This window comes from Sylvia atricapilla, chromosome Z, assembly GCF_009819655.1.
Source record: "Sylvia atricapilla isolate bSylAtr1 chromosome Z, bSylAtr1.pri, whole genome shotgun sequence".
In the NCBI taxonomy this organism is placed as follows: domain Eukaryota; kingdom Metazoa; phylum Chordata; class Aves; order Passeriformes; family Sylviidae; genus Sylvia; species Sylvia atricapilla.
This window is the reverse complement of record NC_089174.1, coordinates 75403128-75475216: the sequence shown is the minus strand read 5'-3', so window position 1 is coordinate 75475216 and position 72089 is coordinate 75403128. Positions and strand designations below refer to the sequence as shown.

Below are 72089 nucleotides of genomic sequence, written 5' to 3'. Positions count from 1 at the left end.
GTGCTTGAGAGGATGCACAGAGAAACATCTTGCTTGTAACAAGAAGCCACATCAGGAGAGGTCCATGCTACTCATAGCCAGAATATATTTACAATGTAATAGCAAAGATAATCCTAGGTAGAGGAGTGGATGTCATCCACTGCTCTTGGAAAGCTCCCACCTTGTGGTGCTGTTGTTATTGGAGTGTTTCACATGGTTAGCAGCAGTTTACAGCATGGATCCCTCTCAAGAATGAGATTTATCAAACCTGGCAGTAAGCAGCACTCTCTCCATCTGAATGCACTGATTTTTTGTCATCTTCATGAAGGTGAAAAATTAATGTGCTGGGCTGATCTTAGATTTTTTGAAATCTAACACATTGGGGATACATGACTAAGCGTGTCTGCAAGACTTCCGCAAGAGATCAGAGAATCGTAGAATGGTTTCAGCTGGAAGGGACTTTAAATATCACCCATTTCCTATTCTGCCACCACAGGCAGGGATGCCACACACTGAGGTCAGGTAGCTCAGGGCCCCATCCAACCTGGCCTTGAATATTTCCAAGGATGGGGAATCCACAACTTCTCTGGGCAACATGTTACATTGCCTCACCATCTTTTAAGTAAAGAATTTCTTCCTAATATCTAATCCAAATCTCTCCTCTTTTGATTTAAAAACATTTCCCTTTGTTTTATCACTATCTGCTGATGTAGAAAGCCCCATTCCCCTTTTTTTCATAAGCCCCCTTTAAGTGCTGAAAGACCTCAACAAGGTGCCCCCAGAACCCTTTTTTTTTCCAGGCTGAACAACCTGAAAGCTCTCAGCCTGACTTCACAGGAGAAATGTTCCAACCCTCTGATCATCTCGGTGGCCTCATCATACCCTTCTCATATTGGCAGCCCCAGAGCTGGATACAGCACTCTGGGTAGGGTCTCACAGGGACAGAAAAGAGGGCAGAATCCCCTCCTGCTGCACATGGATGCAGTGGATGGATGCTGGTGCTCTGGATGCAGCCCAGGACACGTTTGGCTCTCTGGGCCCTGAGTGCTCATGGCTGGCCCATGTCCAGCCTCTCACCCTCCAGCACCCCCAAGTCCTGCTGAGCAGGGCTGCTCCCAGTGACTTTTCCAGTCTATGCTCATGTCTGGGATTGCACCAACCCAGGTGCAGCACTTTGCACTTGGCCTTGTAAAAATTCATGGAGCTCTTGTTAGCCCATTTCTTAAGCTTGTCCAAGTCCTTCTGGATTGTGTCCTATTTCCTGTTCTTATGTTATCAGTTGCACATGTCACTTTGGTGTCATCTATAAACCTGCTGAGGGTGCACTTGATCCCACTGCCTGTGTCATTGATAAAAATATCAAAAGGCACTGGTCCCAAGACAGAGCCCCAAGGGACACTGCAAGCCCCCACCTGGACATACAGCCACTGGCCACAACTCTCTGGCTGTGTCCATACAGACACTTCCTGATCCACCAATAGTTCACCTTTCAAACCCATGTGTCTGCAATTTAGAGATAAGAATGCCCCTTGGGACCACATCGAAAGCCTTACAGAACTCCAGGTAGATGGCATTGGTTCGTCAATGGGTGGTTGCTTTTTCTTATTCACAAAAACAGGGTTACTATTTTTCATAAGTGTAAGGAGTTATCTTCAATAATTGCAGTTAATTTTGTATTGCCCAAAATATACACAACAGTAGATAACAAGAGAATCTCTCCTTATTTCCATCTCCACTTACAAGGGCTTGTGATGTAAGTTGGTTTTATTGAAGTGGACCTAAAGATTTCTTCTCTAATGTGTTTGTTAATTTCATGTTTTATGTTCACAAGAATGCCACAGTTCCAGTCTCTGTGACCAAGGAAGGAGCTGTCGTGCTCCAGGACTGGAACTGTCATGCACCAAGATCTCTTTCTTTGAAGCTTCTGCAAGTTTTTAACTAAAACATGTCACTCTTCTACATATTTGTTTCCTGGCAAATGTGTCTTTCTGGCTGGAAATTGAAAGCTGCTGAGTTTTCCTTTTAGAAATGTGACTGTAGCAGTTTCCAAGGAAAGCATTTGCTCATAAAATTCATGAGGAAAAAGACAGTAGTACCTAATGTGTTTACACATCTTTCAGCCAGTGTCTGTATTAGTAATTTGAGGAGATTTTGTTTCTTTATTTGCCATGTGCTGTGTTTTTCCTCCAAGTTGTTCATATGTTTATCAGATTTCCTTCAAAGGGAAGTAAGTCAGATGCTCCAGTCCACTGCCTGCTGGCATCATTATGTTCCATAAGCATACATGAGCCTTATCCCTAAGAAAGTACCCAAAGGAGACACTTTTGTGTCATCATTATAAATAATTTAACTTTTTCAATTTTTCCCCCTTACTTTGCATATTTATAATCATTAGAATACAAGCTTAGGCTTTTCTATTCTCAAAGACCAGGTTTAGCCAGGTGCTGGATCTGAATTTGTGTACAGCTCAGAACATTCAGACAAGTCTCATGGTCCAGGAATAACTTTGGTTAAAATCAATTTTTGGAAGCTCAGCTGCTTTACAATGAAGTAGAATTAGTCCTGGGGTTTCCGGCATAGAAAGGGAAGAGTCATGTCCTTTCCTTTCTTGTTTTGTTCCTTTCCAACATTACTCCAATACCTGTACTTTCCAAGTATGACTGTTTCCAAGCTCTGGCAGTGTGTGGTAGGGAAGTGTTTCAATTTTTGGTTTGTATGTGGACGATAAGGAAGGAACCAAGACTCCATGAAATTAAAACTTTGTCTGCAGGAGTAATTTATGCAAACATATACCTTCTGGGGCTTGTTTGTTTGTTTTCCTATAGAATCACAGAATCATTGGTGCTGGAAAAGACCCTCAAGATCACCTATCCCACCATAATCACTCTAAACCCATGTGCCACATCCAGTAGTCTCTTGAAACACTTCTAGAAGTGCTGACTCCTCTGCTTCTAGACTAGCAGCCCGGGACTAGCAGATCTCTCATCCTTCTTAGGATTTCCAAACTGATGTCAAAGGTACAGAGAGGCTGTGGACAGCAGTCTGTGCTTAGTGGTTAAGCCACACCACTTCTTACCTACTTGAAGTATTGAATATAGAACACGCCCTGAAAAAAGCCCACATCCCTTGGCAAAAAATATGAGCCAAGATGACAAAGCAGAAAAATTGTCTCTAGCTATCAAATTGAAAAACAAGGGTTTAAAAAACTTTACCTGGAGCCAAGCAATCTTCAGTATTAAAGAGAATTTCAGCTCCCCCTATGTCTTTCAGATAAATGTGAGAGGCAGGGGGGAAAAGAAGAACTGAAATAAAAACCATACTCTGAAAGGTTGGTTTTTTTGGTAAAGAAGACTTTAAAAACTTTATACAAGGAACTTCTCAATGAATTTATTAATGGAGTCATGAAACAGACAAATTTTATTCTTTGATGTTTGAAGAATATTAGAGTCCTACAAAAAGTGAAGTTATAGAAAAGGCAGAGCAGGACCTTTTCAGAAATGCACAACCAGAGCACAATGGACAAAAGCCCAAATATTCAAGTGAAAATTCGTTTTAAAGGAACAAGAAATCCTCATGATGAGAGTGATTAAGCACTGGAACACATTCCCAGAAAAGCCATGAAATTTCTCTCCTGGGAGGTTGTTAAAAGTCACCTGATAAAGCCCTATACTTTCAGAGATTCCTTGCATCTGCATTAGGCTAGCTAGCATATTTTTACTTTTTTAGACCTACATGTGACTTCTTTGGTTATTTAACATAAGCCAATAAATGGAGGCAAGGACCGGGCAGAGACTTGGGTATAACCCTGTGTTTACTGGATTCCTGTATTTGAAGAGTAGGGTTTGGTCTCATGCAAAGCCTCCTCAGCTGTCAGGAGCTTGTGAGTTACAGTGAACAGCAGAGGGATATCTTTTTCTATGAGAATTTCTTATTTTCTTTTAGATTCTGTAAATATTGTAATTCTTCATGAGAAAATTAATTATATTTTAACAGTATCATAGTGTTAGTCTTTTGAGGACAAAAACCAACTTTGACTTGAAATAGTTTTTTTCCTTTGAGGCACAAAAAAAAAAAAAAAAAAAAGAAGGTAAACTACATGGCAGACCAGTTTTGATTCTTTTTTGTCAGCCTCAATTCAGAGACTGCTTTGTGTGCTTTTTTAACTTCAGTAATAAGCAGTTAAGATGTTATATATTTTAAACACATTTTCTAGCAGGAATAGGGAGGAAATTCAACAGGAAAGAGAGAAAGAGAAAAAAAAAGAGAATTTAAAATACCCCAAGATATTAGACTTCTTTCTTAATCTTTAAGAATTTCTTTTCACTAGAACATTTTCACAATATATCCTGTTGAAGAATTACATTGTTTGTGAATATTTTATGAAAGGGGATCTTAGATTAAACCCTGTTGAAATATTCATTGGAAAGATTTCAACCAGCTCTGACAAATAGCCTTTAGCTTCGTAATGTTCATTAGAGTCTCTTTCGTTATCTAATCAGCAAAAGCAGTGAAACAGATTCCATTTGCATGCCAGAAAGGCAAAGAGGGAATAATTCAGTGCTAGGATGCTAAACACAAATGCTGCCTAGAAGCACATTACAAAAGCAACTGGCTAAATTCATGGTAATGGTCTGTATTTTAAAAGAAAGGGGGTTATCTCCTGTTACAAGCAACATTAATTTTCCCTGCAGACATAATTTATCAATGCATTTGGCCCCACTCTCCTGCTGTTCACCGGCAAATCTCTGGAAGAACGCTTTGGCAGGCCCAGGAGTATATGGTGTCTACATTCCCTGCTTCCTGCTTTTGTTAGGCTTAAAGCTAAATTGCTGCCAGACTGTTTGCTATCACAACATACTTTAGTGTACTGGCAGCACTCTAAGCACTCTATTTGGTTTAAAAGTCAGAAGACCTGGAAAGGATGATGGGCACCTGTTTAGGGGCAGATCTGACACCTGAACTTGCTGGTACCACAGCCTTTTCATGGAAAAAATTCAGGCCTTAGACAATCACAATTAAACAGAGTTTAACAAAATCTTTTCCCTGCATGTATCCTTGAGTGCCTTGCTGGGTAGCAAACACTTCAGTGAGTCATTGGAATTTGTGATAAAATACATTTCAGACAGATTCATATTCAGATAAAGATAAGTTTATTCAAATATTCAAATAGACTATGCTTCCTTATTATCTGTGTGATTAATGATGCCAGGTTAGAATATGCTGTGACTTGAATGATCCCTGAAGGAACTGAGAGACTTGCAGGAAACCAGCAAGGGAAATATGCATCAGCTCTAAGCTATGCATGATGTTTTCCTCTGAATTAAATAGCTGAAAATGTGCTTGAAAGGGTTTTCCTTTGGGAATTTTATGAATAAGAATGAAGGTCCTAAGCAGCTTATCTTAGAAATAAAATACTCTGACCTGGACAGGAAGAAATAATATTTACTTTTACTTCTTTGGATTTGACACTCTGGTGGTTGTTGACTTATTTCACTGGGAATTTTATCCAGCTTTTAACTGCAGGAAAACAATTTTACAGTTAGCACTAAATATACACAAAATTTTAGAAAGGAAGGGTAATGGTTATTTCCTACCTCTGTACGAAATCCTTTTGAAGTCAGTCCTCTCTGTTATAATCTTGAAGCTTTTCCTCTGAGATCATAATCATTTTCTTGAAGGGACAGGACTGCAGTTCTTCAAAAAGAATAAGAATATTAATTTTGTAACTGAAGTGCATCCGAATTTGAAGCCATGTTCTTGGGTACCATTGAAAGGAAAGTTGGTATGCAAACATTGGCTATACATTAGATTAGAACCACTATTTCTGCACCATTGATTTTATTCTGATAATAGCTGACACAGTTAAATAATTCATTGCTGCATTCTTATGCTGTCAGTGTGAAAACTCAGTAAAAATAAAGTTTCAGCAGAAAGATTGTCAATAACCCATCATATGAAGTGTGAAGTTGCATCTCTTTTTACTGAGTAACAAAAATCTGTACTCTAGATGCAAAAAAGATGTACAGCTAAATCCAGTAAGTTAAACTATATGTCATCATTCTCTTTTTGTAATGTACATTTTAGTAATGCTCCAAAATACACAGGAACTGTAAAAGCTATTGAGGAGGAAACTAAACACTCATCATGTAAGTTTACTGGACCTTGTTACCCAATTCTCCATTCTTGCACAATGCCTTTTGGAAAGCACAAGGCATTTTTAACAGTGTCCTATATTAATTTCTGCAGTGGTGGAAATTCAATCCCAAAGAAATGTGCTTGAAAACATTTTTTTTTGCTTCACATAGAAATGTCATCAAGAGGAGAAAAATGTGAGCATCTGCTCATGCATGTCATGTGCTGCAGAAAGGAACAATCAGTGCATGAACCTCGGTGGAAAAGCAAAAGTCATGGCAATGAAGTAGCAGAAGACAGAATTAAATCAGGCTCAGATAGCTTGGATCTGTTGACAAGATGATGAGGTGGCTGGTTTTCTGGAGCTGATGTTCCAGATTGGTCCCCAAATCACACTGCTATTCTGTGAAAAATGTTTCCATTGCCAATCTAGAAACAGTCTTATAATTTCCCCGTGTAACACATTATAAATACAGTGTTAATGCATTTGTATGAGCTGGGAAAGTGATGGACTCTAAGTCATTGAACTTTTAATGAGAATCCTAAATGGAGGGAAAAGTCACTGTTCTTTACAAATGATGCAATTCCTGCTGTTAAAATGAGTCAATAAAAGGCTGCAGGCACAGCAATTATCATATGCAGTCACTGGTGTTTGCTTCTGAACCTGAGCAAATTGTACAGTGAGATTTCTAGACAACCACGGAAAAGATACGGACACTTCTGCTTATTGTGAGGGTATTGCCTGAAGACAGAGCAAAAGGAAGTGCAAAAGGCTCAGTGATTTCCAAGCCAACTGCTAAGTGAATGCTAAAACAAAGGTCAAAATTTTTCATGGCCTGTGCTGCTGTGGGTGTTTCACACAGTGGGTCTCTCTATAAAACACTGTATTTCCTCTTGTTCTTATGGGGCATAAATTTAATGTCACTATGGATGTTAAATGGTGTTTTCTGAAGCTGTCTGGTTTGGATTACACAAAAATAACTGCAATTTAACAGGCAGAGTTTTGCATCACACCAAAGTAAGCAGTATTTGACTACTATTTCCCAGCAATTCTCAAATAGAGATGCATTTCTAGAACTCCGAAATATGTAGAATGTCCAAAATGAAACTATTTACAGGTGCTCAATACTGAAATGGAAAGGTATGTATATTCCTAAATCATACTTAGATTCCTGTTATTCCTCTAATTATGTCAGACCTCCAGAAGTTTCCTGCTGACAATGGCAGAAATTCCCTTCCCCCAGCATTGAGCCAGGCTGCAATTTTCTGTAGCACTTAACATGCTGCTACATATTCTCATTTTTCTACAAGTACATGCTATGGGTTTCAAGTGCTTGTTAAACACAGCCACAGTAACTTTGTGGGGAAGCATCCCAGGAGGACCTCTGGAAGCTTGAAACAAAGAATTCAGTATACAATAGGCATCTCTCAGAGTTTCCCAGAATAATGAGCACTACACATGACACAAAGGATTTCTGTGGTTTGAATGGTGCCTTTTCACCAGGAAGTGAGTTGGAAAAGGCCTGGCTTATTTATAAATAAAACATAAATGTTTGGATGCTTTTGTGATCAACAGTACCATTTGCTCAAAGTACAAGACTGTAAAGGTCAGTTTCTAATTCTCCTTTACCTCACATCATAGAACAACACTTAAAATGTCAGCGTTAGAAAGTCAGGATCTATATCATAGACTGTCTTCTTATGCAGTGTTTTCCAAGATAGGATGTTGCTTAATGGTGATCTCCAGTCCTGGCTTCTGCTATCCCTTAAATAATGTTGACAATACTGGTTTTGGTTCTTTGAAGTACCCCAAATCTTGATGGCATTAACAGATTCAGCCAAAAGGAAAAGATCCATAAAAAGTGCAGGCCTGGTTCTTATCTCTTTTTGCTGACCCTGGAAGAACTGATCTCACTGGCTTACTCTGGAGCTAGCCCTGACTCAGCCAAGCCCTACAACACTTAACTTCCATTACACAGGAGATCCTCTTCCTCTTCACAAATTGCACTATAAGCACTTAAGTTCCACTAGAAGCCCAGGCAAGCAGGAGCAAAAAGTTATTAGGGTGTCAGACATTAAGACCGATCCAGGGAAGGATGAGAAGAGCGCTGCTACACACTAACACTCACTGGGAGTCATAAACCCACTTGCTTCCTCTACAAACAATCACAGGGCTGCATTTTGGTGGTGCAGGGGGAAAAAAACATGTTTCCTCCTGTCAGCAGTATTGATTTTCAGGAGAACTGAGGTGTCCAAGGCCCTGATGCCTGCTCCTGAAGGCTTAAAGGACCATGCTGGAGGCAGTGGGGTAACTCATGTCCAGCCCTCACTTGCTTGGCCACAGGACAGCAATGCAGGGAGGCAGATGTTTCACCTCACCAGACCCACAGTGCTTTGTGCTTGGTTCACTCTGTAGTCATGACTGAGAACTCCAGACATTATTTCCTCTCTCCACCATGAGCCTCTGCCTCAGTTTTACCCAGTTACCCAGTCCCTGTCTGCCTCTAGGGGCGAGGAGCTAGTTATGGATTAACATCCTCTGCTCCAAACTCCTTCACCTTGCTGTAGCCCTGCTCTTCACTGAAAGCTAACCTCTATGCCACGGTTTACAATGTAATTGCCTGAAAATCTTTCTCTGGGTTTGAGCCAAGTGTATTGCAGAATAAACTGGTTTTATCCCAGCCAGCATGGGAAGCAGTCATCCTGATTTTGCTGTTGTTTGAATATTCTGTAGTTAGATCAGCATGAAACACCAGGTAAACAGAAGATGGGAGAGGCCTGGGTATAGCTCACATATCTGAGCCTGGGTGGGTTCAGCATTTGGCAGAATTCTAGTTTGGTGTGTCAGGTACTTTAATTGTATGTGGGCAAGTGCTGATGTAATCCAGAATAAGGAGATTATGTACAGAGCAAACAGTTATTATTTCACTAGTGCATGCTTGGCTGACTTCTAAAAATACAGTAACGAACTTTAAGGCACTGTTTCTCAACCTTGTTTACAGTAGATTCTTTTTGTAGTTATATCTGATTAATTAAACAGAAAATATAACATTTAACAGAAGATGAACTACCAACCACTGCCTCTATGGAAAAATACTTCAGAACAGACACAGTGATTCATACAGAAGACACTTCCTTCTGTAATCAGAAAGTATTTTGGCCAGCAAGGGCTTGGGTCCATATAGCACGCCCTGCAGGCCTCATCGTTGCTAGAGTCCTCATGGGCTCACCTGAGAGACTAGAGCATAATTCTCTTCTGGGGTAAGAGGGAGGACACACCTTCATCTTGCCCAGGTACAGGCTTGGGATGCAGCTGGGTCGCATCTCCAGGAATACAGGCAGTCTCATTGCACCAGCATAGGCCTAAAAGGAAACAGAGAATGGAGGAAAAGGAAGGATCCAGGAAAATTATAGAAAAACATAGAGCCTGGGAGAGAGAGAAGTAGCAAATAAACATGCAGTATGCAGACGCAGAGTCCAAACTGAAAAAGATCTGTTTCACATGTCTTTTTCAGGTTGAAACCACAGCTGGCCTCAGTCTTGAGAGAAACAAACTATTTTAAACTGTCCTCGTGCTCCTGTCCTTTCACAGTGAGTCACACTGTTCTGCCTGCTGCCAGCTTCAAGGCTCAATTCCCTGCTAGGACTTTGAAAATATCTGGAGACCTGTACATACCTACCGACATTATGCCCACCTTGGCTCCTAGAGAAACTGGGGGTTGGGAGGGATTGGAGTATGCCAAACCATTGAAAAAAAAACCCCACTTTTTCCTGAACAAGAGAAAAATAAAACTGAAATCACAAGGCCGCTAGGAAGTGCAGAGTGCAATGTCAGCACTGTGCTTGCCTGTTGTGCCAGCAGAGGTAGGGGATGCAAATGTCTTAGAGCCACAGTGAGAGCTTTTACTGAAACTGTGAATGGTGTTGGTAGAACTGGACCCTAAAAAAGTAGCCAAAGCAGGATCACCCAGAGAAAAACAGAGACAAGACCTTAACTGTAGATTTCTTTTCATGGCGTGTATCTGAGTAGAGGACAATCTGAAGTCAGATTTCACATCATCCCTTACAGTAGAAAGTATTTTTCAGTTAAGTCCTGAATGGCGCAGCATCAGTCACATGGTTAGTTCCAGTCAGAGCATTTATTCTGAAATAATCTCCTGTAGAAATGGTGTTGCATAAAGAGCTGAAGTTCTTTGGGTATGCCAAAGAACAAGAAAATAAATGTCCTGACTCCTATGGTACAGCTGCCTTTGGATGCAGTCAGTACCCATCAGTGGTTATAGAGTTGCCACTGTTAAATCATCTTCTAAGTTCTGTCAAGTTTTGTTACTGTACAAATCTGACCTCATCCTGGTCCCCTGCCAGCACCAAAGAGCTGCTCTATTTGTGCACTGCTGATGCAATATCTAAACTCAAAAGGTTTACAGTAAGATATTTAAGATGGAGGGAGAATAAAAACCAGTGCTAGTACAGCAAATTAATGCCTGAAACATAGTTTAAGGTAGTTTGCCAGTTTAAGAAACAAACAAAAACTCTATATATGGTTTAATCAACTTATGGAAAGTTCCAAGGAGTGCCAGAGCCCTGGGCTAGGATCAGGGAGGGTGCAACAAGCTCTTCCCTAACCATCAGCCTGCAACATTAGTCCTGCTGGTCACAGGCCCATAGCCTCAAACAGCCAGGAGGCACAAGGAAAGGCTTTTGAGCTGTATGTAAATACAGAATAAATTCAGGCTCTGCAACACTGCTTTTAAATGTGTTTAATTAGATTCAGTAGATAAACGTGCAGTTGCATCCCACAGAGTACAGGGAGGGAGCCCTGTACAGCAGGGACAGAACATCAGAGAGTTCATAATGGGTCTAACTTCTTTACTAAGTCCTTAATTTTTCCATAATGATTTAGTTCTCAGGGTGCTAGTGTAGGTATCCTCCTTGAAGATTATGACCAAGATCTCAGTATGATGTGACCATTTCAGAAATATTCTCTGAGTAGTAAGTAGATGGCACCTCTTTGGGGGGTGAGGTTTGGTTGGGAGGATTTTTTGTCTTTTTGTTTGTTTGTTTTAAATTTTATTTTTTCTTGGTTTGAGTTTGCTGTCAGGATTGCTTGGTGCCAGCCATATCATTTTCTTTGGGACTTGGCACACTGGAAATACATCACACTTGAGGATAAGCACAATAAATGAAATATCATAACTGGTTTTACGTGTGTGTAATATGTTGTAGCTTTCATTAAGAGGGTGTGGCTGAGCAGCAGGGCATATGGCTGCTCTGCTTACCCAGTTTTAGCTCTACTTCATAAATTTGGATAAAATCATGGAAAGGAAACAAAGCATGCTTTGAGACCTGGGCGTGCTCAGCTGGAGGAACCCAGGATCCACTGCAGCAGAGGCAGAGCCCTTTTTGGGTCACAGCAGGGCAGTGCCAAGTCTCAGAGATACCCATGGAACAAGCAGGCCTCCTCAAGACCCAGGAGTTTATTAGAAAGCCAGCAAACTGCTGGAAGTCATTAGAGCAAGAGCAGGAAGAAGACAGGAGAAAAGGGAAAAGGGAAGGCAGCAGTAGGGATACTTGTTTTCAACTGCTTATGCTGGATTTTAAAGCCTCTTATTTTGAAATACAATTTTTAGTGCTTTTGGAGACAAGTTGTCTCTATATTGGTGGTATTACTGTAATTAAATTTGCACACTGGGTTTGCAATAACAATGTAACATTCTGAATATTCTAATGGGTTTAAATTAACTTCTCATACTTGGAAGTACCAGAGAAACCCTTTTTTGAGGTTGCTGTGCTTCCAAGAACTAGAAAGAAGATCATGATGAGAGACAAAAAATGCTCCAATGTGCCTATCTCTGCCTCAAACTGGGTCCAAGTGTGCATTTTTCAGACCATTAGATTAACTTCCACTTCATCCAGACCCTAAGTTCCTGGATCACACAGACTGTCATTCTGCAGCCCCTGAAGCAAGGCTGCACCACTCAGCTCTCTTTCCCCCCAAAGCCTTCTTCCGAACTCTGTCCCAATTAAGCCTGTCCCAAGTCCCAGCCTGGCTGTAGCTTTTGTGTACCCCACTGCTGCCTACCAAGACACATCTAGTGGTAGAGTACAGGCAGAAAAAGGAAAACGCTATTTTTAGTCATGTCAGATGTGGAAAGATTTATAGCAGGTTCTTTATAAAACTCTGAGATTTCCTGAAACTTTTAAAATTTCTTCTTTGAGCCACACCTTTCACAGAAGGAACAATCCTTCTGTATAAATTTATGTAGAAATCATATGCCAACCACCTATCTTAGCCTGGCAAACTTGTCCTTCAGTGCAACTTCCAGTAAAATGTTATGTTAAACAGAACGGAAAATGTTTTATAGATGCCATAACCCCCTAATTTTTTACTTTAAGCCAAACCACAGTAACTTCATAAAGTGAATATATTTTCCATAATGCACCAGAGAAACTGTGATCAATAGAGTGGAAAATAATCTGTTGTAAAATTCTGACATGAGAATTATGAAAAAAATCAGAGTGCATGTAATCTGTCTGATAAGTAGCACAAGATCTGTTATGTGTCATAAAACTTTTGAAGTAAATTTACATTGCACCACAAACAGTATGTGAATCTAACAGAAGCCATAATGTGAATCTGGCAAATAATTTATGTTATTGTAGAGAAGATTATCTTTGTTGCTGTCATTTTTATTAATATATTCTTATTATATTAATGTAATACTTTGAATTTGTATTTTTTCTAATCAGATCTTCCTACCGCTCAATCATGTTTCTCACTGGCATCTTTTTATAAGTCATCGATCTTTTTACTTGTTCTCACTCTTTTCAGATGTATAGGAATATGATGAATGATTAACTTCCTTCTGATCTATCTTGCTCCACACAGTTCAAGTAGATTATTAGATTTTTCTTTTCTCCTACCTAACAGGGAAGGGAAGGGAAGGGAAGGGAAGGGAAGGGAAGGGAAGGGAAGGGAAGGGAAGGGAAGGGAAGGGAAGGGAAGGGAAGGGAAGGGAAGGGAAGGGAAGGGAAGGGAAGGGAAGGGAAGGGAAGGGAAGGGAAGGGAAGGGAAGGGAAGGGAAGGGAAGGGAAGGGAAGGGAAGGGAAGGGAAGGGAAGGGAAGGGAAGGGAAGGGAAGGGAAGGGAAGGGAAGGGAAGGGAAGGGAAGGGAAGGATACTTTCAAAATATTTTCAAAATCCTTCGTGGCTGATTTGCAAAACAGTCAAAAATCCTCATCTCTTTTCTGAGAAAATTGGCTTAGCAAAGTAAAGGTCAAAGATTCAGCAGAAATCATGTTTGACAATAAAAGAAAGGTGTAAAATGCTCACATGAGAAACTTTTCAAATCTGCCATAAATTTTGGATTATGGATTTCCATAAATTTTGTTTGATTTTTGTTGTTGATCATAAACCTGTAAAAGATATACAGAAGTATCTTTATTGGAATAAAAACCTTCTGAATTTTCTCTCTTCCTCTACAGATTGGTGGCTGGACAGAAAATGTGCCAGTGCTCTTCATCATTCATAAATCAAGTGCATCAGCCACAGCTGTTCATGACACTCCAGCCCCTCACCAGTGCCAGTGGTGTCACTCCCAGTGGCACACATCAGTTTTGCCCTTGGTCTAATCCCCCAGTTCTCCCCTTTGTAACTTCTTGTTTGAATGTGCCGAAGCAGAGCATAGCCAGACACCACATAGGCACAACAGAGTTGTTATGTTGTTCCCCAGGCTGCTTCTCACTGACGCAGTCACCAACCTGCTCTTCAGAAATATACAAATCACTGCTTTTCCCAACCCTTCATTCTAGGTACAAATATTTAGCACACACTGGTTGGGTGTTGTTCCCAGGAAAACTATATTATCCAGGGATCTTCTTTCTCAGTTCCCTCTAGTGCGTCAGCAGATTAGAGAGATGAAGCCAGTAATAGTTTTTTATATTCTTAGTCCTAAAAACCTCAGCACAGCTGAACTTTGCTCTGTCTTAAAATGCTTTTTCTCTCCTTGGGGCTTTTAACACACTAACTCTTTCAATTTTACATGAAACCTTGCCTGGAGTCCTAAGAGTGCTCTTTCAATGAACTCCTTGGCTCAGCTAGAGTCAATGACCTAAGTCCTCTGGCCTGCAGGAAAGGCAGGATTTCAGCTCTCATTCCTGCAAACTTTCTTCATTTTCACTGTACCTCTTCATCTTTATTTTTCATTTCCTATTGCTATTTCCTAAACCTCCTTCATTACTTGTTCATAGAAATTTGCCTGAAATTCTCTGTTTCTTTGGCATTTGTTGCTCTTCAGATGCTCTGGTTATAAATTTCGTATATGTGCTCTTGTTGTGGTTGTCTGTATCCTGTTTCAAATTAAATCATCAGAGGCTTTTTACTGGCTGGACACATCTAATGTGAAGTTTCACTGCAAATGTGTGTGTTTGCTCAGCTCCCTGAGCCAGCTGACTGCTCATTTTTAACACCATGTGATGCCTGTGTTCATATCCTTGAGTGTTGACTCGGGATCTAGATCATTTGAGGACAGAACATGGCACGAACTGAAAGTGCAGAAATATAGGCTAAATATAGGAATAAATTCTTTGCTGTGAGGGTAGTGAGACACTGGAATGAGTTGCCCAAAGAAGTTGTGGAAGCCCCATCCCTTGCAGTGACAAGGCCAGGCTGGATTAGAAGTTGAGCAATGTGGTCTAATAGAAAACACAGGACCCCCAAAATGACAGGGGGAGCTGGAGGTAGATGATCTTTAATGTCCCTTCCAACTCCTAATATTCTATGTTTTCTAAAATACTGTTGCTTATGTGAATGCAAACAGTTCAGGGAATTTTCCTTCTGAATGAAAACTGAACTTCTGATAGCTGGACCCACTCACATTTTTGGTCCTTGCTGGCCAAGTGATGCAACAGGCACAGTCTCACAGACTGTGAGGTCTCACAACCTTTTTCTCTGTTGGAAGGATGCCCACGCCTCCTCCTCTTCATGACCCTTTAATTGGATTTTAATAACATGCCATGATTTTGAGAGGACTGTTTGATCTGTGGATTATTTTGACTGGCTATCTCCGGGATGATAGCTGATGTGTCCCTAATGATTGTTCTTTGGGTTGAATGGAATTAAAGCAGGAGCTTGCAGCTGTGTTCTGGAATGCAAACAAATAAAAAGAGAAGAGAAATACTGCCAGCCTGAATGGTGCCCTGCTGTCTTCTCTGAAAGAGTAGAGGTACAATACAGAAAGAAGGATTGATTCAATCAATCTCCTGGCTCCCGGGCTGGGCGGTAAGCAGTTGCTTCTCTAGATGTAAAAAAGATGTTTATTCATGGTCATCTCCACTTAGAATATACTTGTTATCATGAAAACTGCCAAGTTGGGAAGCACTGCCCTTCCTGTTTTTTTCTACATGCATTTACACCATAGTGAGGCCCTAAACTTTCTTTGAAATGCCAGTAAAATGTTTCTCTATATTGAATCTATGTTCTGAGTCTTTGAAGATTCAAAATCACCTCTCCTTTGGATAAGGAGCTTGCTAACTCTTTGAAACTTGAGCCTTCAAATTGTTGGCTCATACAGCAGTCAGCTTAAAAGAAATGGCAGTTCTGTAAACTGTGGGTTTTAGTTACAAAAATATCCCCTCCCTCCCTGCAGGGATCAGGAAGAAGGTTTCTCACTTCCCTTCCTCACCAACATTCATGTTCACCAGAATGTTCCCTGTTTAATTCACTTCATACCTGCTGTTTTTTTCTGAGTCCTGAATGCTGTTACCATTTCTTCCAGCCTTTCTAAATGCAATGGTAGAAGGCAATGGTTTTGTTTGGGGTATGGGATATGATAACCAGAACTGAGCTACTATCTGAAAGCATAGTCAGAAAATGGAATTTGCAAATGTTGTATCCTGTGGATGGAGTTACAACAGTATTATTTTGATTCCAGCCTCTCAGTATCAAATAACATATTGTAAAAGCAAGAGATGGATGAAGGATCTTTTAGAGGCTATATGCCACGCCTGTCATACATTCTTAAGACACATTGTTCTAAAAATATCTCAGATGATTTTATCCTAAACCTTTGGGTGAATGCACATGCATGCAGAAAGAAATAATGATAAATATAATTTAATTTTCCTTTGAGAATAAATGTTATCAGTTATAAACCAGTCACTAACAATTAGCAATTCATTAAAATTTAATGTCCTTGAGTATTAAATTTTCTAATATAAATCTAGTATAAAAACACTACATGTGAGTTATGATAACCATGTCTAGACTAAGGAGCATAATCTTCTTTCCTCCTTCCCTGACAGGTGTGTTTGACAGCTCATATCAGATTTTGTAACATCACTTTGGCCACTTTTAAGCTTCCCCTCTGCTTCCAAATTGAAACTGGCAAAGACTGGATGTGAACAAATATTCCAGCAGAACTATGAATTGTAACGCCAATGGTTTTTGAATAACAGAGTTCCCTGCTGAAGAGCTAACACAATTGTTTTGTGTCACTCAAATCCTGTTTAACTCTTTTGGGAGTGGTCCTTGTGGTCAGCCACCTCCCTGCTCATGTCTAAGCCCTGCTGTGGAGGGAGCAGGCTGGAGGAGCCTGAGCAGAGGCAGGGGCTGATCAGCACAGCCAGTCACACCCGCAGCCTCAGACTGACGCCTGGCCCTCCTGCGTTTGGCAGATAGGCACAGCCTTTGACTCACCCTGTAACAACGTCCAAGGGCTTATGTGGTTTGTTTTTGCAGCTCTGAGACTTAAAATCAGTTTAATAACACAAAATCTGTATCCTGTCGTTCAGACTGACCTCTTCATGAGAGCTGGAACTGGATTTGAAGAATACAGTTCTTGCTGTAGACCAGAGTTTGGTGAGAGGTCACATCTGGAGTGCTGTGTGCAGCCTGGGGCTCCTGAGCACGAGAAAGGCAGAAACCTGACCAGAGGTTCCTACAGGAGGGACCCAGCAAAGGACCATGAAGGTGATTATCTGATGAACAAGGCAAGGCTGACAGAGCTGGGTCTGTTCTGCCTGGAGAACACTCAAGAGGAATTTTATGAATATGGATAAAAATCTCGTGGGGGAATCAAGGAGCTCTTCCCAGTGAAGCTCAGTGTCAGAGAAGAGGCAACAGGCAGGAACTAAAATGTGTAAATTTCCATTCGAATAAAAGAAAATAGCTCTCTTAACCAGAAAGTGGTCAAATTCTGTAACAAGTTATTGAGAGATGTTGTAGAGTCTCCACCTTTGGAGGTACTCAAAGCCTGTCTGAATGGGGCCCTGGACAACCTGTGACCTTGCCTAAGGCAAGGGGTTGGATAGGACAATTGCCAGAGATGCCTTCTAGTCCCAGTTATTGCTTAGTTATTGCTCAGTTAATGCAGAACACATTGGCAAGAAAGTAAATCTGCAATATTTTTAACCTATTGGACAGACAAGGATATTTGCTGCCTTATATATACACCTGTTAGATGCCTAAGTGGAAAAACACCCAATTTATTTGTGCTGAAGAAAAATTACATATGAACAAAATATAAACACTGTGTGTATTTTGTTCTTTTAAATCAGTGTTAGCTATAGATTCTGATGGGCTTTCTCTCTCTGTCTCTCTGTCCTTGTGACAGAATTGCTCACTGTGACCACCATTTTCAGCCTCAATGTAGAAGAGGCCACATCTTCCCTGCTGTGACAGGGGGTGCCAACCACCCTGTGGGGCTTCCTTGCCCCAGCTCAAGCTCTGCTTCCATGTCCAGCAGCAAAAAGTTTTGTCCAAAAGAGAAAGGGGCAACTTTAGTAGTGGGCAGCCCTCACATCTTGAAACAGCAGCAAGTTTTACTGCTACTACTCTTAGCCAGATTTTCTCCAGTAACGTATCCAGAAGATTTTGAAGGCTTTAACATGTGAGCACATGTTTTAACAAATTAATATCTGGAGGACTGAAGCTGACTTGAGGCTGCCCCTCAGGTCATAACAGAAGGACTCAAACTGAAGAACTGCTGTGGATATAATGTACACAGGAATGATTGACACAAAAGAACAGGAGCTGCCAGGTCCAGAGAGATGGTCACAAGGAAAATAACAAATAACACTCAGGAAAAAATACAAGCTATAGGAACTAGGAAGACTAATTCTGACACTAAAAACAATGTAGTCTTGTGTAGGAAGGGCAAAGAGAAAAAACCTTTTAAATAAAAATCATGTGCTTTTTCTCTGTTTTCCCTAAGGGTGGTGGAGTATTTTCATAAATCTATGAGTAATTTTTTAGTTCTGGATCTCAAGCCAACTCTGCAATTACCTAAAACTTTCAGTATTTTTAGTAAGATTACTATATGGATGTTTCAGCCAAGTTAGTCACACACATGAACTCTTATTTTTGTTTAACATCTCTTATTCATGAAGGCTTAATAAAATGGTCAAGGAGGCAAACAAGGAGTTAATAGTTCCTTCTATAATGAAAAGGACCATATAATTGGTGTGACGGGTCATACATCTAAAGATAGCCAAGTCTATCTTTAGACTTGGCTTCTTCTGTAAAAACATTATGAAAGATGGGAGGGTTTTTATGTAATTAACTGGTAAAGAGAGTAATGAGGCTGTTACTACAGGAAAGTGACATAGCATGCTGGTGTTGCCTGGCTGAATGTGAATCTACTGAGTATGCCAGTTCTTTCCTTAATTATGAACTAGCAATATGACTTTGATATTAGTTATGTTGCATTTTAGATTGATATTTTAAGTTTTTATAAGGTAATTTCTCTAAATGATAGAATTCTTACAGTTAATCATATATTCTAATTTTCATTTTTTTTCTCTTCTTTCTTACTTCTTCAGCTCCAAATACTCTTTTGAAGTCTTTTAAATCTGTGAAGATCTTTAAGTAACTTTTTCTTGTATTCATATTGAAGTAACTCTGTTGTGTTGAATCTTGAAAAGTTTTATTGGGTATTGTTATAAATTAAAGTCTTGTCAGATGCATGTAAGCATTTTCTATAACACTAAGAATTGTTATGGTGTGTAATAAATAATTTTGTGAATAAATAGCACAACTCTCACTCTGAAGGTGTTAGAAAAATATTACTGGACAAAGCAATATATCTTACAGTAAACTATATCTTGGCAAAGCTGCCTTATGGATTTAGTTGCTATGTAGGAGAGATTTATTAATTTCAGGCTTCTTGGGTCCTTACTTTTCATTCTTTTTGGTATTTAATACTATATCCAGCAAACCTATTTCCAATTAAAAGGAAAAATTACAAGGGAAGTTTCCAGTTCAGAGTCTTTATAGGTACTTATTTCATTGCTTCCTGTATAAAAAAACTATGCTTGAGGATTGTAAAATTTGAATGTCAAACTCAATTTATCTGTATTTTAGTAAAATATGATCCTTATTTTTGGTTGCATTCACAATTTATATATTTACTACTAGGACATCCTATATTTCCTTGTTGAAATTCTTAGTGGGGAACTGATGGAACAACATGGGAATTCAGAAAACAGAAAGAAATGTGGTAATATGTAACATCTTGTGATGCTGGCTGAGCTGTTGCAGCCTTTCTCAACTAGCCTCTGGAGATTATAGATCTTGGGACAATCCTCTCAGCTGTATTTGGTTCTCCCTCCATCTCTCCTTAAAACAAAAACCACAAAGGAGAGTGATGGGACCACTGAAGACCTCTGTCTCCCTCACTCCCACACGAGTAAATTGAAAGGACAGCCTTCTCAGCTTGGCTGTCAAGGGGAAGCATTTTGTATAATGAATTCAAGACCCTGGTATTTTTGTGATGTGAATAAATGCCTCACAGCAGGAAAAGGTTTTGCTTGATTATTTGTGTTTTTCCCTTGTTGACAGTGTTTCCAAAACCACACTGCTGTTTTGTTCATAGCCATGTTCCAAGCCCATTAATCAATCCTTCTCTGCCCATAGTGCAGCAGCACTTGTACATGGCTCCATACAAGCCCATAATAAAGAGCTGAAATTATTGTTTCCTCCTCTGAAATTACCTTAAGTCAATTTGTCCAAAAGTTGGAAGGTCACAAGGCAAAGTAGGCAATAGAAATTATTGTGGCCTGTTCAAGTTTGAGCCCATTTTTTTGGGTAATCAAGACAGTGGAGACATGGTGACATATTTTGACACCTGCCCAAAGAAAACACTCCCCTTCTGCCCCAGGTGCGCGTGTCACTAAGGAGCTAAAAAAGCACATCTCATTGTGACATTGTTGTGGCTAGGTGGGGACAGTGTAGGTCTAGCATATGTCATGGTTCTATATTCATTTTGGTCCTGTAGACACACAGAATGAGACTGCAAAAAACTTGGATGGATTATGCATGCCAGCTGTCTAATATGTGCCAATATTTTGTCATCTTTGGTGCAGAGACAATTTCAGGAGGAAAGTGAGGCAGGATGAGGAGAGTGATGGTTCGATTTTAATCACAGCTGTTATCTCTCCACTGCCAGGTGAGTTTGCCAGGTTAAATCTAGGGTGTTGAGGTTAAACATAGTGGTGCTGCAGCTGGGAATTTGCTATGCACAGAGCAGTAGGGCTGTGCCAGGAGCTTTTTGATGGAGGGAAGGTAGATTCAGAGGGGTAGCAGCAGGGTTACCCAGTAACAGCAAGGGTAGGAAGTTTAACCAGTAGGATGCAGTAATCTTAATGTTCAGTGAATCTAGACTCCAGAAAACAGAACACCTTAATTTACAAGGAAAAAATAATTTTGAAGTGTATTAGAGGTATTAGTTGGATCAGACCCTGTGTTGCTACATCCTGGAAACAAGTATCTCCTTTGCCAGCAAGAGATGAGTGCCTAAACTCACATAGAGTTCCCTTCCTTTTACCTTCCTTTGATTTAGAGTGACAGTTTGATTTATGCACTGCTTCGGTGTTAAAAGGTATTTCTACCATTTAAAGCAAACACAAAATTTGTTGGAACTTACAAAATCCTTAAAAAAGAAAACGTTGGTTTTGCTCAGATTAATAAAAAGGAAATGGTTAGTGATTCTTCCTTAACTAAAATGACCAGACTACAGAAGCCTCCTTTTTTTTTTTTTTTTTTTTTTTTTTTTTTTTTTTTTTTTTTTTAACATGTTCCTCTATGGTGAACTTCATGTTTTCTTGAATATATTTTTGTATAAGGACTTTCATAAATTTGAGAAGATTAGGGATTCGTTGGGTTGCAAAATGTTCTTTGCAAGGCATAATGTGAGACCAGCTCTTCTTATTTCAGGTCAAACATTAGTATAAAATAAGGTTTTGTTTGTTTGCCTACTTTTGTGGAAAATGCAATGAATGTGGAGTCTGTAAGAGAGAAATTATGTGGCTTGGGTTACCTTACCTTCAGCAAATGCTTTCTTAGTATTTATTACCCTGAAAAGTTTATTTCAGATTCATGCTAATCAAATCATGTTAACCCCTCATCATGTAACTCTGCTACATCATTTTATGATCTATAATGCAACTGGCATAATAAAGATGAAAAATTTTAAAGTATACCTCTCAAAAACAATTACTAGAAGACTCTATCCTCTCTCACTTGTGTATTGGCCAGTTCTTATAACTTCTACTTGATGATGAAGCTCATATTTCCTGGAAGCCTCCAAGTCCCTGTAGTTCACACAAGCTGCATGTAAGGATATACTAGTCCCAGATGTCCATCTGTCTCTTCCTTTGCCCAGCCAATTCAGCCAGGTTTCTGATAAAGAATGCATGAAGCGTCAGCAGGTCCAGCTGGAGACCTGCATAACAGTGTCAGGGACCTGGCTCACATGCTTATATTTTGCTTCTGAAGACAGTATCAGAAGGAGAGAGACTGTAGGATTCTGGTTTTGGAAGTCAGTAGAAGTGACTGAATAAGGACTGAGGCTAGCTGGTTGAAGACATTCATCAGTTCTCAACTAGGTGTAGCAACTGACTGTACTGTCCTTATTTCTCATTCACCAAAATGTCCTAGAATTATAGAGTAGGCTGAGTTGAAAGGAACCCTCAAGGATCATTGAGTCCTGGCTCTACACAAAACACGCTGAGAATCACACCCTGTGCCTGTGAGCATTGTCCAACACTTCTTGACCTCTTGTCAGGCCTGGTGCTATGACCACTTCCTTCAGGAGCCCGTTCCAGTGTCCAAAATCACTCTGGGTGAAGAACCTCTTGTTAATATCCAACCCAAACCTCCCCTGACATAACTTCAGGCCAATTCTCCTGGCTTCTGTCACCAGTCACACAGAGCAGAGATCAGTGCCTGCCCCTCCTCTTCCCCTCACAAGGAAGTTGCAGCTGCAGTGAGGTGTCCCCTCAAGTCTCCTCCAGGCTGAACTCCTCCATGTGAACTCAGCTACTCCTCATCAGGCTTCCCCTCCAGAACCTCCAACATCCTCATGACCCTCCTTTGGACTCTCTCTAGTAGTTTAATGTCTGACATTGCAGTGCCCAAACCTGTCCCCAGCCCTGGAGGTGAGGCTGCCCCAGCTCAGAGCAGAGGGGACAATCCCCTCCCTTGCCCAGCTGGCCGTGCTGTCCCTAATGTCCCCAGGACACGCCTGGCCCTCCTGGCTGCCAGGGCACTGCTGGCTCATGTTCAACTTGCCCTGGCCCAGGAGCCCAGGGCCCTTTCCATGGCACTGCTCTCCAGCCTCTCATTCCCCAGTCTGTCTGTACAGCCAGGGCTGCCCCAGCCCAGGGGCAGAATCTGGCCATTTCCCTGTTGAGTTTCATGTGGCTGGTGACTGCCTGGCCCTCTACTTTGTCAGAGTCTCTCTGTAGGGCCTCTTTGCCCTTCAATTATGTGTCATTGTCAAACTTAATTAGAATTTCTTTGAGTCCTGTGTCTAATGTATAATATACTGATATATATTTAATTTGATTTTTCAAAGGGAAGATATTCAATAACCTCAAAAATAAGAATGCCAGAAAAAATTCTTTTATCTTCTACTGAATTCTGCAGTGGAGGAGCAAGCTTTTCTAAGGCAAGGTTCTGTTGTCAATCCATGTGCTCCCTAGGAGCAAATCTTTTCACATAAAAAATTAGTTCTGCATTAAATGCTTTACCTCAGAAGAGTTCTTGCTTCTTTGGCAACTGCAGCATTGCAAATTAATCTTGGAGCAACAACCTAAGCCCTGGAGGAGTGCTGGAATTTCAGGTACAGTGTGATTTCAGTGCAGTAATTTCAGGCAGCTTCCAGCTCAGTATGATGTATTTTGGAATTGTTCGTTTGACATAGTGAACCTAGATTTGAAAAGGGGTGGGCTTGCAAACCAAAGTTTGAGGCCTTATATTTTTTGAAAATTTATTTCTTCTCAACATAGCTCTTTCTTCAGGACAAATAATAATGTGAAATGATCCTTACCTTTGATGTGGGGCCTAATGAGGAAAACAGGAAGTCATTCAGGGTCAAACAACAGCATGAAGGTATGTGCCACAGTGCAGCATTCCCATGTGACCTGTTAAGGGTGGGCAAACCCGATTGCACAGACTGAAAATGCAACTGGCTCCTGGGCTTTCTGCCAGCCAGCACAAACTGGCTGCACCCTGAGAGCAAACACTAAAAACTGACTGATTTTGTTCCATTTACAAGATGGTGCCCTTTCCTGCCAAAGTCCAAGTTCTCAGGAAAAAAACATTTATTTACAGCTTAGGCAATTTTGTAAAAGCAAGTGAGTTCTACAAACAGAATAAAACCTTTCACCCGGTGAGTGTTGTTTAGCTAGTTCTGTTATCACTGGTGTGGAACCTCTTTTTGTTTTCCAGCACTACTCCATCTCACCTTACTCGTTTACATATTAACTGAATTAATCAGTAGGGAAGGATTTGAGCCAGCTGGATTTTACTGCAACTGGATTACCTCACAGGAACATGCAATCCATCAGACAGGCTAAAGAAAACACTTTGCTGGGTCATAGTCTCCCTACAGCCCAGCCCATCTAAAATCCTGTATGAGATCACTGAAATCTCTAAGTAGATTACATGCTTACCATTGTAATGCAGGGAGATGTTCTGGTAACAAAACTTTGCATCCAGCAATCAGCCAGCCATGCTGCCAGGAACAGGGGGTAGTGTGGAGTCGTGCACTTTAGTCATTTAGACCATTCCCTCTCTAAAGGCAAGGCACATATTGATTAGGAATGGGATACACCTACCTTGACGTTATGGACTGCTGTTTTATTGTTTTGGAATACTTTCAAGGATGAAGTTATTTTCTGTTCTTCCATCAACACAAACCAAATGTCAAAGGTATGAATGATGAAACAACCCACAGATCCAACCACACTGGCAAGTGGAAATCTGTCAACATTGTACTAGCAACAGGTATTATCATCATGGGTGCCAGCCCTGTCAAACCTGCCTGTTCAAGTACTTACCCCTGTGAGACCTTGATGGAACCCTTTGCAAGACACCATCCCATTTTAGCTGGTTGCTGGTCTGGGATTTACACTACAATGGGGAAAACCCTGTTCTGGCCCTCCAGCTACACTAACCACAGTGAGTGAGTTCATGTGAATCATTAGCCTATTTTCCTAAATTGCCCTTAAATCACTCCTGCCAGCTGCACACTGCTCAGCATCACACCTCAGTGTCTGTGGAACTGCTCTCTGCTGTGGCATGGAGAGGATCTGAAAGCCTCTACACCACATGTGGCTCTTGCAGCTGCAGTGGGGATTTGCTCCTTTATTTCTGGTTGGAGACTGGATGTGCTGAGCCCAACTGAAAGCATTCAATGGCATTTTCATCTTCCTGCCTCCAGGCTTGTCAAGGCAGCAGCTTCTTTGTGTGGAAGAAATACAAATTATGTGTTTCTATTTCAGCCATCCAGAATATTCAAATACACTATACTGAGATTTACTAAGAGAAGACACCTAAAATATTACAATAATTTTAAGAATACTCCCACTCCATCCCCCACCTCCTTTAAATGCAGAGAACTACATTTTGAGGTAATCTGGAGCAATGAGAAGAGAGGTAAAAGATCTGCTTATAGCTTGCTGGAGCTACTTCATGGAATAACATCACTCTGAAATGTCCAGTTGCAACACAATGGTTTATAAAGAAAACAGAGTACGCAGGAACTCTTTAAAAATGGTAAAAACACATTGTTTTCATTGCGTTTTGGAATAGCTTTCAAAAATAAATTATATTGAAATCAAACAGCCTGGAAAATGCTTTGGGATTTTATTCAGAAGAAAACTGAATTTTGGCTTTTACCCAGCGGAAAATAAAGTCATACTACAAGATATGAGATACCTTTCTGAACTAGAATTTACATACTTTGTAGGGCTGTTATTTTACTGTTCCTGTCCTACTTAAGTTGCAGAAACAGGATGTGAAGACCATTGCAAGGTCAGTTTTTGTCAACAGGTACAAGGAGAGTTTATTCTTCCATACATTCAAATTTTCTAGTCCTCTTCTTTTATTATTTTTTCCAGCTGCTGAGAGGTTTTCTGCTGATTTCCTGTTGGAAGGAAATTTACTTAAGTGTGGAAAGAAGAGAAGTCAGAATGGGAAGCCAATGCCAGATTAAAGAGTAGGTATCTTGTCAGTATTATACATGTGGCAGGGAATGAATACAATTCTTCATAAGCAGCTGCTTAATTAGAGACACAGTGTCAAGTTCCATTCTTCCAAAATAATGAGAGTTTCCATGTGGGACTTACACACAGTGTGACTTATCTTTCTTCGGCATGAAATCCTTTGGATTCATCCACTGTAGAATTTCAGCCTTGTGACACAATCTCAATTACATTTTGGCAAGTGAAGAAGTGTCATAAAGCCTTACCCTATTTTCTCTCCTTCTGAAATAGCCCTTGTGAAGGATGATGGTTGAACTGGTAACTGGTAACTCAGCCCCACCCAGCCACTTGCTCACTCCCCCCACAAATGGGATGGGTGAGAGGACAGGAAGAGTAAAAGGGAATAAATTCGTGGGTTAAGATACAGACAGTTTAACAGGGAAAGCCAAAGTTGCAGTTAATTCACTGCAACCCATGGGCAAGAATGTGTCCAGTCATCCCCAGGAAAGCAAGGCTCCAACATACACAGTGGTGACTTGGGAAAACAAATCCCACCACTCTGAACTTCTCACCCCTTTTCTCCTTCTTCCTCCAGCTTTGTACGCTGAGCATGCCACCACATGGAATGGGGAACCCCTGCAGTCACTTGTGGGCAGCTGCCCTGCCTGTGTCCCCTCCCAACTCCTTGTGATCCACCCCGAGCGTCTTGGCTGCTGGGGTGGGGTGAGGCACAGAAAAGGCCTTGACACTGTGTGAGCACTGCTATGCAATAACTAAAACATCTCTGTGTTATCACCACTCTTTTCAACACAAATCCAAAGCACAGCCCCATACAAGCTACTGTGAAGAGAACAAAATCCATCTCAGTAACCAAAAGTAATCTGAAACTGAGATTTCTCTGACTCACTTATCAGACTGTACTTAAGAGGTGTGATTCAAAGCACACTCATTCTTGCATCTGTATTATTTCACATTGCAGCCAATATGGATATTGGTCATTGGAATTAACACATAATTCAAAGTGAAGATATGTAATATCCTATTTCCTTACATTAATTGAGACAAACTCCTTGGAGATGCCCCAATTCCTTCTATCTTTCATTTAGTGCTCAAGCGTTGTGTCATCTTTTTCTGTCCAGCTCCACAGTGGAGGATGCCTGAGCATGTAGATTCTATAGGGGCCTCTGCACAGCTGCCGTCCTGGGTGCTTTTGGCAGCTGCTGTACCTTGGAGTAGCCACAAAGAGCAATCAAATCTTAAGAGATAGTTGTATGTAGCAGTGGATTATCCAAGATGAACAGTGCTGCCTTGGAAAAGGTACCACTACACTGCACATCTGGGGTTATGTAATGGGGTATTGTTTATGAAGTTACACACTAAATGCGCTTGCAGACCTTGTCTGTGATAAGAGTGGCTCCAGGGGAAAAAAAAAATATCTGTGTCCCACATCTTTTAACATCTCCCTCTGTAGAGTCTCAATTGATGGAGCAGAAACACTTTTAATCTGCTCTGAAATGGAAATCCCAGATTCTTCATCAGGATGATTTTCTGTTTGTGCTCTTTGCTGGTCTTGTTTCTCTTAAGTATTTTCTCCAATATCAATTCAATACATATTATAAATTACACGGAAACTCTTCCCTCCCTGGACACCTCAAATATTCAACAAATAGTAGAGATAATCAACAACATATCATCCAATTGCCAAAAGCTGACTATTATTCTGCATGATCAAATCACAAAATCCCCTGTGTCTGTCTCCTATCTGGGGCATGGATTTAAAAGGCAGCTGTATTCTGACTTCTATTCATTTGTTTGGAGCATTGCACAAGCCTTGCTAACAATTACATAAATCAGCCTTTGTTTAATCTTAACTGATAGTCTTTATTGATTACTGGCCAGTCTTCTTTTTGAATCATCTGTATTTAGTTCTGTATTTTATAACTCTTCTGGGTGCTATTAAAAAACCTGACCAATAAAATCCTTTAAAAGAGACATTTTACAATGTCCTTCCTCAAAACCCAGCCTATTGCATTAATTTCCAAAACCACACAAAAACATTCTTTAAATGAGTATGAATTAGATGGAACATGAGGGCTGTGTTTGGTCTTTGACTATTTTGGTATACTATGGGAGCAGTGTCATTACTCACCGACCCTCCCCATCACTGGGATAGCCTCAGTGCGTGCTGGTGCCCTTGCCAAGCCAATTGCACATCTGTGACCATGCTGTCCCAGGTTCTTTCTCCTGTTCCACATTGTGGAACACAGGAATGGGATGGATTAATGGCTCATCATTTTTACTACTGTTATTTATTGCTGCCTTGCTGTGTGGGCAAAATAGATACTGAGAGAGATTTAGAGATACTAACACCAGCTAAGCCATGCAAAGCTGCTTGTGGATCCCTGAGTCAGCAGCATCCTTCTCTGTGTCTGGGTGTAGGGGGAGGGAGCAGCCCTGCAGTCTAATAACACACTGCTCCACAGCTCGGCAAGCTGGACACATGGTCCACATGTGCCCTTTGTCCTTAGAGAGGTCCTGCTGCAACTTCACTCGCTGAGCTGGCAGCAGGGATGGAGTGGGAGACTGCTGCTAGGTCACCATTTATCTTGTCTGATGCACTGTCAGTAAGTGATCTCAGTCAAGTGTTGTTGAAAAAGGCCTTTTACAGTCTGTGGGGAAATGGATCCCATCTGCCTCTGAGCAGTGACATGCCTCATCTTTGCTTATGCGAGGGATTCTTTTTCATACCAGATGTTATGTTAGCTAGGCTTGCCAGCTAGAAAGATTTTAGTGGTTTCAGAGGGACTGGGACAGCTCTTTGCTCAGCTGAGTGGGTTTGCCTACCATAAGCAGGATTTGATAAGTTTTGAAGACGATGAAGAAGAGCCAAGGAAATACTACCTTTATTCTTGCTCAGTAGGAACAATCTGATACACGTTGGGTTTGCCGAGTTCTTTTATTGAGATTGCACTTGTATGTGAGATTTGATCCTAGGGCACCCTTGACCAATCAGTTGCCAACAGCCAGTTACTCATAAAGATGAAAAGTTCCAGTTTATTCCAAGCCTGGAAATAAATGAACTCTTTCCAGTTTACTGGGCTTCTTCATTTCTTCCATCACTCATCTTTGGCAGAAGAGTTAGTGTCAAGACTCCATTGACATTTTCCATGTCTCTGGCCACAGATGTTCTCAGCACATTAGAGCTGTTTTGAGAGAGTTATGTTGAAAATAATTAGAACAGAATAGAATCATTTACTTTGGGAAGTATCTTTAAGATCACTGAGTCCAACCACTAATGTAGAACTGCCAAGTGCATCAGTAAACCATGTCTCTGGACTTATAGTACTGTCCTTCCAATACACATTTGTGAGAGTATAGATTTCCAGTGTATTTTCTGTTCTACATCTGTATTTTCAAGGAATTGAATGTTTCTAAATGACTGGGGTCTTCTTTTTCTTTTAAAGGAATTCTGCATATGCCCCATCTAGGCAAGGGTATATTGTTCTTGTCATTCAGGTAGGATAGACTTGGTTAAGTCCTGTCTGTACCTCACTTATATTCATGTCACTTGGAGTAAACTTATCGATTAGCCAAGTTTGGCACTTTTAGCATGTCATATTTTTCTAGAGCTTTTGGGCGAGGCACTGGGGATAACATACAGACGTAGAAAAAATTGTATTTAGCTTTTATTTCTTTGGGACATAACCTGGGATCCAAATCAATCCCTGTGCGTGAGGTTTTTGTGGCTTGTTGGAGCAGGTTTCAGAGATAGAAATCTGTGGCTTGTCTTATACTGCAGGTCCATTTCTCTTATCAGTTGCTGAAAGTAAGAAACTGGGGAAAGAAATTATTTGTTCTTCCTATTTATACTTTCATGATAAAGAGACATGCAACTGTGCTAGCACTTGTCTGTGCAGCCCATGCACTCTCCTCCTGCTTCTCTTTAAACTGCCCAGACCAACTCTGTGAATGATTTGGAAGCACTCCTGGAAGCTCAGTTGTGTGAGCAGAAAGGCACCCACCAGCCACCTCTGCAGGACTGTGCTGCCCCCAAACCTGGCTGTCCCCTCCTGTGTGCCATTCCAGCTCCTCATGGGGAGAAGAATGCTGTTATCAGCAAGGGAAAATTGCCTTTCTGGCATCATTTTGACCAGCAGTTCCTGTAAGCTGGGCAGACTCCATTCTGACATGCAGATCTGCTTGACTCCAACTCACCTGCTTTGGAACCAGATTGACACTGACCTACTACTTTCCTGTCTGTGGCCCAGCTTGGCTGCTTTTCTTCACTGCTGCCTGCCCTGGCACCTCACAGCTGCATTTCCATCTGCATAGTAACACACTTAGCCCACAAAAACACATTCAGTTCATAACAGTTTTCAGCTCATTCCCTTTGTGGAAAGATCATTGTAATCTGATGCGCTCCCTGTGATATTTGGCAGCTTTACCTGGGGAAAGGAGCAGGGAAATGAGAGTTAACAGAGCATCTCTGACTGCAAGGGCATATATTATTGCCTTTTGCATAAAGCTTTCTTTTCCCCCAGCTAATGCTGGAACCAGCCAAAAGAATTCCTTCTTATGCCAACTTGAGAAGTCATTTAATGCAGTGTTCAAGTTTGGCCAGAGCTGTTTTGATTTAGTAATGTCTCTTACAAATACATGCCAAAGTATCTAGTTTTCTAGTAATAACTTTAGCCCTGGAAATATGACTTTTAGAACAAATACCAGGTTTTAAAATCTATCATGAATGTGTTTGCAATTAGTTCACTTTATCATTCAGATTTAAGACAAAGATTTACTTAAAACGACACGGCAATGTGTTGGACAGGCAGTAATTTGATCTATGTAGCAAAATAGGGCTTTGCTAATGAGGGAGAAAACAAGCAATTGTCTAATGAAAGATGTACAGAAATTTATCTCTCTTCATAGAAAATTATTCCCTCTAATAAACTTATAATACAGCTGAGCATTATGATCTTTCTGCAGATCTAATTTGAAGTGATTCTTTAACATTTTATTAGAGATTTAAAGTGTAAAAAATTCAAGAAGCATTCAGGTTGGAGTTTTGGCAAGGTAACTTTAATCTGAAAAATCCAGGTTCAAATTCTCAGTTCCTGAACATTGAACTTTTTGGTTTTGGATGTATAGCCAGCTACCTCAACAAGGGAAGGTTCCTATTTCTTTATTTTCATTTCTTCTTATTTCAGTGATTATAAAGTAAGGAAAATGTTTTAGGAAAACATTCTTTGTGGGAAGTAAGTAACTTCTGGCAAGAATAAAATGTGATTTCTTAACAGGCATTTTGGAGCAATAAAGTTATTCAGCAGCCTATTAATATCTAACCTACTATCGCTGTGTCCTTGACTGTGGTTTTCAATAATGTCTGCCTCTGAATCACTTTTTGTCCTTTTTCTTTCCTTGCTTTCCTCCTCCACCCCTGTGCAGTCTGTTTCTACATCATGTATAAATTCTTAGTCCAGGACACAAAGTCAAATCCATGTTTCATAAACAACACAACTCTTCAAGATTTTCCCTTTATTAGGGAAAAAAGTTAGAGGCCCCTTAATAGCCAACACACAAAATATAAATTCCTGCTGAGATAACTGTACATTCAGGAAGCCATTTCAGTTATTGCTGGTGTCTGTGAATGTAATTTTCCCTCATACACTCTTGTCTGCTATTGTAACATGTACATTGCAAAGATTTGGGAAGGTATTTCTTGACTACACTGTTGATTTAATTGTTAAAATTTAACTATTAAAAATTAAGAATTTGCTGAGTTGTCTCTTTAAAACAGTGTCTATTTTCACAGAGGAGCCTCAGGTTGGACAGCAGCCAGTCTATTAATGAGGAAACTGGTCAGCTTGTATAGAATATTTGCTAGTCCTTCCAAGATTCAAGTTCCACTCAAATGTTTCCAGTACATTGATCGCAATACTAGTGAAGTCCTCACATTTTCCTTTTTTATTTAGTCACAAAAAGTAAACATTTTATTTGTCAGCAAAGTTTACAGTAAAAATAATCACATACTTAGGCTCTGCCTTAGTCTGCTATATCTGGTTGTCTTGGTGTATTAGTTCTATTTACAGCAATCACAGATATTTCCAAGAAACACTTACATTGACAGGAAAAATACTGCAAGTATATATTCTTGGTGGAAGTATCAAAAATTTTTACATTTCACTAAGTAAATCAGCAATTAAATGTGTCTGGCATACCCTGGTAAGAAGATAGAAGCTGGGGTTCAGCCTTCAACATGACCTCCATCTTTTGCTCCAAACAGCAACCTGCACTTTATATGTTAAGAAGAACCTGGCACTGGGCCTTCCTATTACAGTTTTAACAATTATGTGTGTAACAGGGTCTGGGCAATGCAAAGCACATGGGATGACCCATTACAGCTGCAAATGGTCATTCAGTTATAGTGCTAATTCACAGCTACTCTGCTGGAACTGAAGTCAGCTTATATAAACCTCAAACTCAATTCCCTCCCCAGGGACAGATTTGCCCCCTTCTAACAGTGACTCACAGGAGAGTAAAAATGAGGCTCCTTGAGCAGAGCCTGAGATTTCTGCACTGTTAAAGAAGCATCCCAATATTTGGGACTGCCTTCAGCCCAAGAACACATACTTCATATATGTATTTGGCCTTGGAAAGCTGCTGTTTTCAAAGAGACCCTTGTGCATATGTGTAACAGGTCACTAACCTTCATCTCCTTATATCCACTGAGACACATAGCTAGTACAAACTTCTATGAATTTAAAGACAGGCTAGCTCAGCAATGCAATGCAGTGGAATGGTAAGGCATAATCTGTTTTCAACATTACATTCTTCATATTCCCATATATATCAGCTATGTCTTTATGGAATAGCATATCAACTTTTTCAGTCCAGCACTCTATCCCACATAAGACTTGGACAATGCTGTCAGGCACATGGTGTGATTCTTGGAGTTGTCCTGTGCAAGACCAGGTGTTTGACTTCAATGACCCATGTCGGGACCTTCCAATTCAGGCTATTCTTTGATTCTGTGATTTATTTGGTGTTATCATGTGGTGGCAGCTCCTGTCTTGTGCTTCAGAACACATTATGTTCAAATTCTGTTCTGTTTTAGCTGAGATTCAAATACTTTTGCACCTAATAAAACCACAAAATTTTAGATCAGTCATTACTTACATGTCCAGTAGGACATTACTTACATGTCTAGTAGGCCCTAAATAAAGGTAAATTTGGGGGGCTGTTTTTTCAATGAGGAATAAAATATACACTCACATCAGCCATAACAGAAAAGATTTTATGGTGGTCAGTGGAAATAAATCCAGTTGGAAACCAGTCACTAGAGGAGTTCAGTACTGGGACCAGTCCTGTTTATTACTACCATGGACATCTGGACCAGGGGATTGAGTGCCCCCTTGCTCACTTTGCAGATGACACCAGGCTGGGTGGAGTGTCGATCTGCTGGAGCACAGGCAGGCTCTGCAGAGGGATGTGGACAGGCTGGATCATGGGCTGAGGCCAGTGGTGTGAGGGTCAACAAGGGCCAGGGCTGGGTCCTGCCCTTGGCTCACAACAGCCCCAGGCAGGGCCACAGGCTGGGACAGAGGGGCTGGAAAGGACCTGGGGGTGCTGGTGACAGTGACTGAACATGAGCCAGGCTGTGCCCAGGGGGCCAAGAAGGCCAATGGCATCCTGGCCTGGATCAGCAATGGTGTGGGCAGCAGGAGCAGGGCAGGGATTGTCCCCCTGTGCTGGGCACTGCTGAGGCCACAAACCCAGATCCTGTGTTTAGTTTTGGGCCCCTCAGTTTGGGAAGGACACTGAGGGGCTGGTGTGAGGGAAAGAGACCAGTGAATGGCAACAGATCTGGGGAAGGGTCTAGAAAATAGGTCTTACACGGAGATGCAGAGGCAATTTGGGTTCTTTAGTGTGGAGAAATGGAGGCTCAGGGGAGACCTTTTCACTCTCTACAACTGCCTGAAAGGAGGTCATAGCCAGCTGGGAATCAGTCTCTTCTGCCATGTCTCAAGTGAAAAGATAGTAAATGTTTTTAAATTCCATTAGAGGATGTGTGGGAAAATGACTGGAGCTAAAGTTAGAGAAAACATGGTGTCGCTAGACGGACACAAAAAAAAGTATACTTATCTGGTTAAGTTGTGTGAGCAAAAAAGAAGGACGTTTATTTGGGACTAGGGTGGAAATAGTTTTTGGAGTTGGACCAGCGATTGGGCCATGAGGTTGACATCTTTTTGACTCCACTGGTCAACTCAGAAGTTTATTAATTGTCCTTCTCCCAGGAAGGAATGTACAGTTTATAAAACATTACTTTTTTTTTATGTTAAAAGCATGAGAAGTCCAGTACAGAAATATAAAACATCAGAAGGTTGAAAAAATCAGGGTGATAACATGGAAGTAATATTTCCATTCTAGCAGAAGTTAGTACAGAAATTATAGGGTGAAATGCAGATGCTGGTCCCTGAATGGGATTACCCACTTCCCAAGTGCAACTACTTCACAATGATGCATGACGAGTCACTCACGCTCTCCTTAAATGCAAAACCAGTATAAAAGTAAGTTAAAAATGGAAAGAAATAAAAGAAAACTCCATCATAATTTCTGGGATCAGTCAACAGGGTGAACCTGTCTTCCCCACAGGGATGCCTATTGGGTAAGAACTGCAATTCACGCTTGCTGAATTATTATCAGGACCTTCTATTGGTGATTAGAACTTGCCTGCACATTGCTTTGAGTATATTTTTGCAGCCAGATACTATCACCATCAATCTTTGAACTTTAACATGTGAAAATTTTCTGTTATATATTCTGTAAACTGTGGGTGTGAGTCCTTCACAGGCTTCAGCAGTTGCTGGCAGGAGGTAAATCTTGACTGGGAGCTGTTGCTGGCCTACCTTGTCTTAGTCACCCCCAAGTTGCCAATAAACATTTCTTCACCTTCTCTGCAGGAAATAACACACCATTATGCTCAAATCTTTTTTGAGGACTAAGAGAAAGCATGACATATATGAATAAAGCCAAGAATTTATTGTAACTGCAACAAAAATCATAATGGTCTACTTCAAGGATCATTAATTAATTTAAAATTCAAGAATGTAGATGTTATTATTGCAGGAGAAGAGAGACCAGAAGCAATTAGAGTACTTCTGTACAGCAAAAGTATCAATCATAGCAATAATAAAATTGCCATGCATATATTTAATATTTTCTACCCCTTTACTTGGATATATGCTCACCTTTCCACTTTCTTCTGGACCTTCAGGAAATCTGGACCAACTGGAGAGGATAACAGAGTCAACCATAGCCCCTGAAATTGCTCACTGCAAAGAATGTGCATTGGATTCTTCTTCCTTCCCAATATGCACTGGGGATAAGGGTTTTTTTAAAATATTTTCTAAAGAAGTTTTATACCTTTCTTTCACTTTCCTGGTCTATGGCTTCATTTTACTTTATTAAATATATTTACTACATACAGTATTATTTATGTATGCTAGATATTAATTCCTTGTTCCACTTGTTAGCTGTAAAATTAGATTAGTCCAGATTGGGATCCATATTTCTAAAGCTGACAACTGATGAGTCTCCAGTGCCAAGCCTGTGGCCCACCTCTAACTGCTCCATCTCCCTAAGCCTCTGTGATGCACTCTGTATCTCCATTTCTCAAATGCTCTGCTGTCACAGCACACCTCTATTTCTTGTTCTATCTGGTGTGTCAGAGTCATAAACATCTCACTTAACGCAGCACCATCACTTGCTACTGCCAGCTATATAAAACCATGGTTGTACCATGCAAAGATAAACAGAAGTAGAGGGAATTAGCCATAGGCACCTGGGTAACTGGAGGGCAAAAAAGCTAAACAGAGCTGCAGGCAAGTCAAGAGGTATTCAGACAGCAACCCTGAGGAGTCTCAGTCCTGAGGCCTTGGAAAGCCCCTGCAGAACTTGTGGGTTCTTGCTGGAAGGCAGTACTGCGCTGCAGGGCTACAGGGTTACGCAGCAGAGAGGTGGTGTCTCTGGAGATATTTAGGTTTCCATATTCACTCTTTACTAGCAACACATTTACAAAGTCAAAACATCTCACAGTCATCTTCCAGCCATGATGTATGTGCAGAGACTGGGAAAGCTTGGGTTTTCTTTTAAAGCTGCTGGGTTGTAGAAGCAGCTGAGGTCACTTGGTCTGTTCAGCCTGGATGAGACTGAGGGGACACCTCACTGCAGTTACAACTTCCTTGAGAGGGGAAGAGGAGGGGCAGGCACTGATCTCATCCAGTGTGTGGATCTCATCTCATGTGTGACCAGTGACAGCACCCAGGGGAATAGCCTGAAGCTGTGTCAGGAGGTTTAAGTCGATTATCAGGAACAGGTTCTTCCCCCAGAGCAGAGAGTGGCTGGGCACTGGCACAGGCTCCACAGGGAGTGGTCACAACCACAAACATGACAGAGCTCAAGCAGTATTTGGACAATGCTCCTGGACACAGGGTGTGACTCATGGGGATGGTGCTGTGCAGGGCCAGGAGTTGGACTTGATGATTTTGTGGGTTCCTTCCAACTCAAGATACTCTGTGATTCTGAGAAAACCCATGTGGTGAATTTCTGTGCTGTCTATAAGAGGTTAAGCAGAGCTCCTATTGCCAGAATGACTGTGGGTTAAGATGATTCCTGCCACTGTGGTGCTGTCATGGTCTGGGATGTTTGTGGGGATGAAGTATCTGGTGTCCTGAGTTTACTACTTTAGATTTTTTTTTTTTTTTTTTTTTTTTCTCAGTCACACTTCCTGCTGTCCAAAATGGACATATTTTTGTCCATTGCTTTTTGATAAGTATTTTATTGCGGCTAAATAGAAATATTTTAAAATATTAAATATTAATATTATTAGAAAGAAGTTCTTTCATGTTGTTTCATCCTTAGCAGGGACAAATTCAAAAGTTTCTATTTCCAGTGGTTTAGCATATGAAAGAAAATTCTATTACTTATTTGGAAATTATTAAGACTTTTTTTTTCCCCAGGTTGTCTGATCAGTTTGACTGATCCATCATGTTTAGGACACTTCAGGTGAACAGGGTTTAAGAACTAGAGCTGTACATCTGGCTGATTCTCTTCACCTCTTCTGTTCCTGTTTTAGTTTGAGGGTATAGGATAGGGCATAAAAAGGCACTTTGGAAGGCACTGGCATGGCCGTTCCTAGCACTACAAAAACACTAAAGAAAGAGGAATTGCAGTGCTTTCCAAAATTATCCCCACCTCTATTTCTCTGCATCTTTGTCAAATGCAGAACCCAAATATTCAGACAGTCGTTTACATGTCTTAATAATCTTTCAAAAATGTTAAAACAATTCCAACTCCAGCTTACTTACAGCTGGCCGAAAGTTTTCATTCATGCCAAACATATTTAACAGAGGCTGCATTATTTTACAGCACATTGGAATTTCAAATTACCTTGATTTGCTCTCATATTATTCCATTGCTTTTGATATATCTTATACATAAGTAGTTCAGACATGCTGAACATTCAACACTGTTGTTGAAAAGTAACATGAAAAAAAAAAAACCCTTATAAAGTATTCAAAGTCTGCAGCTTTTAAATTACAACACGATATGTGAAAAGGCCTCTAAAAAACTCACATTGTAACAGATTCGTATGTATTTAAACATCAGTTCATTAAAAAAAATCGATTATTGTCTCTTTATTCCACCTTCTGAGACTTTAAAAGGTCTCTCACATGCTACAGTTGCCCTATAATCACATTTCCAAAAAATGAATTCAAGACTGAAAATATAATTTATTACCCTGTGGTGATTCATCTTATCTAAAAGCAGCGCTTTTTTTGTCACTTTTGTAAGTAGCGTTCATTTTCCTGCCACGAGCACAATTTACAAATTCATCCTTAGGCTCAGATAGCATCATTAGCATATATTTAGCAATAGCAGACAGTGAGCAGCAGGTACAAATGGCTGGCTGATGAGCTAATATGCTTTGGGCACTCTTCCAGCTTGTACACTACTTCAAAGCCTGTGAGTCACAAAACAATTAGCAGAAGAGAATGACAAAACAACCTAAATACTCAGCACTGAACAGGGGGTAAAGATACAATGACATATTTATCATTCTCGTTAACTCATGATATTATAACCCGAGTGAAGAGATGCATCAGTGTGTTATAGACTCATTTAAATATCTGTTTGTTTCTTTGTGTGTTTTTGTTTTGGGGTTTTTGTCTGTGTGGCTTTTTTTTTCCCCAGGTGGGTATCAGTAATGAAAAAGTAGGCATCTGCTGCTTACCATCAGTGTCGGCAATAACTATCCAACAAATCATAGCTGGAAGATACTGTCGTCAACAGAATTTACAGGGTTTGAATGTTTTCATTTTATTGAAGGAGGCCACTTTCCTTATATATGTTGATAAATAAATGTGCAAGAACTGAACAAGTGTGTTTGTTATCATTTATTTTCTTCCAACCTGAAAATAGATACCTGCTACTGTTCAGTGACACCCATATCAGCAAGCATGGACACAGGCATAGAGTCCACTTCAAAATATGTTGATAATTGATCTTCTATTATGTTAAAAATACATATCTTGAAGAAGGCGAGAAAAACTGTGTTGCAGTTTGTGGTTTACTCTAACTCAGCCTCAATTACTTTCCTAGTAATTGTGACACTCAAAACCTTGTCACTAGTTTCAGAAGTGCTTACTGCCTGAGCTAGCATCATGCAGGATCACCACAATTCATACATGAAATATTGGCTATTTTATCACAGGGCCATTCAGTGGGACCTAGATAGGCTGGAGAGTTGCATGGAGAGAACCCTAAGGAGACTCAATAAGGGCAAGTGCAGGGTCCTGCAGCTGTGGAGGAATAACCCCAAATATCAGCTCAGGCTGGGGCTGTCCCACTAAAGGGCAGCTCGGTGGAGAAGGGCCTGGGAGTCCTGGTGGGTGACAGGTTGAAAATGATCCAGCTGTGTCAAGAATCTGTGTCCTTGTGGCCAGGAGGGATCCTGGGATGCCATCTGGATGTGTGTGGCCAGCAGGTCAAGGTAGATGATCATGCCCCTCTACTTGGCCCTGGTGAGGCCACATCTGGAGAGTCCAGTTCTGGGCTTCTCAGTAGCAGACAGACAAGGAGCTACTGGAGAGAGTCCAGCAAAGGACCACAAAAGATGATGAGTCTGGAGTATCTCCTTATGAGACTGGGGATGCTGTGACTATTTGGAAAGGAGAAGACTGAGATGCACATAATCTAAGACTATAAATGCACATAAACACCTCAAAGGCAAGTGCCAAGAGGATGGTGCCAGATTCTTTTTGATGGTGCCCAGTGACAGGACACAGAGCAATGGCCAAGAACTAAAACACCAGAAGTTCCACCTCAACATGAAGAAAGCTTCTTTACATTGAGAGTGACACTGGAGCAGGCTGCCCAGGGAAGTCATAGAGTCTACCTTGCTGGAGACATTAAAAACCTAACTGGATGTGTTCTTGTGTCACCTCTCTTGGTGACACTGCCTTGGCAGGGGGTTGAATGGGAGGATCTGAGGTCCCTTCCAACCCTAATGAACCTGTGATTCTGTGAAAGACTACTTAAAGCAAAACAAACAGCCAGCATTTCCAGATGAGTGTAAGTCCAAATGCACCTTGCACTCTGAATTCCCAAAGAGAGGTTCTCAGCTTAGCTGTTAAGTATTGGGTCTCATCCTCGCCATATAAGTATTGGGATTCAGCCCTCTGGAACCATGACCTCTCCTACCAGAGAAAAGTCTGCAGGATCAATCACAAGAAATTGAACACAGTTTAGGATTTCAGTTTCTGGACACTGCACTCAGGGGGCAGAAGCATAATCTAGACCTTGCTCTTGTTCAGGCAACCTCTAGCAATACCATGACAACTCTAAGAAACTCAGGTAGAGCAAGGTCCAGTAAATCTGTGCTGATTAATTTTATATGCACTTTAAGCAATGAGGTATTTGACCTTACAAAGACCTGAGCAACCTTGAGGGAGGTGCAAAGTCCACCTGCATTGCATCAATTCCAAAACAGAAACATGTAAGTAGTTATGAAATTAGGCACTTTCAGGACTGAGTCGTGGCTGAGGAAGGTATTTTAAATATATAATTTGAGAATAAGATGCCAACTTGAATGTAGCCCCAAACATTCTTGTTTTGCAGCTCATGACAGCAGCTCTTATGTTTGGTTCTCTACACTCTGGGACACACCTCTGCTTTGGGCTCTTCAGTGCTGTTCATCAGGACTCTGAGATAGGAAAAGCTCAATTACATTATCTCTCCACTGATAGAGATTAGGTTCTGCTCACTGTCAGACTAAGAAATTACAAACATTTAAGCAGGAATTAAAAATGAGCCAAAAAGAGTTTAAGTTAATCACTGAAACAATATTTCAGTGACAGCTATTCACAAGAGAGAAAAGTATCTGACAGGTAAAATTTTGTCAAAACTTTTAATGAATTTTTAATACACATTCTAAGAATGCCAGCCCAACTGGAATAAAGATTCAATGTAGAAAGGCTACGTGCATAAGTTTATACATAAAAAGCATTGTTTCGGATAGAACATGCCTGATGCACCAATAATAAGAAAAACTTTGAGTCACCCCTACACATAAACCTGTAGATAAACACTGCCAATTGCTACAGATCACAGACCCCACTCGACAGTTTAATTTTATCAACCTGTTTTTGCCTGGTTTGCTTTGTTATGCTTGTTTCTCCCTCAGGCAGGAGGGACAGTGACTGATCTGTGGGAATATGGTCTGCAGAGTTAGCAGAAGGATGGCATGGTATGGTGTGAAGGGCAGAAGGGAAGTGCCTTGTGCCTTGCACATGAGAGGGTGTATTGCAGCAACACTGAGAACCATGTAGGCTCAAAAAGTCTTTTCTCAACCTGCTTTTTCTGGTTTTGGGATTCCTGTGGACAGGCAGCTGTAGCTCTTACTGGGAATCTGACCTGTACTAGAGCAGTATTAGCCTCTAATCCCAGTTTAGAAAAGATATTAGGAGTGAGAAAAATTTTTCAGATTTTGTATAAATTCTAGAATATACAGGAAATACTTTGGCATCTTTTCTGTGCAAGAAATTTCAGACTAGTTTGCATGTGTCAGCTACATATGAGAATTTAGGTATTAGAGCTGTATAGCTCCCTACGCAAACACTGGGCATTCTTGTTCAGTATTAAGCCAAATTTGATTTACTTTATTTCACTAAGTGAGCAAATAAAGCCAAATGGAAATAGCATGAATCCTGAATGAGCACATGAACATAAGGTTTTAATGTGGTTTAGCTAATCTACTTTAGGTTTATTTTGAGTGAAATTTCCTGACTATCCAAGCATATAACTGTTTTAAGGAATAAGGAATTCATTCATAAGGAATGAAGATCCAGTAAACCCAGCTAAAGGTGCCTGGCTCATGGAGAGGATCTCAGCATCAGGTGACTTGACTCCCTGAACAATTGGCTTACACATTTCCCAGGGGGAGAAGCAGAAGAACATATAGAAATAGAATATAGTGGATAGAATGAGCACTAGGTTCATAAGCACACAGCCCCTTGAGATCTTATGTCCTTCCTATGTACAGCTTCAAATGAAAGTTTTTATAGCCTAGGGTCTAATGTTCCAGAGTACTCTTTGGGAGGCGGGAACCTACAGTATGTCCTGCTAAGGAACAAGGTAATGCTGAGCCCTCACTGATGCCAGTGTGAATATCCTGCACAATGTCCTGTATAGCAGTGAAATAGTTTCACCCACGTGTAAGGGATTCCAAGCTCCTTTGGCCTCAGAGATTTATGAACATACATCTCAGGAACAAGCATCTATGATAAATGTGAGCTTAGTGTTGTCCTTTCCTTGTTGTCTCCAAGTGCAGAAGAATGCAAGGGAGGTTGTGAGATGACAACCTCCCTTGCATGATGTCAGTAAATTTGAGCATTTACTGACAGAGGTTCCTCCTGGTGGGGCTGCTCCTGTATTTTAGCCTAAGCAGTAATGATTCTGAAGAGAAAATAGTCACAACTGCCTTCTGCAGGATACTTCACCCATTGGGCATTCACAATTCAGAATGATCCAAAAGGAAACCCGCAGCATCTTTCAGCTTCTCTCTGTCAACAAACAGCTCCACAGTCTGTACATAGACTATGAGGAAAGAAAAAATTACTTCCTCCTTCCTTCTCATCTTCCTGCCCTAACAAATTCCAGGCAGGCTTTCCTTACCACATTGATACACTGAGCAATGTTACAGGGTGCTGAGCCTGCCATTTATCCGGTTACTACTGTGAGCAGTTAAAATTCTTTCCTCCCCACTCCCAGGCACAGGGATTCATATTGCTCAACTTCTTCAACCAAATATGCTCCTTAACTGCGGTTCAAAGTGTGGGCAACCAGTTTTTGAACTGAGACACACTTTCTTGCAACTGCATGTGCTGGGGGAGTATGGATAGCAGAGCCCAGAAACTTACCTATTTGAGGCACTGAGAGACTGAAGTGCTGTTGCTGACAACCACCTGGGAGAAAAGACTGGAAAAATAGAACAAGCTCACCACTGAGCTGCACACCACTGCAGGATGATGCACTGGCCACATTCTTATGCAGGGTTTAATGTATATCATCATAGTTTCATTTTTACATCTGACTTTCATATCACTCAAAACAGAGCGTAAAGGCACCTTGCCACACTATTTACCCTAAAGCAGAGATACAGCTGCCTTTCAGCTACAGCTTCTGAATGGATGAATGGATGTTGCTTATGGAACAGTCTTAGCTGACTTCCATAAGCCTATGCTTATTCACAAGTGACTCCCACAGAGACAGCAGCACGGTAAAGAAAAGAAACTGCATACACTGCGTGTTTGAAATTAAAGACTCTGCCAGATAAGGTAATTGAGCTTGAGAAGGCATGCTTTTCTTACCAACTAGCATTTCTTCATTAGCACATTCAGTCTGTTTTGCATTATTCTTTTGGACAGACTGTTTCTACACAGCAGCTACCCATGGGCACAAAGCAGACCTAGTACCACACTGACAGTAGGGACCTTCCCTCTGATAAGCTTGCTCCACAGATACTGAACAATGATGCAAGCAAACAAGGTTTTCCCAACACTTACTAAAGTTCTGTAAAACATTCTATATTTCCTACAGTTATATGAAGTGAAATCTACCCTTGATAGGTAAGCACTGGCACAGATTTGACACAGCTGTCAAATCAGCAGCATGGTCTTGAATTCCTTTGATTTAAAAATTGGGGTAGTTGTCTTGCCTGCAACATTTCTCTCAGCAAAGCAAAATGAAAAATACTAAATGTGACAGCACCCTGCCAGGATGGCACTGGGGACTCTGACAATTATCATTGTCTAAGTGCTGTTTTGCAACATTGTTCACATGTTTGCAACCAGAAATTGCCTGAGAAACTGAACTGCTGTTTGTGGCCCTTTCCCCAGGCCCTGGGGTGGAGGTGATAGGTATGGCAGCCTCCTGCAGGACAGGAATCCAAGTGCCCCTCAAGGACAGCAAAGGAACTAAATGTCTCCTGCAGCTCTTATCTGAGGGCTAGTGACTAAAAATCATACAGAGGATACTCTTACAACATTATTTCACCATCTCAATTTTTAATTAAAGAACTGACTCTTTAAACAAAAAGACTCTGGTTTTTTTCCAAAGAGAATGTCTTAAAAGTAGCATGGGGTGTACCAACAGAAATATAGTCGGCTCAACTCGTTACAAATAAAACTCTATGCTGTCTCACCTAGCTCTAAAATTTTTTATATATTTATGTGATGTTCTTCTGGTGCAGCATTATTTTCCCCATAAAAAAAAATAGCTGCTAATGCCAGTTAAAATGCTCAAGAGAGAAAAGATGAAATTCAAAATGCCTGATTTTATCTTCTCATAGAAGGTTTTCATGCTCCTTGGAAGTGTTTTTTAAAACCAAAAGCAGATCCATTCTTCATTTCAAATGATAATATATTCCCCAAAACAGGAGACGGTTTTGATTAAAATTACAGGATAGAGCTTTTTGACAGGCAACTTCAAAATTCTGTATGTTAGATTCAGTTGTAAATGAGCAGAGGAGGGGAATATGCTGGGCTGAACACTTCTGGGTTGATGGAGGGATGTAATTTCAACTCACTGAGCATGATATTCTTCCCAGTGGAGTAAAAAAAAAAAAACAAAAAAAAACCCAAACAAACAAAAAAAACACCATTGATTTCTAAGTGGGAACAAATTCAGTGCTTAGTTTTAAAAGGAGTTGCCAAGTGGCAAGTCTAACAGTCAGTCAGTCCAGGAGATGCCTTTTAACTGTAGAAAATTAGCATTTTAGGTAAAGTTTTACTTCACCTAAAAGTAATTTGTATTTAAATTAACTCAGGGCATGCCTGAGCCTTGCTGCCAACTGCATGAGTCTGAAATATACCAAAATTACATTACTTACATATACTACACAATTTACTTTTCTATGTGTAACACATACTATACTGCACAGTGTTACATTGAGAAATTACTGAATTACAAAGCAGCACCTCAAGCCTTAGGAAATGCCAGAAACAAGTTAGCCCATGTGGCTAATTCAGCTTTTCTGTGAATATGCTCCAGTGACATGATCATTCTATGATTCATCTGAGAAGACATTTATCATTCCATTAATGGAATGAACAGTACCTCACTGAGAATTCTTGCTACTCTTCATGTGGCCCCATTCCTTATTTCCTAAATAATACTCACACCTCACTCTGAAGGCTTAATAATAATTTTCTCAGGAGGGATTTTTTTTTTAATAAATCAATATCCAAAACCTAATTTCAAGTAGTTTATACTACTTAACATTTGCAACATTCCAAGAATACAATCTGGGTTTTACTAGTCCTCTTTTGCTTTCCAGACAACTTTGCATTTTGAAGCACTTCCTTTATCCAAAGTAGAATGTGCATAACCTCTGGTTAAAGTTGTGAATTCCCAGCACTTTATTCAGTGTAAATCCTGTGTTTAAACTCAAGCCTACACAAAATGGAGAGCATATAAATGATTTATCTCACATGGCTTATATTGCATAGAGCCTGGGCAGAGACAGTGACAGAGTCAAGTTCTCTGAAAACCATTCTGCAGGCTGACACCTGTACCTGATCTTCACTTTGCTGGTCTTTCTCACCATGCAGAGTACAACCAATGCTGCAAAAGAAGTAAGGATTAGCCCGACAACCTCCCTGAAGGACCTTAAGCTGATTAGGACAGGGCTTTAGATCATGCGCACTTAATCAGGCAGGGAAACACTGCAAAAAGTTCCTTGACCATGTCTCATTGAGGTGTCTGCATATGCTAGTTTGATACAGGTTAGCACCTGGCCAGAGCATAACGAACCACGTGTAAATGTATCAATTTCAGAGGGTCCAGCCTTCGCAGAGAAGTGGCTTAAATTTACTAGAGAGAGGGCTCTTCAGAGGTGTTTTGTAAAGTAAAAGGTTTAATAAAGAAAAACATCAAACTAACCAATGTTACAGAAAACAAATGATATGCCATGCACCGGTGTCTGATAAAACCTCTGTCACCTTGCTAAAACACTACAAAAAGCTCCTTACTTCCTTTGGGCTCCTTCCTAAAAACTGACTGTTATAGGAGAGACAATCTGGTCTGCTGCCAGTGAAATTAACAACAAGCTTTGAGTTACACTCTCAGAGCCCAATCCATGTTTCTGCGCTGGCGCTGAGCCAGCACTGCCAGAAGGGTATGGAAAAATCTAGGTAAACTTCCTAGAATGTCTAAAGGTAAACTGAAACTCTTTCCCTATTTGGAAGCACCTGCTAAGAGGTGTGGGAAATGCATTCCTACACTAGCTATCACAGGCAACTTTAATTCTGAAGTATTTTTTAATTATTAGTTTTCTTTTTTACTGAATTATTTATCTTAGTATTCTTTAATACTAACTCTTAATTGGGTTTTTTTATGCACTCAATTTCCTAAACTGACCTCCTCTTCCCAAGAAAAAAGCGTATGACAGAACACATGAGGACACACTGACACCCACTGTGCTGCCTGATTGGACCTGAATTTTTTATGGCATCTCATTCAGTTCCGAAATCTAGTTCAACAGTGTTCAACTGCCCATGAGACCATGGAGCAAAGAAAGTAACTTTTAAAGATAGAGACAAAATGTTGCCGTGCTCATCACCAGCAGAACTAAAGTTATGTATTTTCTGCCTGCTCATCCGGGCTATTTACCTCAGCAAAAGGCCTTGGATGCTTTGGAAGCCCAAGGTTTTAATTAGGCACTGGTTGAACAGGCTTTTGTAGTCACAGGGCTTTCTCTCCTCACCATTTTCTTATCTTCCTGTTCCTCCTCAACCATCTCTGACATCCACCTTGTAGCTGACAGGCATGACATCAAACTTTGTTCCAGGCTGCTGCTCCTCTTCTCCCATGGCCAGGCCTAAAGAGCTGGCAGCACCTATCCACAGCTGCTTTGCTCAGCTTGTGGTCTGAGAGGTTCACCCCATCTGAATGAAGTGGAGCAAGAATTACAGACAAAGCCTCACTTAGCCAATGCTGATTAAAGTTAGAATCAAGACTGCCTGGAGGAAAGGGGAGTTACAGAAAAGGTATCTGTCAAAATCGAGCACAGCAGGGCCCAGAAAAACTTAAGTGTAATTTGGAAATGGACAAATTTTCACAGGCTGTGCAGAAAGCACATCTAAGGTTGTAAGGTTGTAAAAGATAATGAGTCTGCCAAATATCAAGTCCTTCCTTTGAAGTTTGAAAGGACTAAATATTTCCAGCCAAATTGTTTACAGAATTTTAAAAGATAACTCCCCTTTTAAGTTTTTTATGTATTCCTTTTGAGAAATAGCTGAACAAGTCTCGTTTAAGCTTTCCAGAAGAATTCAACTTGCAGCAGACAACCAGCATAGAAGACGCTAGTTGGAATGGTAAAGGTCTGACAAAATAATCAGGTACTGCCAATAAGATCTTGGAATTCACCAAAAAGATACCTGTGCCTCACCAAGTAATGTAGGTATTTTCAGTGCAGGCAGCTGATTAAAGTTTTTTAAAACCAAGCCAATTTATTTGCAACACATTCTTGCTCCCCCCCCCTCCCCCCGCCCCCCCGGGTTCTGTTTGTGCTTATCTTGCAGGTTTCATCATCACACAGTTCTTCTATTGACCCCTCCAAGCTGGGTCTTACAGCACATATACATGAAGTGTACCATGCAACTGGACCCTAAAAAAAGGTAGCAAGAATGTAGAAAACATGCACAAATCATAGGGGTAGTTCTCTTCTGCAAGTGTCACGCAAGAAGAGGGACAGAAATCAAACACCTACCAATTTTAATATGCTGCTAATTTCTATAAACCCTACAATTTGAACAGAAATGTTATTCACATTCTACTTGCTGGAGATTCTACCCTGATGGGTTTACTCCAGTTTTCACAGGACTCAGCACTTTAACAAAAACCAACACCTCTGGATCCTCTTGCAGATATCAAACCCAAAAAAACCATACTAGATTCTTATTACTTATCAGCCCAAATACTGTGATGCATTGAAAACAAATTACAAGAATCACATGAAACAAAAGTGTTTACGATACAGAGCAAATTTGCTTTCTTTCACATTTCTTTATTTAAATTGTTAGATTTCCTTTGGTGCTTCCATAGTCCCACATAATATACATTCACATTACTGTAGAGTACACTTGGATACCAGACCACACCACTCAGCAGTCAGTCACTTGTAAGTGGTCAATGTCATACTTGGTCCAAATACAATTAATACTGTAGTTCTTGTATAGTGCAGCAAGCATTTATGGAGTTCAGGCTCCCTACATCATAAACTCATAAAATATGCTGAGCTGGAAGACATTTGTCAGGATCATCAAGTCCAAATCCTGACCCTGAGGAAACTGACTCCTGAAATCCCCAATCACACTGTATGCCTTAGAGCATTGTCCAAACACTCCTTGAACTCTGTCAGGTTTAGTGCTTGGACCACTTCCCTCAGGAGACCGTTCCAGTGCCCAAAAACCCCTCTGGGTGAAGAACCTCTTCCTAATATCCAACCCAAACCTCCCCTGACACAACTCCAGGCCAATTCTCCTGGCTTCTGTCACCAGTCACACAGAGCAGAGATCAGTGCCTGCCCCTCCTCTTCCCCTCACAAGGAAGTTGCAGCTGCAGTGAGGTGTCCCCTCAAGTCTCCTCCAGGCTGAACAGGCCAAGTGATCTCAGCTACTCCTCATCAGGCTTCCCCTCCAGAACCTCCAACATCCTCATGACCCTCCTTTGGACTCTCTCTAGTAGTTTAATGTCTGATATTTCAGTGCCCAAACCTGTCCCCAGCCCTGCAGGTGAGGCTGCCCCAGCTCAGAGCAGAGGGGACAATCCCCTCCCTTGCCCAGCTGGCCGTGCTGTCCCTGATGTCCCCAGGACACGCCTGGCCCTCCTGGCTGCCAGGGCACTGCTGGCTCATGTTCAACTTGCCCTGGCCCAGGAGCCCAGGGCCCTTTCCATGGCACTGCTCTCCAGCCTCTCATTCCCCAGTCTGTCTGTACAGCCAGGGCTGCCCCAGCCCAGGGGCAGAATCTGGCCATTTCCCTGTTGAGTTTCATGTGGTTGGTGACTGCCTGGCCCTCTACTTCATCCATGTCTCTCTGTGGGGCTTCTCTGTCTTTAAGGAAGCCCACAGTCACTCTCAACTTAGTCTCATCATCAAACTTAACCCCTTTGAGTTCTGTGTCCAAGTGATTTATGAAGAGCAAAGCGCCTAAGATCAAGCTATGTGGAACCCCACTGGCTATCAGCCACCAGCTTGATACAACACCCCTTAAGTGTAACTCCTTGTGCTCCTCTCATCAGCCAGTTCAACTTCAACTCTGTAATGACTGAGGAAAAGAGGAAAAGGCTAATATAGATATAGACTTGAACCTTTCTCTACTCTGCAACAATTTAAACCAAGATTCCAGTCAAGATCTTCTGGTGCATCAAATTTAACCAATTACTACACCCACTTTTCCTGTGTCCAAATAAAGTCACAAATGAGAAAGTAAGTTGAAGGCCATGACAGTTTATTAGGGAAAACTGTACCTGTCTGATAATGTTGTATGAATACATATCACAGCCTAATGTCCTCCCAGACATGAACATGTCATTAACACTAACTTCCTAAAATACTTCAACTGAACCAAGATCAATTTCTGAACAGGTCTTAATACCTCCATGTAAAATCTGTTTGATTGTAGTATGATCTAATTACTGTAAAAACATTTACTAAAACAGTATCTGGCTTAAGCAAACATTAGCCATGGAACTCAGCTCAAACCTATCTTATCACTCTGTCACATAATTAAATGACATATGAGAAAGCAGGAGTACTGCTGGGAAGAGCTGTTAGGGAAAGCGTTGAGTTTTGAACATAGAATGAGACACCATGAGGAAGGTAAAGAGCAAGTCAGCCCTATGACTGTGGTCCATATTTTATTGTTAACCTTGTCTGCAGCCTGTTTCAACAAGCTGGAAATGGAGTCTTTCCTCACTGATTGTCCTTTCTTTTACAAATACTTGCTTTCCCCTCTTCATTATTCTGTATTTTACTGCTTTATGTAAGTACTAGAAGCACCGCCAAACACAGCTTGTGCAAAACAGCCATCTCCAAACATTTGGGGATGAATCTTAGAACCAAAACTACATTCTTACATGTTATTCCCCTGAAACAGAGGTGTGGGGTTAAACTACAGAAACTCACATGATCATGTGAAAGAACTGCACATTTCTGCTGCATAGGTGAGGAATGATTTGTACTTAACTGTAACTGTTGCTCAACTTCCTTTTCCAGGCTTTCATTTGTTTAAGCTATTTTTGATTAATTTAAACAAAAAATAAACATTTTGCTTCCTCACAAAGTTTTGTTATTTTTGTTTAGGAGAAAAAAGATAGGATAAACAGAAACCCTCCTTCACACTGACCTATAAGAAGAAAACCAATAGGTAAGAAATACAGACTTCAGACTTAATTCAAGGGAAACAAGCCATAAACCTCTTTTAAAGATAGTGTTTACATATATATAAATGCACCCTGCTTGTCAAAAATATTTATACAAAACTTAAGACAATTGTTAATTCTTGAGTGTTACAAACATAAAAATGCCACCTGTTTTCCAAGTCAGTTCAGCCAAGACTTCAGATTATTTATATTACTGAAAATCCCCAAAAACTTTTAACTTAGTAAACTAATGAATCACAGTGGAGTTTCAACTCAGACAACTGGCAATGCAGATACAAGTCTGAAGTTAAACTGAATCAGCAACTGAACGAAGAGCAAATAATTTGAAACTTAAAAAAAATTGTTGCAGCCACATAGCTTGCATTAATATCCCCTTGATATATGCAATTTTTATTAAGCTAACTCTTAAAATTTCTACTTACAGTAATGCTGTATACCAAAACCCCCCCCCCCCAAAAACACCCCTTACTATATTATTTATTTCAGAAAGGAAATTAAGTGGTGTATTTTTGTACATGTGCTTAGCATCCTAGTACAGGTAACAAGTAAGTCTCCATTTCCAGGGAAAGTGTGAATAAATTTAACTTATCCCTTCTGAGCCAACATCTGTCATAAGAAAGTACTTGTTATGCAGACTGGATGGCAGCTGAGTTTTTTCCAGTCAATGTGAGGTTTCATCATCAGTTCTCATCATAGGCATCAACCCTTCATTCATTTAATCATAAAAATGTGACTTACTAAAAAAGGAAAAATAGAGTCTAAAGGCACAGAATCACATAGCTGCTCTAGTAGGAGTCTGTAAACAGAGAATTGTTTGAATTTAGGAAATCCAAATCTAGGAAAGAAAAAGGCATCTGAAGCAGGCTTTTATCTAGCCAACTTCCTTAAACACCCAAAGGGCCTTGAGGTCTACGAAGTATGTACTAAGATACCGTATTTCAAAAAGCAATAAGGCAAATAGTATACTCATTATTTCAAAAAAGTTACAATGGTGTAGGCATACACAGTATAACTTAGTTACGATGCATGGTACTGTTTCTACTACATAGCCCTATAACTGTTTCCTTTCTACATAACTGGAGATTAAACCCGGTTTGCAGGTGAACACAAACCCATCCTTGTACCGCCGTCTACCACTGGCAACAGCTCTTCAGCAGCATTTGCTCTGCCACCTGGGTCACATTCTGTTCTTGCTGAGCAAAGTCCACAAATCAGAGACTAAACGCTGTCATACTTGTGAAGAGCTTCTTCTAGCTTTTGTGTCACTTTTTGAAAAAAGAGTATTTGCTGTTGCAAGAAATGCTGCATCTGTGATTTAAAGTCCCTCACGCGAATTTTGTGGAAATGATTAATTTCTGCAAGGGTTGCAAAAGAAATAATGTTACAACGTTCTTGAATGCCCTCAGCTTTTTGGAGCTCCATCTTCCCTTCTTCCACGTGCCGCTTACTCTCCTTTACTTTGGTAAGGGCTCCTGTGTAAAGAACAAAATGAAACAGTTGAACTGTGAGGAACACATAGACTCAATCACTGAACTTTAACAAGTGATTTAATAACAACAAGGATTTGTACAGGGCTTATTCTCAGTGTATTTATAGGTGTGCATATAGATACGTATGAATGAAAAGGATAAAACAAAAGCTTTTAAATGTAAGAAAAATCGCAGACCAGCGGATCCTGTGTAAAAAATGAAACTCAACACTTGTTCAAGGCTTGAGCATGCAAAAGTTACTAAAACAGCCTATTTCACAGCCTTAAATATCAGATGGTGTCCTTCAGAGAACAGGTAATCATTATATCAGTAGAAGAGTACGTGAAAGCATGAGAAAATTAGTCAGATCAATTTAAGCCTACATAAATAACAGAAAAAATAACCTTGTTAAGAGCTGGGCTATGTGAAATAACCCTTTTCCCAATTCTTGTGAAATGTCAAAAGCATATCTTAGTACACAAAATCTTGTCAATGCATGTTTTTGCTTTTACACCAGAGACACTCCAAAACTAATTTTTTATAGAACTACTAGAGAATCTAAAGGTTGATCTCAAAGTCACAGATGCCCAGACAGAACTTATGCTTATGCAGTGTTGTAAAAGGTAGCAGAAAAGCCAAGTTACAGAACCGACAATCCTCCCTCTCCTAATAGCTAATTAAGACACACATCCTACAAAAGCAAAAAAGTATCACCCAAAACAGACCTACTGAAAGCAGACGCAAAAAAATGATAGAATACAAAGACACATCTTAAGACATTCATATTATTGAACTCAGTTTCCCACAGAGCAACTTCTTTGCCTTGAATATTACATACTTATTTAGTTCATATAGCTAAACCAAATCAGCTTTTATCATCTCACTAGATTCTTGTTCCTTTACATATTTGTAACATCGTGACTCTCCTTTCAGATTACACTTCTTACATGTGACTACAGGCTACTTCCTGAAGGCCAAGGGCAGTGCCTGTCTCTGGGGGCTGGGAGGTAGAGGCAGTGTTCCAGCACACCTTCCTGGCTCCCACGGCATGACAGTGGGATGGCTAAGCACTTGGCACTGGCTGCTTCTGCTGACTGACCTCATCATCTCCAGCCTGGCCCCAAAAACACCACTGAAAGAACTTTTCCACACGCAGTGGTACCAGCACTGACACTGTGCCAGAAGATCTGTATATTGTCCTCTAAAGAGTAAGGAATCTGTGAGGTGGAGTATGATCTAAAAAACACTTAATCCCTTCTACTACAAAAAGAACACTTCTTTTCATAAAGTTAGGCTTAGCAAAATTTTTTCTGCACTCTGCGGGCATGATAGGAATCCATGCACAGCTGTGAAAAACTGAAATTTGGGACTTACTGGAAGCCAGATGTAGCTAGTTAAATAAACATGACAACTCTTCAGTTGTGATGTGGGAAACAGCCTTAGATGTTATTTCTAAAATGACCAAACTGGAAAAGAAATACTGAAATTCACAGCATCAGCAGCTGAAAGCATAGTTAAGCTCCGGAGCATGTATAACCTTCAGATTATTTTACATCAATAAAAAACATACATTACCAAACACAACTGCCCTCCAAAGTAGATTTGTGAGAAGAGAAGAGAAGAGAAGAGAAGAGAAGAGAAGAGAAGAGAAGAGAAGAGAAGAGAAGAGAAGAGAAGAGAAGAGAAGAGAAGAGAAGAGAAGAGAAGAGAAGAGAAGGATTTATGATTAGTGAAGAAATCCAGTGAGAAAAGTATGGTACAATCATTAATGCTGCTCTCTTAATGCCTATGGATCATACTGGTCCTGTAGTGGAATTTCCTTTAAAACCTGGACAGACTAACCAGATGCCAGCAATATATGACAAAGATGACACATATCATTAAGTATAAAGCTATACTTTAATATTGCTTGAGTTTTTTTTAAATGACTTTAAATAATTAGTAACATAATTAATCTTAAAATAACTACCTAGAAGGGAAATTTTATCTTATTTTAGGACAAAGAATTCTCCCTAAACACAGAGAAAAAGCCCTCCAAACCCACATGCTTTACTCTAAGAAGAAATTAATTATTTGTTTTGTTATTTTTAAGCTGTTCAACATCTACTGAAGTTTGCAAGACTTAGTTTAGCAAATCCAAGAAAAAAAGTTACTAGTTTTCATGGCTTTGAAAGCAGCTTAAGTAACAAAAAACTCTCAAATTTCCTCCAAACATCTTTCTATAATCTACACTTCTTATATTTTAATCTATGTGAGCAAAACCCTGAGCTGGAACAGAGATTTACTGATGTGGGAAGTTCAGTGATTTAACCTATAGTGAACAGGAGAACACGGAATTGGGGACTGGAGAGCAGCCCCGTGTGTACATCCCTCTTGAAGAAAAGAGTCTTGTGCAGAGATGCCTCATTAGATGATGGCAACCCCAAATGACTCCCAGCTCACAGCTCTGGACCTGCTACACCCCAGGCTGTACACCACGGACTCCTCCAATTCCATCCTCACTAACCATTACACTCAGCGCCTAATCCAGCACCTTACAGCTCCTCTGCCGCCCTTGTGGGATGCTGGAGTGAGTAAGGCCCAGCAGTCTAGAAGTACACTTGCAGAAATTTCTCCTGGTTTCTGATTTTAATTATGTGAATATCCAATACTGGTTTGGACAATCAAAAATAGCAAGATGTACTTAAAAAAAGAAGGCTGAATCACAGCAGTCCAAGAAAAGGCTACAAGATATTTTAGGAAAAAGAAACAGAAGGAGCCACCTCCCAATGCATATTAGCTCAAGGAAGCCTACTGCAGAGCACAAGCCTGGGATAAATATACACCAGTGCACTATTCCCAGAGGGATGGAATATGCAAAAATAAATTCCTGGGCTTTTTTTAGATCCAGATGTACAGATTCTGTGCAATCTTGCCCATGCATTTAAAGACCTTCTGTAAGGAATCACTTTCCAGTGATCAGGACTAGCATTCAAACAAGTGAAGAGGGCCTGGATTAAAAATGATGCAAAACATTGCTACATCTCTGTTCTTAAAGGTGGGGAAAAGCTTATATGAATGCTGCTTGTCATTGCCTAAGGCCTTACAGTAAACAGACTCCAGTGCTCACCGCATCTAAGGGTTTAAAAGAGATTCAGGTTTCAGTCCTTGTTTTGAAATATGAGATTAGACAACACAAGATGATATAAACACATTCAACAAGGGACATTTGTGCCAGCAAAATTTGTGCTTGTGTACTGTGCTAGAAGCCAAGAAAACAGAGACAATGTAGAGTTCTCAATAGAAATGAATAATTTCAAGCTATAAACACAGTGTATGACTTAAATGGGTGCTGAAAAGTTATGAGGAAAAAAGAAGTGTATTGAAACAGTAAGTTCTCATGCAACTTAGGTTTGGGTCAAACAATTTATTTTCTCATCATCTTCAGTTTTATTCCAGTAACAAATGTTTTCAGATTGTGTGAAGCATCAACTAAGGATGGGTTTGGATCCATACACTCAATCACTCTCCACAAAGGAATTACACATGTACTCCTATGATCCCATGCTGATGTATGTTTTTCCAAGTCCAAGCTGCAGCCTGCAATGTGGCCAGAAGGCAGAAGTTTTGGTGTTCCACCCTTGCAGACTGCAATCCAGACTGCTTTTCGCTCAACTCCTTAGTCTTCGTAGGAAGGCAGGCCTGCCCTGTGCCTGTCAGCACATGCAATCAGAAGCCAAAGAGCAGTGATACAAGCTAAGGATGTACCATCTTCCCCTTTCCGCCGCTTCTCAACACACCCAGACATCAGCTCTTGAGTGCTGCCTGCAATAGCCAGGAGTGAAACAGCAGCTGTGTCTGAAGCTACTAACCCACATAAAGAATTCTTCAGGGCAGAAGCCCTTTTCTGGCTCTCTATTTGCAGTGTTTACTACAATAACATCTGTTTCATGGCAAGGCTTTCTTAAAAAGCCTCCATTCTTAAAAACCACAAACAGTACACCGCTGTAGCAGCAGCAATTTATCTGTGTACAGCAATGTTGCATATGGATGAAACAGAAAGAAGCATCAGTTCAACACTGCTAAATACAGCACCTGAAGCAGTGGTAAACACCTGTTGAAGTCACTGAGATCTAAAATTCACAGTCAGTCTCAAGAATCCATTAAGTTGCCAACACATCAAAGTCTTCAGTATCTCACTTCAAAATATTCAACTTGAAAACTCACCCAGCTTGTAAGAGCCAACAGGTTAATTTTTCATAATCTATGATTGTAATACCTTTATCATTGCAGCTATTACAGTAGCTTTTTCACTTTAGTCATAAATTATACTAAAACAGAGCAAACACATGTTTTTACAATGTCTCAGCAGCTGTACCTCAGAAATTTTGTGCAAATAAAATTATGTATGCAATAAATATTTCATTTTTCTACTATTAGCAAGCTACAAAGTAACATTTAGTGCACTACTTACTAGGAGGTAAAACAACATACATTTCCACACTATTCATCTGTCCAGTATATTAAATATTCTAATAGGATGCATGATGCCCTTCAAAGCATCTTAATGAAGAGAGAGCTTTGAACTTGTCAAACAACTCCCTTCGCTTTACTTTTCTTGTAAGAAATCCAAGAAACCATCTCTAACGAAAAAGTAAAAAAACGTATTCATGATGCTGCTTTCATAAAAATACGTAAAAACAAATAATGAAACTAGAAATATTTTCTTTTTCCTTACTTACTGATGAGATTATTTAACTATAGACCTTTGCTTAAAGACTTGAAAAAGCAAACCCTGGGCAGCCGAGGTGCATGGAAACATTATTTCTAATCCAGCAGAGTACTGCCAGAGCAAGTTGGTCTACATGGTTGTCCCTCTTCCTTCAAACCTAGCAAAGATGTCTCAAATGACTAATCCAATAAAAGAATGCAAGTGGCCTGGGGAGAGAGATAATGCTTTAGCTTTATCAATGCCTTAGCTATGTGATCCAGGTCAGCCCTAGTTTACACTATCATTACCTCCAACACAAGGGAAATTGCAGAAGCATTTCATAAGTGTCCTGGTTTCAACTAGGGTAGAGTTAATTTCTTCTCAGTTGGTGTTAAAATGCTGTGTTTTGGATTCAGAATGATAATGGTGTTGATAATACACTGATGTTTGGGTTTTTGCTAAGGCATGTTTATTCCACATCAAGGACTCTTTTTTCCTCCCTTCCTAGTCTCATGTTCTGCCAGTGAGGAGGTGCACAAAATAAAACTGGAAGGGAGCACAGTTGGGCAGGAGATTGAAATTGACCAAATGAATATTCCACACCACAGAAGTCATGCCCAGGATATAAACTGGGGGAATTATCCAGAACTGCACATCTGGTTTCGGGAACGGGGGTCTGGCATTGGTCAGTGGGTGGTGAGCAATTGCATTGTGCATCACCTGTTTGTTTCCTTCTTATTATCAGTATTATTATTTACTACTATTACTGCATTTTATTTTAGTATCAATTATTAAACTGCTCTTATCTCAACATACAAGTTTTACTTCTAGTCTCCTCCGCATTCCGCTGGTGTTAGGGTGGGAGTAGAGAGAGGAAGCAGTTGAACGAGCAGTTGTGTGGTGCCTAATTTCCAGCTATGCTCAAACCATGACAATGAGATAAGACAGCATGAAATCCAACCCTGAAAAAATCCCCAAACTTCTCCCTCTCCACTGAAAGTGAAATAGTTTGTAACAGAACAGAGGTTTTGTTACACTGACAGATTACTTTCTCAAGAAGGCTCTGAGCACTGATTAACAAAAGAAGCCTACACTGAGATTCTGCAAATTCTTTACATTTTCTGGCCAAGATTTATAATGGAAAGTAGCATAATAGGAATTTGTCTGAAATTAAAACCAGAAGACTTTTTCAGTAGAGACTGAACTAAAAGAACTGTCCTAGGGAAAATGTACCATTACAGTTATTACTATTGGAACGAGTTACTTTTCAAAATTCTAGTTTTACAGTTCTTACACCAAAAACAAGCAAGTGATTTCAAAACCAAAGGCAAAATTCTGCCATTTGCTTTTGGTAAGTGCCAACACAATAGTTTTCAAACCCAGTCTTTGTGTTTAAAAGATTATATTCTTCTCATTAAGGGCACAAAACCACTTAAACAACATTCTTTTTTTCCACAGTAAATGTCAGAAGTGTAAAACTCAAACACATCAATTACTTCAGTATTATAGAGATTTTTGTAGATACATGAAAATGGCCATAATGCTTTTAGAACCTGCAGCCTAACAACAGTTAAAGAAGTAAGATTTGTTTTTCATTGTTTTGTTGCCCATTGCTCAAAAAGAGCCCAGAATAACATAATGCTATCCTGTAAATTTAGGTTTATACATTACAGCACTCTGCTGCCATTTAGGTCAACACTGACTGACTACAAAATAATTAAAATCAGACAATTATTTGTTCTTTCAGGTACCCCGTTGCAAAGGTCATTGAAAGCTAACACTACAAAACACATTCTTCAGTTCAAATTGAAGTCACTTTTTAATCTACATAACTCAAGAACACACAAGTCTTTCCTAGATATTTCAGAATATTTAGCCGTAACCTCATCTGATGGTCTTAACTTACAAATTGATTTAATCAACATAAACTAACAATGATGCTAGAATGAACAGTGTAAAATTTCCATTTTTCAAAACTACCAGAGTTACTGATAGTCTAACTAACATCTAGTATTTTTAAAATTTTAAATAATATCATTATTAAGATCTGATTAGACTCCTTGAGCATACATCTATCAGAAAGAGTACACATACAGAGGAGGAGCATACAGAGCAAGTTTATTTATCTGAATCTACAAGGACTGTGATCATACCTGTGCATGTTTGGAGAGTGTGTCTTGGTTTGAAAGTCAAGTATCTGCTAGGGAAGGGCAGGACCTCCCCCGAATGGAGAATTCAAATCCCCTCCCTCCAAATTATCATAATTTAGAAAATTAAAGGGACACTCAGACAGAGGTATGGCGGTAGGAATAACAGTTCTTCACTAGTATATAAAACAAAGCAAAACAAACAAGTACAGCATTAACAACAAAACAGTACAAATAACCTCGAGGGCTTTGCTTCACAAAAACCCAGGGCAGTTTGGTCTTGGTGCCCCTGCAGGACCCTCAGAGCACCAAGCTGCAACAGTGGAGAAGTCCCAGGCTGGTAGCTGGGATGGCAGGATGTCCTGCCAGGGCAGGGGCAGGGTGTCCCGGCAGACCAGGGGGTGCAGGGTCACACTGTAGCAAAAAGAGCAGCGCCAAAGAAGCCGCGACGGCTGAGCAGAGCTGGCCCAGCTCCAGTAGGGCAGGTGGAGGAGCTCAGAATTCCAGGGCGTGCAGATGATGGTAGATTTCCCAGAACCAGGCTTTCTGGTGACAGTGAACTCCTCCTGCAGCAAGCAGCAGCCTGGCCGTGTCATCTCTCCGGATGGTGTAAACCAGAGAGACAAGCTGCCTCCAGCTCTGTCCTTCACCTGCCCCAAAACTCATGTTATCTCTCCCTCCAAGAGAAACTCCCAGAGACAAAGGAAGTGTAGCCAGGTGCTACAAAACTCCTCTCCTTTGGTGCCTTTGTTCTGCTTGAGCACCCATAAGTACCCAGTAGTTAGTTTCCTAGCAACTTATGGGAAAAATTCTCTAAGTGAAAAAAAAAGAAACAAATCTAATCCCCAACAGAGTGTAAAATGATCACACTACTGAAAAAATATTTAAATTTCCACACTGTCAATGTGCATTTCAGTTCCAAAGTACCCCAGAGGAATCTATGAGCTTCAGTGTGCAGCAGCTCCAGTACGAATGTTTTGTTGGGCCATGCTACACCACATTGCTACGTGACCAGATGCCACAGCGTGCCTTTGGGGCTGGTAACAGAAAACAAGAGCAACATGGTCAAGTAAATGAAAGAAACATCACAGAATTATCATTTAATACATCTACCATCCCACATAGTGCCATTAACGAAATTTTTAAAAACTCCAACAAAACATAATGCTAGGTAACTACAAAGAAAAAAATGTGTAAAATGAGATGAATATTTTCCATTCAAATCTTGAATGCAGAGACATCAAAATCATTATGTTTTGATGTATTGTACACTAGCAGCCTTCTAAGCAAACAAATGACCTTATTTCAGACACTAAAGCATGTTTAAACTGTGTTTGTGAATAGTTTTGACTTTACAAGCATCTACAATGATATCTGAAAGGAGGCTGACCAGTATTTATTTGACTGTAAAATTCAGTTGAACTATGTGTACAGCTGTTTGTTATCACAAATATAATATTTTGCACCACAGCCTGAGAGGCAGATGCTAACTAATGCCAGGTTTGTCCAGTTCTAAGGCATTCCGTACTTTTTGGCACTCACATATACCATTTAAAAGAGTTTTTCTTTGGTGTAATTTTAGCTGGCAGTGCAGACCAGGGGGACAGAAAAGAGTGAAACATGAACTAGGCTGGTCACCAGAAACACAGTAAATTTGCCCATTAGAAAGTTAGTCATGTTTTTCAGGACCACACTTGAAAATTTAAGCAGTTGGAATCTGCAGAAGTTCCAAGATGAAACTTTTCAGTCATTTTTCTTACTTCTCATTCGTTTGCATCAAACTGAGGCACCAAACAAGCTCTTTAAATACAGAACTCTGCTTTTCCAGAATTGGAGTTGGTCTATTACAGTCTGGTTGTCACAGCTTTTGAACACGAATTTTTCCCAATTAGGATACTAGAAATAAGCATTTTATGTTAGAAAGATGCTACAGACTTTTAACAGCTTTTGTAAACACCCTATGCATACTGCTGACTTCAAGACAATAGAAATTATGCTGCCCATGGATAAAATAAATTAATTCTCAGTAGAAATGTTTAACAACAAAGAAATGCCTCCTACTCCTCCTCTCCGAAATGAATGTAAGCACTATTACATTAAATGCTGACTTCTTTCAAAATTTTTGTAAGATTCATGAGATTCATTTTTGCAAGATTCATGTCCATCCACATCATGGACAGAATGATGAGAGAATTAAAGTAAAAATGCAAGTTCCATTGACTCTTGCATCACTGTTTTATTGGGGCACAATGAAACACCTGCTATTAAGGCTAAAAGGGAAGCAAAGAACAAATAACACTTACGGTTTACTTGTCTATTATCACCTGCTTAGCTCCACTACTGTCCTAGAGCAAATAAAACATGTATAGACAGTTTAACATAAATTCATACGAAAAGAGACAAGATGCAAATGAAATGCAGATACTGGTTTACTTTATCCTAGTACCCTTTAATTGCCCTCTCAGATTTCTGAATGCTGCAGTTTCTCTGTAAGAACAAAAAGAAGTAGAATTCCTGTTGCAGAGAAAAATACTCGAGGTAAGCCGTCATTACTGCAATAAACTAATATATGCTATATTATACAAAGGCAGAACATGTGAAAACTAAATATAACACTATACTCACACTATTTAAAAGAAAAGCTTCTTTAATATACTGCTAGTCAGGCAGCATAGCTATTCATGCCCATAAAGATTCAAAATCACAAAAAAATCTAAAAAAAAATTAGAATAGTAAGTTGCTTTTTACCATGGGACAACAAGGCAATGTAAACTCCGAATCACAGGATGAACCTGCTTCTCACATTGTTAATGAATGAACTGCATGTAGGCATAAAAAAGGTAGTTTAGTTCATTATGATTACAAAAGTTGCCCACACATGATGTGTACCTACTTAAAACAAAGGCTGAAAACATCACACTTCTTCCTGTTACACTACAATAACAACCCTAAGTCGCTGGCAAGAACTGAACAGATTGTTTAAATGCTGGTAGGTTGTTCGGGTTTTTTTCCATTTTATTTAAGTCCTCATGGCTTTCATGAAAGATACAAACAAGAGTGCATAAGAAAGCATGTGCCATTTGTTTACTCTCATCTGCTGATAAGCCTCAAATATAGTTTCCAATTTTTTCAATTAAAATTTTCAGATTCTGTGCTATTTGAACCAGGTAATTTAAAATACATAAGGTGCCACCTGTATAAGTTTATACAGTATTCACTTACTGACTTGGCATTTTAACTGTTCAAACAAAGTCTAACAATGAAGTCATGGAAATATGCTGCAAAGGCTGAAATATGTCCTTGTTTCAAAGGTGACTTACAAATTAAAAATCGGTCAGCTTGTTTGCTTTTGATAACGTGCTAACAAAGAACTGGAAGAGCTGAGGGAGCTTCCTTGCATTTTCAGTCTACCAATTCTTGTCTTCTGTGTTTGGATGGAAGCTCTATCAGCCAGACTAGGAGCATGCAGAGCTTCAGGAAAACCATCCTAGCAGATAGATTCTTCATAGATCTCTCAAAAGGCAATGCTTTGTTTTTTAAATAGAATTACTTCCTCTTTCTACAATATAATTTTTAATTCTTCAATGTCTATACTGTTCTGCTACTCCCTAGCTGCTCACAGGCCCTTGCCAGTAGACAAGGCCTTACTGCTTGTGGTGAACACATAGTATGGAGAGTTTTCTGTGATATGACTAAAAATCTAAAGAAATTTTATATTTATTTACATATGCATTGCCTGTAGTCAAACCTAGAGGTGTGAGCTTCAATCAAAACTTTTCCTTTTAGGACTAAGACTTTCTGGTGTGCGGTAATGCATGTAGTCTCTCTCATGGAAGAAACAGCTATAGTCTTCCTCTGATACCAGCAGGTTTTGAAAAAAACCAAGCCACTGTTGGTTTAATATAGTTTTATTAGCTATAAAATGTCTCTCTGTTACTGAAGGTGTATGATACCAGACTAACTTCAAAAGGTTATAGGAAAAAGACCCATCACAGCAGCATGAATCTCGCTCCCCTAGAAAGCCACAGACATTGTGGGGGAGTGGAAAAGAAAAAAGAATCAAACATTTAGAAGATCCATGCACTTTTGAGACAGTCAGGGCATAAAGTCCTTTTTTCTCTTTCTGTTTAATTTTCTTCAAGTAAAGCCATTGCTCAGTTTTAGTTGTTTACTCCTGTCTTCCTGACTTCACACAAACTAAGGCAGCTGTAATGTTATACAGTCTCTAAATGTGAAGATTCTTTCACATTTTAGCTTCATCTCCTTAAGGTTACCTTCAAATATTGTGAGACAGTATTGGGTAATGCAGCAGCAAGCAGACAGCGTTACATCATTACTGTAACAGCTATGGGGTGGCTGACACAGCAAAAAAAAAGAGAAGTCATCCTGCAGCAGTACATCCTTTCTCACTAAAGCTCATACACAGATGAAATGCCCATCTCTTTTTACTGCTGCAAGGGTCACCTGGCTAGGATTACATGCCTAGCTCTTACCCAGCAGCTACCTGAGTTGAAGCCCATGCAAAGTGTATGCATCTGAGGGACAGAGGAGAAAAAAACCCTAAAAGCTGGATAAAAAGAAAAACAGTGATGAGAAAAACCAAGTCTGCACAACAAATTGAAGTGCTTAGGAAGCAAGCATGGGAGAAAAGCACTGCTTTTATACTCTGATATAAAGTTTTAGGTGCCAATATTAACCAGTCTGATTTATTCATTAATTCAAATACCACTTCTTCCCCCTGTGGGGAGGTGGGATAAGGAAGCTGAAAATGTTAGTGTTCCAGGTTTCAGTGCTGTTTGGGTTTTCTGGTGCTTTAAATTTTGATGCATTTCTGTCTGGATAGATTTTTCACCCACACTTTTGTAAGATAATTCTAAAAACACAGCAAGTGCATTCTTTAAAGCCTATGTCTAGAATTAAGTTTGCTCCGGGCAAATAAGACCATTTGCCTTATTTTACTTTTCACAAACAGTGACCAAGAAACAATAAGACATTCAGGTATTTTTAAAAATAATTCTCTTAAATCCTGGCATGCAAAGGAAATGGAATTGCCTGTATCTCAGGAAACATTTAGACTACTTTTTCAGATTTCTTTTGTAAAAACCATAACCAGAAGTTTGCCAAACATTAATATCATAACGTTGAGAGAAGAAATCTGGACAGCAGAGATAAAACAGCATGTTAGTCAGTACTTCTTACACTGTCATGAATCACAAGAGGCCAATTATAGTAATTCCTAAAACAGAACTTGAAAGGATGAAATCCAAATTTCCCCCAACTTCTCTACTCTCACTAAACAAATACGAAGGCAAGGGAGTCAGACATGAATGAGCGAGGATATCAGCATATGCTGTCTCCAACCCCACAAGTGCATGAATTTGCTGAACCTGAACTTGCATGGGCCTGCACTGAACATTTGTGTTGAAGATTACAGAAACAGGAAGATTGCATCAAGTCAAGTGGAGCTGTAGCAATTAATACATAGAAATTATTTCACCAAGAATGCCTAGGGAATTTCCCCATGTAGATCTAAAATACATAAAGGAGAAGGTATTGTCCATTACAAATGGGAAGCTGCTTTGCTTCTCAAAATTACAAAAATCTGAACCAGTATTTCTTTGAAGATACACCAGTTCTGCAACAGAAAATTACAAAATACAACTTAGTTTTTTGAGCCTCTAGAACATAATATCCCTCTTCTGCAAATGTTTTGCTGGAGGCTAAAGAAAACTGTGTACAAGTGTTTCTGTCTAATATGTACCTTCCATTCCAAAACCCCACATATATTCCCATGAATATTTTCATGCAAGCGCATTAGAAGCATTTACCTACATTGAGGGCTAAATTCATGAAAGTACTGGGGTGTTTATAAGCTTGAGATACCATTCTGCCATTGTCTACCCTATCCAGACACTGGTTTTCCTTAATCACTTAGTTTTCCAAACAAAACCTATACAACAACAAGCTGTTGTAAGGGGCTTATGCCTTGGTTGGTAGGTTCTATGCCAGCCTCATTGGGATTCTCAAACTACATATTTCCACATGGAAATGTGCAGTTTCCAACTGAGCACATTCTTTGCTGTAGGGTTCAATCAAATGAACCCTACAGCAAAAATATATATATCTTTGCTTATACCTGGACTAGGGTGCATATGAAATCAAGAAAGGTCTCAAAGTATTGACCTCTTGATCCTCGACTGGCACATGGTATAGAAATGTTCAAATACTTCCTCTGTCTCTCCTGTAGCAGAAACTTTAACTCTTCCTTCCCTGGAGAAAATTCCTTAAACACTAGGAACTCAAGATGAAAGAAAAGGAATCTTGTATATGAAAAGAGGAAGAGGAATCTTGTAAATCTCCTATTGAAGCTATTGCCATTTCAGAAAGTATCAATTAACAATATAATTAAGAGAACAGTTTGAAAATATTTCCATAGTCTGTTGGAAGTGTTTTACACAAATGTTACACCAGTGTTTTATACAAATTACACAACTCAGATCACATAGGATGTTCTCAGCACAGAACGCAGAAAGACCTGAATTCCAAAACAATTAAAATCACGTTTCCTCATAAGATGCACACAAAGCAACAGGAAGTCTTACATGGCTTTGATTCCTAATTCTAGAGAAAAAGACAAAGCCCACACAGAGGGAAACTTTTAATTCTGTGGCTTTTTTTTGCATGAGTTGCAGAAAGTTTTCTTAAAAAAAACTCAGACATGCAGAGTCCTCAGTTGATAGCACAAAATGCACTTAGAAATAACATTCAGCAGCTCTTCAGCTAACTGCACTACAGCAAAAGCATAAAAGGACAAGACAGTGAAAATTACAGAATCAGAGAATAAGCCAAGCTGGAAGAGCCCCGAAGGTATCACCAAGTTCAACCTATACAGGACAACCCAAGAGACACACCAGGTGCCTGAGGGTACTGTCCAAACACTTCCTGAAATCTATCCAGCTTGGTGCTTTGACCACTTCCTTCAGGAGCCTGTTCCAGTGTCCAAAAACACTCTGGGTGAAGAACCTCTTCCTAATATCCAACCCAAACCTCCCCTGACACAACTTCAGGCCAATTCTCCTGGCTTCTGTCACCAGTCACACAGAGCAGAGATCAGTGCCTGCCCCTCCTCTTCCCCTCACAAGGAAGTTGCAGCTGCAGTGAGGTGTCCCCTCAGTCTCCTCCAGGCTGAACAGGCCAAGTGATCTCAGCTACTCCTCATCAGGCTTCCCCTCCAGAACCTCCAACATCCTCATGACCCTCCTTTGGACTCTCTCTAGTAGCTTAATGTCTGATATTGCAGTGCCCAAACCTGTCCCCAGCCCTGGAGGTGAGGCTGCCCCAGCTCAGAGCAGAGGGGACAATCCCCTCCCTTGCCCAGCTGGCCGTGCTGTCCCTGATGTCCCCAGGACACGCCTGGCCCTCCTGGCTGCCAGGGCACTGCTGGCTCATGTTCAACTTGCCCTGGCCCAGGAGCCCAGGGCCCTTTCCATGGCACTGCTCTCCAGCCTCTCATTCCCCAGTCTGTCTGTACAGCCAGGGCTGCCCCAGCCCAGGTGCAGAATCTGGCCATTTCCCTGTTGAGTTTCATGTGGTTGGTGACTGCCTGGCCCTCTACTTTGTCAGAGTCTCTCTGCCTTTGAGGGAGTCAGCAGCTCCTCCCAGATTTGCACCACCTGCTTAGAACATACTTAGTGTCCCTTCAGGTCATGCATGAAGATGTCAAAGAGCACAGGGTTGAGGATGGAGCCCTGTGGAACCCCCCTAGTGACAGGTCTCCAGTCTGATGTCACCCCATTCCCTGTAACCCTTTGTGCCCAGCCCAAGAGCCAGTTCTCGCCCATCCTATAATGTGTTTGTCCAGAAGGATACAGTGAGAGACAGCAACGAAAGCTTTACTGAAATACAAAAAGATCACATCAATTGGCTTCCTTTGATTACCTGTGTGGATCATCCTGTCATAAAAAGAAGACTCAGTAAGCAGGACCTTCCTCTCATGAAGCTGCACTGGATGTGACCAAGGACTTCACTGTCTTTCAGGTGTTTTTCAAACCTCCCAGAATAATCTTCTCCATAACTTTACCAGGCACTGAAGCGAGACTGACAGGCCTGTGGAAGGAGTCATCCGTCTTGCCCTTCTTGAGAACTGGGACAACATTTGCCAGCTTCCAGCTAGCTGGGACCTCTCAGGATTTCCAAGATTGTTCAAAAATCATTGAGAGAAGTTTTGTAATGACATCACCACCCATCTCTTTGAGGTTTCTTGGATGAATCCTATCAGGCCCCATAGATCCAGCTTGAGCTGGGAGGGTTGACTGGGATTTGATCATTCTTACACTCATGGTCCTCCAGCTCTATGAATAGACACAGGCATGTTTTGGTACAGCTGCCTTTGTTCTTCCATCCTTCTCATATCCAAGGGAGTATGATCTTGGGGTTTATTGGAAGTAAAAAATACATTTGAATTGTAGCAAATATGTAGAAAAAAAAAATAGCACTACTCCTCTAATTTCAGAGTTCCTCATTTTAAAGGCAAGGCCGTTTAATCAATGTATCAGTCAGGCTGCTGCTTCTGCCGTTTATAAGGGCACCTTTGTATCATTTTACTACTTAAAGAGGTTGTACACTAGAAAATAAAGCCCTTGAAGAAAGATATATCAGCTCTATTTTTCAGATGATTTCTGATCACAAACACAGTTTCATAGCTGTTGACTACACAAACAGATATTTGTATAGTCTATAGTGACAATACTATTTCTCAAAACTGGCAACCATCCCAGACAGTAAATTTAAAACAAAGCCTTTATGTTGCAAGAACACTAAACAGTTCATATTTTCATCTGAAGTTTACAGATTGGAATTGAAAACCTGTACCTTCTTAAAAGTACCTCTGAAGAGTAATAAACCAGTAATATATGGAGTGCAAAACATGACTCTCAGTTTTCCTCTAGTTTGCTGTCTTGTAACAGAAACAACAACAAACACACAACCCACACAGCTCAGTTCCTGTCATGACCACTGATGCTCAAGAGACCAACCTCCAAGCCCCTGACGTATTCCTGTGACTAGCATGTACCATGGATGATACTGTGAACACAGTGCCAGCTCAGAGGTGCCAGAGGATTAATGGCTGCATGCAGGAGTGTTGGACATTTTCCCAATCTGCTTTAGCCCAAAATCAACTCTACGTACTTCATGCTCATGCACTGCTCTAGTTATTTACAAGAACCTTCGGCAGTTCAGCAAGGTAAACTTAACCAGTAAGTGTAAATTCAAATAGAACCACGAAAGAAATAAGGATGGTTTCAGCACTTCTTATTATTCCAAATCCTCTCTTCAAAGGCTTGTCTCCAAAAATAGTTCAGTGAAGACCTCCATATAACATTAAAGCTTAAGTATGCATTATTTAAATAGTATCCACAGTCTGCTGGATATTTCTCTTTAATAAAAATATCTGCCCCTTTATTTTTTTTTTCCAGAAGCTTACAGATAATCCTATTAGATGACAACTCACTTTAACATGCTCTGCTCTCAAATGTGAGGCATTGCCAAGGCCACTCATGTCTCCAAATCTAAAATATTTGAAAGCTGTTACCAAAAACTCAACACCGCAGCAGCTACCAAAGCAACTCCTCCAATATCAACCTTCACACTTCCCTTTCTTCTTCAACATAAAATTAAAGTTGTTTAAGTTTCCACTCACAATTTTTGATATTTGACAGCAGAATGGAAATCTGACTTTGATGCACGTAATCTTTATGAAAAGCTGATTTTCCCAAATAACAACGAACCATGCACTTTGTAGCATCTCTCTTTCCTCATATGTTCCCAGCAATGCATACCTCTGTACACCTGCCTTTTTGCTTTCCTGAAAGAACTTTTCCAACTCTTTTTTACCAAATTTAATGTACTTTTCCAGATGCAAAACTCCTGGAAATGTCATGTAAGGACAAAAAGACTGATTTGCCCTGAGTGACAATTCACTTGGGATACAGAACACTACTTATTAATCTCCAAAATAATTTTCTACAAAGCTCATGCATTTTCTCGGGTTAACTTATGGATACCCATTTCTGCAGAGCATATGTGATATTTCCTTGGTCTCTCTTACAGCTCAAATGCCCACACCCTCTTGAATTTTGAGTTGAAAACTACAGTTAAGGAAAATAATAGAAAAAAGAATTAATGATGGACTTACCTACTTGCAATGGTAAATAATGTATGACTATCAATAATTCAACAGCAGCACCTCCACATATACAGCACTACAAGCATCTGCTTATCTGAACAAGTGTCATTAGTTATATAGCAGATTTTTTTTTTTTTCATTTTTGAGTTTCTTTCATTTCTGACAGATCACAAAGTACCTTACAACCTGGAAAGCATGTTTCAGCTAGAAAGATGCTGGAAGGATAACAGGGGAGCAGCATCTGTTCATGACAATAAAGGAAAAGGTTGAACAACTCCAACTAGGAACACCATAGCTGACCATTACTCTTTCAAAGACACCACAAGATGCTTGGCTAAACAAAGATGCCCCAGCAGCCTTAAACATCTCATCACACTGATGCTGCAAAACACAAACCTCCAGATGCACTTTGAACACAGTGGTCGATCAGAGGAGAACCTGCATCCTCATATTACTTCATATTCATTACCTAACAGACAAGAGATTCAAGATACCTCAGATTAATAGATGTTTCCATACCACTTGATTTCCGGGGTTTATGAACAAGCCCGATAATCTTTAATGTAAAGGCAGTTCAGTAACCACTTAGACGTGGTTGCTTTCAGAGATACACAGCCAAATTCAGCAAACCCTGACCAGCAAAACTCCCAACTATGTTTAGGCCTTTGCCACAAAACAAAAATTGTCACTGATGTGGTTTTTGTATTTCTAGTGAGAGTTTACCTGAATAAACACAGGAAGATTGAACACAAGGCCAGCAAGACAGACACAGGGCAAATTTAGCCCCTGGTTCCTGTATCACTTGCATACCACGGATACCTAAAACTTAAATTGTTTCAAAAACACGTAAGGGTCTTACCTTTCTGTACATGGATGATGTCTGGAAAGTTGGCCAAATGCCCCTGATATAGCGCTAACAAATCCATTACAGGATCTAGGTCCTGCCGGGGCTGATCTGCAAAGAGGTCCCCAATGGCATCATATGCTTCTGCGGTGAAGGCTATGGCTTGGTTGAGGCCAGCTGAAAAGGCCTGCTGGTCCAGCTCAAATGCCTGACTGAGGCACTTGAAGGAGTGCCCCACCTTCTGGTATTCCTTCTTGAAACCAGTGACCTGTTTGCGGGCAAACTCATTGGCTGTGTGATTAAGTTGCAGGGCACTCTCATCCATCTTCTTGGTGAAGGCTTTGAAGCCATCCACCTGGCTTTCCACCTCCTGCAAGTCCAGGATGGCCCCAGGGCCTGTGGGGACACTGATGGTCAGAAAAAAGTTGGCACCCACCATCTCATCCTTCTCAGCCTTGCGCTTGCCCTGTTTCCAGGCCTTCTCATCCGTGCTGGGACAGGTGAGGAAGTGCTGGAAGGCATCACACTGAGCCAGCACGGGGTGGCTGCACATGTGGTCCATCCACCAGGCCAGCCCTTTGCGACGTTTGGAGATGAAGTCCTCCTCAAAGCGACCAGTGGCCTGCTTCTCTGGCAAGTGGGGCACAGAGATGACAGGGAACTTCTCAGCCAGGCGCCCATAGAGCCAGTCAAAGTGCTTGTAGCGGCGGTGCACCTGCTGCCCGGTGTGGCTGGGCACCAGCTTGTAGGCGATGTAGCTCTTCATGCCCTTGAATTTGGTCTGTTTGGTGGGGTCCTCGATGGAGCACTGGAAGGGGTAGGGGTTCTCTTGCCACTCGGGGCCCCTGGGGCCGAGCACCACGCACAGCTTATCCCCGTCCTTCACGAAGCCCGACGCCTCGCCCAGCACGAAGGCCTCTCCACCGGACTTGACGAAGGTGGAGAAGCGATTGAGATTGCGGCTCACCGTGGCCGAGCTCTTGGCGGCGCCGCCGCCGCCGGGCGGGTGCGGGTGTCCCGGTGGGTGCCCCGCGCCGCGGGGGCCCAGGGACGGCTCGGAGCGGGTGGACAGGCGGTACCGGCCCGAGGCGCCGCCGCCCGCCGCCTCGTAGTCGGGGTAGGAGCTGCCCAGGGCGCCCGGCTCGTCGGCCACCGTGGAGCTGTCGTCCCAGTCGTCGTCCCAGTCGTCATCGCTGCCCTGGCTGGGCTGGTACGAGCCGCCGTAGGGCGGGAAGGGATACCCGGCGGGGGGCGGCGGGAAGGGCTCGGGTGGAGGCTGCTGCGCCGCCGGCTTGAAGGCGGCGGGGGGCGGCAGCGGCTCGAATCCGCCGACGGGGACGTTTGCGTAGCGGGCGGGCGGCGGCGGCTCGGCGGCGGGGGCGCGTATCACCTGCACGTAAGAAGCCGGGAAGAGCCCGCGGTCCCCGCGGCTGTTGACGCCCTCCAGCCACCCCTCGATGTCCTGCTCGCTGCACAGGCTCAGCACCTCGTGCTCCCGCAGCGAGATCTCACCGGGGTTCTCCGACCTGAAGTCGTACAGCGCCCGCGCCCGCAGCGCCATCGCCGCCCGCCGGGGCGCTCCCTGCGCCGCCGCCCCTCACCGCGTCGCGCTAGCGGGGCTGCGGCAGCAGAGTGCCGCCGCCCTCGGGCTCCTCGTCCCGTCGGCGGCCTGCCCGGTGCCGCTCCCGGTGCCGCTCCCGGAGCGGGCGCGGGGCCGGGCCGTCCCACGTCGCCAGTTGCGCTAATCCAGAGCCGAGCGGCAGGGCGGAGCAGCCGAGCGCAGAGCGGCCGCCCCCATCGATGGCCCCCCGGCCCCCGCCCTCTCTCCGCCCCCTGCCGGCCGCGGGGCCGGGGGGGTCTCCCTGGCCGCGTCCCGCGGTCCGCTCGGCACCGGGGGTCTCTCGGCCCCGCCGGCCTCCGCCGCTCGATCGCCACCGCCTCCCGACCCCTCGAAGGCGCGCCAGCCCTTCCCCGCGTCCGGCCGGGAAACTTCCCGAGCCCTGAGGTCTCGTCCCCGCGCTCCGGCCGCGCTGGCGTGGCTGGCGCTCCTCCGGCTGCCCGCTGCCTGCAGAGAAAAAGAGTGTCAGGGCGCCTTCTGCTCGTGGACAGCGCGTTTTTTAGCCTTCGCGAAAAACGTAGTCATGCCGCTGATGTCGGTTTTCTGTGGAACAGCCTCAGTCCGGTCGAGGTGCTTTTTTCCCTGTGTGGTTATTTCCCCACCTGCTCCTCCTGGTCCTGGTGTTGTCTAGTCGTATGGATCCCGTCCCGTTAATCATCTTTGACCTCTCTTTGGATCCTAGGTGCAAATTTCTCTCAAAACTTCTATCTGCTCACAAGCAATTGAAAGAAGTTTTTCAGAGGAGATGCTCAAGTTTCTAGTTTCCAGTTCTTCATGATTTCCCATTAGCATGCTATCCCATTAGCATCTGGATATCTAGTTTATTTTTCTGCCATAGTTTAGGGAGTATGTTACTTCATGGATCTTTGTGTCAAATACTTTGTCTTCATTTGGGAGCGATTCACTGGCATGCAACAAGACCCACTGTTTCCTTTCATCGCTGGTTTTAGTGTTTGATGATACCTGGGCTTTACTTCTTGCACTTTTTCTTTGGACCTTCATTTTCTCCAAAATTAGGGCACATATCATCACACTACTTTTCTGTTACTGTTGCTCAGTTTGTCTACTCAACTTTTTTTTTTTTTTTTTTTTTTTTTTTTTTTTTTTTTAAATATGCCAGCTCACTCCAGTCCACCATGTTAGCCCCAAACTCCTTTAATGCTTAAATCTGGAAGTGTGTTTTAATTAGTGAGTACAGTGCCCAAAGAAACATGTAATTCACCGTGCAACCAGCTCTTCGGTGGCCAACCCTGTGAAACACATTTGTGTTGCAGCAAGTTTACAGAGAGCAATTCTGAGTATCTACGGCAGTGCTAAGGTGAGAAGCATCAGTTGTCTCCCTGCGAGAGAGCTGGGAGCTGGTAGAAACACCCTGAGCTGACCTGGTCATGATCACTCACCCCCGACCAGCAGGTCCTGAGGAGATCCTCAAGTCCTGCATCAGTACCTGTTAGTGCTCCTAGAACCACCAAAGAAAGCTCTTTTCCCGTCACTCAGCGTTCCGCCCCTGCAGCTGGTGCACTGTCAGTGTCTGCCTTTC

At 41.2% G+C, this 72089-nt stretch overlaps 1 protein-coding gene across 1 annotated transcript; it reads right to left on the bottom strand.

Annotated features, from left to right (window-relative positions):
* Window positions 1-48644: 48644 nt before the first annotated feature.
* SNX18 (sorting nexin 18) lies at window positions 48645-70612 on the bottom strand. The gene is made up of 2 exons (XM_066339043.1): window positions 68947-70612; window positions 48645-51067 (listed from the first exon to the last, which is right to left on the bottom strand). The coding sequence occupies exons 1-2, from the start codon at window positions 70490-70492 to the stop codon at window positions 50814-50816; spliced, it is 1800 nt and encodes a 599-aa protein (XP_066195140.1). The 5' UTR covers window positions 70493-70612; the 3' UTR covers window positions 48645-50813.
* Window positions 70613-72089: the final 1477 nt, after the last annotated feature.

Bases quoted from the DNA above. Each gene is read 5' to 3' on its own strand.
- SNX18 (XM_066339043.1), bottom strand. From the start codon at position 70,492: ATGGCGCTGCGGGCGCGGGCGCTGTACGACTTCAGGTCGGAGAACCCC. The intron at 51,068-68,946 runs GTAAGACCCTTA...TTCTTTACACAG, and splicing joins CATCATCCATGTACAGAAAG to GAGCCCTTACCAAAGTAAAG.